The sequence below is a fragment of the Typha angustifolia genome, chromosome 11, assembly GCF_048772165.1.
Source record: "Typha angustifolia cultivar Huaian chromosome 11, ASM4877216v1, whole genome shotgun sequence".
Lineage (NCBI taxonomy): Eukaryota > Viridiplantae > Streptophyta > Magnoliopsida > Poales > Typhaceae > Typha > Typha angustifolia.
Genome location: NC_133249.1, coordinates 9,445,570 through 9,517,658, shown reverse-complemented (window position 1 = coordinate 9,517,658; position 72,089 = coordinate 9,445,570). Strand labels below are relative to the sequence as shown.

General features: G+C 42.1%; 1 protein-coding gene across 2 annotated transcripts; it reads left to right on the top strand.

The window, feature by feature from the left end:
- The first annotated feature begins 39,359 nt into the window (after positions 1-39,359).
- On the top strand, positions 39,360-42,572 carry LOC140770252 (uncharacterized). 2 transcript variants are annotated; one of them, XM_073111346.1, is made up of 5 exons: positions 39,360-39,759; positions 41,285-41,484; positions 41,630-41,725; positions 41,796-41,918; positions 42,053-42,572. In XM_073111346.1, the coding sequence occupies exons 1-5, from the start codon at positions 39,483-39,485 to the stop codon at positions 42,353-42,355; spliced, it is 999 nt and encodes a 332-aa protein (XP_072967447.1). In that variant the 5' UTR covers positions 39,360-39,482; the 3' UTR covers positions 42,356-42,572. The 2 variants fall into 2 exon arrangements, with proteins under 2 accessions (XP_072967447.1, XP_072967446.1); XM_073111345.1 differs by having other exon boundaries at positions 39,364-39,759; positions 41,285-41,496.
- The last annotated feature ends 29,517 nt before the right edge of the window (positions 42,573-72,089 follow it).

Sequence of the window (72,089 nt, the reverse complement as noted above, 5' to 3'; positions counted from 1 at the left end):
CAATCACCCTAGTCCCTTAGGGGTGGCCCTCTCCTCCCCCTTCTTCCAATCTATCCAACACTTGCCCTAACCCTTTCATCACCCATAACCCTTCCACCACCACCTTTTCACCAGTGCCACCCCATTAACGCCGGTCCTCCACCAATCACCATTACCTAGGATCTCGTGCCTCCATCCACGGATCCAAAATAGACTATCTTAATGTTCATCCACTAAACGAACGATATCTTGAGATCTCCAACTCCGATTCGCCTGAAACTTGATTTGTTGGAAACCTCTTTTCTAGGGCTACAACATATCAAAATTTCACGTCGATCCGACATCGGAATATTTCGGGATCTTATTTCAAAGTTCTGTACCAGATCTAGTCCAGATCAGGAAATTGGAAGAGATCGAACCTTAGCCTAAGGGGAGATCGTATCAACTTGGTATCAGAGCTCCATAGCCCGAGGCGTGATCATATTAAGCTTGGTATCAGAGCCACCGTTCCTCGGACAAGGGCTTCCTATGACGACCACCAGATCCATGGCTGCACGGCAAGATGATGAAGAAGAGATTCTCCCAATAGAGGAGAGAGAAACAATTACAGGGACTTCCACCCACAGAATCGCCCGATCTAATCGGAATACGGAAGAACCTAGCGTTCAAACCGTGTTGGGGTCTCTTTCCGAGCAAATGGCCATCAATAATCAAATGATGATGGAGATGATGCGGGAACTACGGGCAACAAGGGAAGCAATGGCGAACGGGAAAGCACAATCGACCCCACGACGTGAGTCCACCTCCTTGAACCCACCGCCATCGGTTCAGCCTTTGCAACCACAAGAGCCGCTGCTACCACCACCCTATGGGCAGAGGCAAGCAAGGATGGTTACACCAAGTCCAGTTGCAGGTGAACCCATTTGACGAGCGAACCACCATGGAGACCACCTTGGAGATCAAGATCCGTGGGCGGGCTAATACGATCCAGAACCACGGCAAGTTAATCAAAACCGAGGGAGGGATCATCAACTCTTCATGGTGCATCCTCCTTTGGTTAGACAAGGACTTGGACATGATCCGGAACGAGACAACGGCATACGTGGACAAGTCGTGCATCTCGAATTCCCTAAGTTCAAAGGTGGCGATCCGATCGATTGGTTGTATAGGGCGGAGCAATTCTTTGCATACCAAGGTACGGCGGAAGAATACAAGGTGACGCTTGCGAGCTTCCACCTTGAGGATGCGGCCCTTCATTGGTTTCGAGCAGCTAATGCCATAGAGGCCATCAAAACTTGGGCTGAATTTTTCGCCGATATCACACGGCGATTTGGAGCATTGGGGTATGAAGACTTTGATGCTCTCCTCTCAAAAACAGTGCAAAAGACTACGGTTGGGGCATACCAAGAAGAATTTGAGAGGATTAGTAGCCGATGTCATCCACCATGGACGGATCAGCAACTTCGCAGCACCTTCATCTCCGGGCTGCGGGGTGACATACAAGCCGATGTGAGGGCTTTAAGGCCTAGAATCTTAAAGGAGGCCTTCGAAGATGCGGTGCTTATGGAAGACAAACATAGGGCCATGAAGATACACTTGAAACAGAGTTGGATGAGCCAAGGAAGCCGCAATCAAGCTCAACCAAACATAGCAGCGGGAAATACTATCGGAGTACCAAGGGTTGCTACTACAGTGGTACCTCCTTGAGCACCCTTGAAGCCATCCCAAGATGTGAAGTATGCACCTAGAGGTCTGGGACGAGCACTCACACCTGCCCAAGTAGAAGAAAGAAGAGCCAAGGGCCTATGCTTCCGTTGTGATGAGAAGTTTGTACCCGGGTATCGCTGCGCTAAACCGATGGGATCGGTGATGCTAATCGATGGATTGGAGGAAGCTGAGGATGAGTTTGAAGCTGAAAGTGCAGATGTGGCTGGACATCAAGGAGAAGAAGCTGAGGAGCAACCCGTGGAAGATAGGATAGCCGAAATCTCCCTCCACGCCTATTTGGGGATAGTTGCGCCAAAGACCTTGCGGGTGAATGGTGTAGTCAAGAAAACCACAGTGAGAATCTTGATTGACACCGGGTCCACCCACCACTTCATTGACAAGAGGCTCCTTAGGAAGATTAGGCTCGAGTCGGAACCCACAGAAGGGTTCAATGTGATGATCGGAGATGGTACCACATTGCGAGCAGATTTTATTTGTGGAGGTGTGGAATTGAAGGTGCAAGGCCAAACTTTCACGTTGGATCTTTATCCATTAGCCTTGCGAGGTGCCGACATTGTTTTGGGGACTCAATGGCTTCAAAGCTTGGGGCCCGTAACATTTGATTTCTCAAACCTCACACTGACATTTCGGAGGAATGGTCGAAGGGTGCTGCTGGATGGAAGTAAACCGCTGCTTGGACTTCCAAACGAAAGGGACACAAGGGAGCTCGCTACTTTCTCGGCACCCACCTTTCCTTTCTTCTCAGATCTGCGAAGAGCCAGTGCAGAGGATAATGAGCTGGTCCAACTCATGGAGTTGAGAGAGAACCCCTCAAGCCACCCTGAGCATGAGGAGCGCGATGGGTTAGTACTAGAGTGCAGGCGAATCAAGGTACCCCGGAACGAAGAGCTACGAAGACTATTGATGGCACATTTCCATGATACTCCTATAGCAGGTCATGAAGGGGTATTACGTACCTACAAGCGGCTGGCCCAAAACTATACATGGATAGCGATGAAGACGGACGTGAAGAAGTATGTGAGTGAATGTCAAATCTGCCAACGAGTCAAATCGGAGGCACTCAAGCCTAGCGGGCTGCTGCAACCACTACCTATACCAGAGTGTATTTGGGAGGATATCTCCATGGACTTCATCGAGGGGCTGCTGGAGGTTCGGGGACAATCGGTGGTGTTTGTTGTGGTGGATAGACTGAGCAAATATGCTCATTTCATAGCATTGTCTCACCCGTTTTCAGCGAAAAGGGTTGCTGAAATTTTTGTTCGGGAAGTGGCACGCTTGCATGGGATGCCTAGGACGATCGTGTTAGACCGGGATTGCATCTTCATCAGTGAGTTTTGGTCCGAGTTCTTCAGATTGCAAGGGACTCAAATCAACCTTAGTTCAGCTTATCACCCCGAGACGGATGGCCAAACCGAGGTGGTGAATCGTGGACTGGAGCAATACTTGCGATGCTTTATGGTGGACCGACCAAAGGATTGGGTCAAATTCCTTCCATGGGTTGAGTGGTCATACAATACTGCTCATCACTCTAGCATCAGCATGACCCCCTTTGAGGCGGTTTATGGGCGCACTCCCCCTGTCTTGCGTGCGTACGATAGACTCATGGCGGCGGATAGGACTGAGGTTGACTTGGAGCTTGCTGATCGAGATGAAACATTGAGATGGCTCAAGACTCACCTAGCCACAGCCCAAAACCGCATGAAGCAAACTCATGACAAAGGCCGACGTGAGCGAGAATTTGAGGTGGATCAATTGGTGTTCGTTCGAGCTCAACCGTATCGGCAATCCACATTGAGGCCAATTTTGAATCAAAAGTTGGGTTACAAGTACTACGGTCCGTATCGAGTGCTACAACGAATCGGTCTAGTAGCTTACCGGTTGGACCTACCTGAAGGAACCAGGTTACATCCGGTCTTCCATGTATCAGCATTGAAGGCCCAGATCGGGCCTAACCATGTGGTGGGTTCGGCCTTACCCGAACCAATGGAGGAAGATGGCCCCACTGAACCGGTCCGAGTCTTAGGCCGTAGGAGAAGACGCCATGGGTCCAGATTAGAGACTGAAGTGCTGATTGAGTGACTGGGCAAACCTACTAACGAGTCTACATAGGAGCTAGAGTCAGATATCATGGATCGCTTCCCAAATTTCAAACCTTGAGGACAAGGTTGCGGAAGCGTGGTGGATTGATACGATTCAGACTTCACCGATGTCGTCTCGAGCATGGATTCACTTTAGGAGTGTTTTTGTTTCATATTTTAGTGTTTAATTTCCATTAAAATAAGTTTTCTGTAAGTCGCGTTCGAACGCGGATGGAGTGAGTTCGAACGCGGTTTGTGAATGGGGTTGTGAACGTGGGTGAAGAGAGTGCACTGTGCATTCGAACGCACTGTGAACGCCTACATCGCGTTCGCAAATACCGACAGGCGCGTTCGATCGTGCGTTCGAACGCCTGCATCGCGTTTGCAAATCCAAAAGAGCGAACTCAGTGCGTTCGAACGCGGTCGGCGAAAATTGTGTTTTAGGGTTAATTTGAGTTGTTGGTTAGCTTATAAAAGGATGTGTAGGGCAACCAAAATTATTATTGATTATTGAATATTGAGATTGAGTTTTGCCTTGCCTCCTTCGTCTTCTTCGTTCCCGTTCTCTCAATCCCCGGCGACGCCGCTTCTAACCTCCCTCGACCGGCCAATCACCTTAGTCCCTTAGGGGTGGCCCTCTCCTCCCCCTTCTTCCAATCTATCCAACACTTGCCCTAACCCTTCTATCACCCATAACCCTTCCACCACCACCTTTTCACCGGTGCCACCCCATTAACGCTGGTCCTCCACCAATCATCATTACCTAGGATCTTGTGCCTCCATCCACGGATCCAAAACAGACCATCCTAATGTTCGTCCACTAAATGAACGATATCTCGAGATCCCCAACTCCGATTCATCTGGAACTTGATTTGTTGGAAAGCTCTTTTCTGGGGCTACAACATATCAAAATTTCACGTCGATCCGATATCGGAATATTTTGGGATCTTATTTCAAAGTTCTATGCCAGATTTAGTCCAGATCAGGAAATTGGAAGAGATCGAACCTTAGCCTAAGGGGAGATCGTATCAACTTGGTATCAGAGCTCCATAGCCCGAGGCGTGATTGTTTCACACATATTTAGAGAAGGAGATCAACATGCATAAAGGCTCAATAATCCAATAGCATAATGAAGTTGGCTGCCTTCCACATATTTATAGAGGCTAGCCAACAAATCCTAAAACAATATGAAACCCTAATTTTAGAGGATTTCCATCGATCACATTCGAACGTACTCAGAAAGACCCTTTTTTAGATTTACGAACGCGATACAGGCGTTCGAATACAGGTGTTCGAACTCGCCTGACCGTGTTCGAACACACAATATGCGTTCTTTGTATTTGTGAACCTAATGCACGCGATCACAAGGAGGTTCGAACGTGACGCCACCTGCGTTCGAACACGACCGATAGGAATTTTATTTTAATGAAAATAAACATCTAATGCAATATAAAAAGATCTTAACTAAATGTATCAGCCCACCACACTTCCCCCCGCTTGCCCTCAAGGTGAAAAGTCAGGGAAAAGCTCCAAGACATTAGTCTCCAACTCCTATGTCACCTCATCAGATGGCTTGCCAAGCCACTCAACTAGAATCTCCATCTCCAATCTGGTACCATGTCATTGGCGGCGTCTAGCAAGTACTCGAATTGGCTCTACGATCTCTATCTCCTCCAATGGCTCGAGTAGAACTGATCCAACAATTTCATGATCTCCAATGCTCTCTCTCAACAATGAAACATGAAAGACAGGTTGCACTCTTGACCCCTCTGATAGCTCCAAACGATATACAACCAAACCAATACGCTCCAACACCCAAAACGGACCAAAGTAGCGATGTGCTAACTTTTGGTTTCGCATCGGACGTAAGGTCATCTATCGATACGATTGCACCCTCATAAACACCCAACTACCGATGTCGAAATCTTGCTCCCTATGGCTACGATCATAAACTTGCTTCATGCGATTTTAAGCAAGTTTAAGATGAGCACACAATCTCCTCAATGTGGCGTCTCTATCTATCAGTGCTAAGTCCACCTCCGTCTGATCTACAGATGCCACAGAATCATAAGAGCTTAACGTCGGAGCCGTGCGTCTATACACCACTTCAAATGGAGTCATGCCAATGCTGCTATGGTAGGCGGTGTTATAAGACCACTCCGCCCATGGTAAGAACTCCAACCATCATCTCGGCATCTCTCCAACAAAGCACCTCAAATACTACTCAATCCCTCGATTAACCACCTCGATTTGGCCGTTCGTCTATGGATGGTAGGCTGAACTGAAGTTTAATCGAGTCCCCTGTAATCTGAAAAACTTAGTCCAAAAGTCGCTCAAAAATACACGATCATGATTTGAGACAATCGTGCGTGGCATGCCATGTAATCGAGCAATATCTCTAACAAAACTTTTAATCACCGACTTGGCTGAAAACGGATGTGATAATGCCGAAAAGTGCGTATACTTGCTCAATCTATCAACCACCACAAAGATAATAGAATAACCACGTACCAGCGGAAGACCCTCTATGAAGTCCATAGAAATGTCCTCCCAAACACGGTCTGGTATAGGTAAACGTTGTAGTAATCCGGCCGGTTTTAAGGTGGTTGCTTTAGCCCTTTGATAGACCTCGCAAGCATGAAAAAAACTTCTCACATCCCGTCTCAATCCTAGCCACATGCAACTACATCCCGTCTCAATCCTGGCCACATGCAACTATTAGATATCCTCCTATAAGTCCTCAAGACACCCTCATGACCAGCCTCTCGAGTGTGGTGAAATGCTCCAACAATTTCTACCGCAATCTATCATTTGTGGGCACCCGAATGCATCCGTGGTCCAGCAGCAACCTGCCTCGATTCTCTAATTCGGGATAGCGCTCTGGATCATCCATCACCTTCGGCAACAATCTCAAAATATCTGGGTTAGATGTACATGCATACCTCAGCTCATCAAGGAATGGAAAGGTAGGAGATGAATAGGCTGCAAGCTCGATGGTGTCAAGTTGGTGCAATAGTGCATCCGCCGCTCTATTTTCCTTTCCCTTCTTGTATTAAATTTCATAATTATACCCCAACAATTTTGTGACCCATCCTTGTTGTGCCGGAGTGTGTATGCGCTGTCCCATAAAGTATGGAAGGCTTTTTTGATCGATTCAGATAATGAATCATCTATCGATCAAATAACGCCTCCACTTTGTCACCGCATGCAGAATTGTCAATATTTCTCTCTCATAAGTCGATAATTGCTGCGATTATTGCGATAAAGCCTTGCTAAGATAGGCAATGGGATGTCCTTCTTGCATTAGTACAGCTCCTATGCGAACACTCGATGCATCACATTCCACAATAAATTCTTTGGTGAAGTCCGGTAGCACTAAAACGGGTGCCGTCGTCATTGCTATTTTCAATTTTTGAAAGGCTAAAGTGGCTTCATCCGTCCATCTAAAAGAATCCTTCTTCAATAAAGAAGTGAGAGGAGCAGCGATCTTGCCATAGCCGACGATGAAGCGTCGATAATATCCGGTCAGCCCTAAAATCCTCTTAATCCGGTAGTAGTAGTAGAAAATAGGCCAAGCGGTCATACATGCAACCTTTTGTGGATCCGCCGCTACACCATCCGCTGAAATGATGTGGCTCCTCAAACAGTCTAGAAAAGTTATCTAATAAATTAAACACTTCAATTGTAGTACCTAAACTCGTTTGAGGCTCATCTCCTACTCGTCCTAACTATAGAAGATATGCCAAATCATACGCACCAAGCAGCCCCACCATAGGTTGCATCGTAGGAATTGGCGAAGTCTGAACACCATCAAGCAACACATATTTGTTTCCTTATTTATATTTCATCCACATGCTCCGAAAATCAAATGTGATGGGTCCCAAACTCTGTAACCACTGAGCGCCAAAGACAATGTCCGCTCTTCGCAGCGCCAACGGATACAAGTCCACAATGATGTTGTGTCCTTGCACTTGTATACTGACTCGGCGACACAAGCTCTCCACCCTAAACTTCGTGCCATCTCCAATAGCAATGTCAAATCTCCATAGTCGGTTCGGCATCCAAACCTAATTTCCTCACTAGCCACTCGTCTAGAAAGTTGTGTGTACTCTCCGAATCAATGAGGATGTGTACACAATGCTTTCTAACTTGTCTGTCTACCCGTAACGTCTTTGGCGCGAAAATACCCAAATATGTATGCATCGATATTTTAGCTTGGATATCTTCCTCCAGGCCCTCCTCAACAGTCTCCTCATGGGTCTCCTCTAGACACTCTCCATCATCAACTACCTCATCATCCTCTTTAGGACCATCGATAAGCATCACACTCCCGATCTATTTAGAACACTGATGACCAAGGGTGAAACGCTCTTCGCTCCTCCACCTAGGCAAGTGTGAAAGTTCGAACGGGGGGTCTAGTGTCTCCTGTAACGTCGAAAGAAGGTCTCAAAGGTGGTCGTGGTCTAGTAGTCGCAGCTGCTGTTTTTGAAAACGCAGAATTTCCAACCAGCGTTCTAGGTGCAAACTGCCTATCTCGGTTGCTCCAATTAGTTTTCGCTGCCATCTTTAGAGCCCTATGCTTTTGCTCTATCCTCACGGCCTCCTCAAGAGTAGTACGACATAGAGCACAAATATCCTCTTATATCTCCTCTCGTAGCCCTAAAATAAATGTACTCATCAATGTACGTTCGGGCCACAGCGGCTCACAACGACTACTAACTCTTTCAAACTTAGCTTGGTACTCCAATACGGTAGTCCTTTGAATTATCTTGCTTAATGTGGCAATAAAATCTTCATATGCTGCTGTCCTAAATCTACGTGTAATCTTCCTATAAAAATCAGCCCATTCGATAAATCCACCACTATGAATTATCGATCTATACCAATGCAATGCCGTTCCTTGGTGAAAGCTTGCAATATGGACTTTTGCATCTTCTGTTGTACCTTGACAATCAAAATATTGTTCAACTTGAAATACCCAATCCGTTGGATCACCACCTTGGAATTTTGAAAAGTCCAAACGTGCGATTCTCCCCTGAATAGTGTTGTCAGGTTTATGAAAGAACCTTGGTTTAGGTCTAAACTTTTGTGCATGTTGATCACCTTCTCTAAATTCTCGAGCACAACCATCACCATCTCCATAGGGATCAACCTCATCCTCAAAGTGCCAATCTTCCTCATTGATGAAGCGTACTAGTGCTACACGCCTCTCGGTTTCCAGCCCATAGACATTGGTTGACTCGGTCCTACCGTGGTCGCTCCAAAGGAATCGGCCTGACGGTTAGGATCATCCTGCATTGAGTCCTCCCTTGTCGGTGTGCTCTCCGTAGGTCTCCTTGTTAATGTTATCTTCCTTGTTTCAACCATTAATGGAGGTTTGAGATTCGCCTGCTCTGATACCAATTGACAGGCTCTGATACCAAATTGATAAGCTCTAATACCAAATTGATGGGATTTAGAACCTAAAGATCGGCTACGGAACAATTCCTTAAGATCTGAATTAATTGTAGGAAGTAGTTCATGCAACCATAGAAAAATATTTTTCAAATATTCTATGGTAGTCAGAAAATTACAAAACTAATTGGGTTAGATCTGTAACTTCCTAATATACAACTTTTATATTTACATCTTTCGTAGATTCAAACTGTAGCAGGGACGAAAACATGGAATAACGTGGGTGATAGTAGTAGTGACGGGTGAAGTGGATGTTAGGGTTATGGATGGGTATGGAGATGAGGGTGGATTGTGGAAGTGATTAAGGGAAGTAGACGAGGGGAACGAAGTGGTCGAGGTCCCAAAGAAGAGGGGTGGCTTGAAAATCGAGGGAGATTAAAAGCGAGGAGAAATTTTGCCAATGATAGATGTGGAAGGATGGTGAAGAGGGAGGAGGGAGAAGTCTAGAGAGAAGATAGGAGGCAAAAAATTAATAATCCAATAACATAATGAAGTTGGTTTCCACATATTTATAGAGGCAAGCCAACAAGTCCTAAAACAATATGAAACCCTAATTCTAGAGGATTCCCATCGATCGCGTTCGAACGCGCCCAATCGCGTTTGAATACACACAAAAAGCCCCTTCTCTGGATTTGCAAACACGACACAGGCATTCGAACGCGAGCGTTTGAACTCGACTGACCATGTTCGAACGCAAGCTTTTGAACTTGCCCGACCACGTTCGAATGCCCAATATGCGTTCTCTGTATTTGCGAACCCAATGCAGGCATTCGCAAGGGCATTCGAACGTGACCCCACCTACGTTCGAACATGACCTATAGGAATTTTATTTTAATAAAAATAAATATCTAATGCAATAAGAAAAGATCCTAATTAAGTGTATCATGAATGTGAGGCCATATCACTATCCACATGTACAAAATAAAGTTATCTCCAAGATGGTAGCCGAGATGTTAGAGCAAGGCCTCATATAACCTAGTCTTAGTTTTTACTCATTGCCATGTTATTGGGGTGAAAGAAGGACGAGACATGGCATTTTTGTATTGACTACTAGGCACTAAATGCTATCACTGTCAAGGACCGTGATACACTTAATTAGGATCTTTTTTTATTGCATTAGTTATTTATTTTTAGTAAAATAAAATTCTTGTAGGTTGCGTTCGAACGCAGGAGGGTTCGCATTCAAACGCCCTTGTGAATGCCTGTATCATGTTCACAAATACAGATAACAAATATTGTGCGTTCAAATGTGCTCGAGCAAGTTCGAATGTTTGCATCGCGTTCGCACATATAGAGAACCTTTTTTGGTATGTTCGAATGCGATCGGGCGCGTTTGAACGCGATTGGCGGGGATCCTCTAGAATTAGGGTTACATATTATTTTATGACTTGTTGGCTAGCCTCTATAAATATGTGGATGGTAGCCAACTTTATTATGGAATTGAATTATTGATGGAATTTTCCCACGATTGCATGGACTGATTCCTATAATATATCCAGATCTTAAAAGAATCGTTGCGTATCCTATCTTTGGTACGAGAACCCATCAAATTCGTATTAGAGTAGGTGAGCCTTAGACCTCCATTAATGGTTGAAACAAGGAAGATGACATCAATAAGGAGACCTATGGAGAGCACATTGGCAAGGGAAGACTCAATCCACGATGACCCTAATTGTGAAGCCGATTCATTTGGACTGACCATGGCAGGACAGAGTCAACCAACGTCCATGGGTATAAATATGGGCTTAGCGGATGAACTTAGGGGCATGTTCCAAACATTGCTGCATAGAGTTGACACAATTTAAAAGGATTACATTGATTTTAAGAAATATGTCATGAACCAATTGGGTTCGTCATCTCCTCGACGACAATCAGAGTTTCAAGAAGGACCAGCGGTGGGACCTCATCGATCCGATACCCCACAGGTCCAGGTGCGACATGAGAGTGTCAATGATCCCCTCTTACCCATATCTACAAGTCTTCCCCCACCTCCGTTACAAAATCCAAGACTAGCGATGGTGGAACCCAAGAGGTGTGCGGCACCGGTGCGCTTCGTCGATGAGGAGGATTGGCACTTTGAGGATGAGGTTGTTCCCTTTGGAGATGGTGATGGGCGTGCTTGAGGATTTAGAGAAGGTGATCAACATGCACAAAGGTTTAGACCTGAACCAAGAAACTTTCGCGAACCCGACAATGCTATTCGAGGGAGAACCGCACGCTCGGACTTTCCAAAATTCCAAGGCGGTGATCCAATGGATTGGGTGTTTCAAGTTGAACAATATTTTGATTGTCAAGGTATAACAGAAGATGTAAAGGTCCAGATGGCAAGGTTCACCTCCAAGAAACGGCATTGCATTCGTATAGATCGATTATTCTTGGTGGTGGATTTACTGGATCGGTTGATTTTTGTAGGAGGATTACACGCAGATTTGGGACAGTGGCATATGAAGATTTTGTTACCACATTAAGCAAGATGGTTCAGAGGATGACCGTATTGGAGTACCAAGCTGAGTTTGAAAGAATTAGTAGTCGTTGTGAGCCACGTTGGCCCGAACCAACATTGATGAGTACATTTATTTCAGGGCTACGGGATGAGATACAAGCGGATGTTCGTGCTCTTTGTCCTATTACACTTGAGGAGGCCTTTCAGAAGGCCGTGAGAATGGAACAAAAGGATAAGGCTCTAAAGATGGCAGCGAAAACCAATTGGGACAATCATGATGGGTGGTTTGCACCTAGAGCGCTAGCTAGAAATTCTGCGGGTTCAAAAATAGTGGCTGCGAGCACTAGATCATGACCACCTTTGAGGCCTTCTTTCAATGTTAGAGGAGGCACCCCGTTTGAACTCTCACACCTGCCCAGGTGGAGGAGCGAAGAGCGAACGGCCTTTGCTTTCGATTTGATGAGCGTTTCACCCCCGGTCATCGGTGTTCTAAATCGATTGGAAGTATGATGCTTATCGACAGACTTGAGGAAGATGATGAGGTTGTTGATGATGGAGATTGTCCACGAGGAGGCCGTTTTGGAGGGCGTAAATTTTCTACTGCCTATCATCCTCAAACCGATGGTCAAACCGAGGTCATTAATCATAGTCTTGGAAATCTTTTGTGCTGTCTCGTGGGTAATCATAACAAAAATTGGGATGCCATTCTTCCTATAGCCCAATTTGCATATAATAACTCCATTAATAGGTCTATCGGCATGAGCCCATTTGAAGTTGTTCATGGTTTTAAAGCACGCAAACCTCTAGATCTGTTGCCTATGTCATTTCATTCTAGAGTCTCTAACCCTGCTAAAGCATTTGCACATCATGTTCATTCTTTGCATCAAGAGATCACTAAGCGAATTGAAGCGAGTAATCACCAGTATAAAATACATGCCGACTTGCACAAACGTACCAAGGAGTTCGATGTTGGAGATCATATTATGATTCGTCTCAGACCCAAACGATTCCCTTTAGGAGCTGTTTGGAAGTTGCATGCCCGTAATGCAGGACCTTTCCAAGTTCTAAAATGTGTTGGTGCTAATGCTTATGTCATTGATATTCCCCCTGATTATAGCATTAGTTGTACTTTTAATATTGAGGATCTAGCAGCCTATCATCCACCTATGCACATCCCTACCGAGCCCTATGCTACATCTACTACCATTCCAGACATCCCTGACATTTTGTAGTTACAGCAGCTTGACCCTGACATTTTGGAGTACTATCAGAGCCACTTGACTAGGTCGAGTTTCTTCCACCCTAGGAGAGTTGGTGGGGACACCACTTTTCATCACATTTATTCTCGTAAGCACAAAAGGGCTGCACCCGTGGTCCTTTGGCTTAACGAGAGTTGTGATGTAACGCCCCCGCCCGGCACGGGCACGTGCACGTCCACGCGCCCACATGGCACGCGCGACGCACGCGAAAGGACGGGTGAGGCCTGTCACGCACAGATACACTCCTGTGCACATACAATCATGACATCATCAAATAATACCTGCTGACACATTCATACTCACATAATCTAACACCAAATATATTATATTATCAGCCAAACAAATCTGTTAAAATATGAATATCCAAATGCACAATAATATACACTAGACTACTACCTAATCTGGCAAGACCCACATAGGCCATAACAAACCATCAAGATACAACTAAAACAACTAATACAAGAGTACGTTATGATTCGACCTGTATTATACAAATTATCATCTAATACAAAAGAGTACAATATTAAATACTAGTACAACTGAATTTCTATATAAACTATCACCTATACCTTCTAATTAAATCGACAACCGCACAATCTTACTTTTTCAAATCTATAACTTATACCACCACAAGTAACTCCCTTACAAAATTAAATTTTCTAGATCCAGGTCAGTTAGGTAATCATACCATGTCTATACACATCAATAATACCACTGGTCTACAAGAAAGAGTACATTCATTCTATTAATTGAATCATATTCTACTCTAAAATACCTCAAGCTATCCCAATTTATCACTTTTCCTACTAACTACAACAATACACATCGTAATGCCATAATCACTTATGATAATACGATACAACCTATTTAAGTAAATTATCTCCAATCTACTGAATATATACTCCGATCCCAAGCATACTCAATGGATTATCCCTCAATACTATCACTAATACCAAGTAGAACGATAAATACAAGTTATTTCAGGAATATCCGAAAGACGTAACTCATACTTCTCTTTCTAATAAATAACGTCACTAATCTAAACATACTCAGGCATCATCCGATATCCTCATAAAATTTAGGCAATAGCACAAAGTCTCTTATTTAAAGTGCACTGTTCATATGCTTAAACCATTATACAAATTACTAGATAAATCAATATAAGAGATCACACCTATCCATATAAGACTATAATATCAACGTGTATTCATAATACATTCTTCAGGATAACATACAGTGTATCACATCCAACCTATCAATGTAAATCCTAATGCAACCTCAACCGAAATTTATATCTTCTGATTCTCCACATTATCTTCCTTCTTAATCTGCCCTATCTTACAAGTTAAATCCACACTATCTCAAGAAACATACATGATAAACTTTATAATAATCTTTCTATCACTCATTTTTATATCCAAACTATTCCTTCCTCGATTCATATAATTCAAGTTTGATTATTATCTATTTAATTTCTATCACTACTAATATATCCACCAAAATATCACTTCATGATAACGATATTCAGATTCAAAGACTATCCACTGAGTTCTATTAAGTAATCCAGTAATCTCTTCAATATCTCGACAGATATAATATTCAATTCATAATATTAATCCATCGCCACACAAATATTTGCTAATCCATCATACTTGATCTTTAAGAATACATAAACATATCTTAGACAAATCCACAAAATCATTGTAAATAAACTAAAGCTACTAAGATTAATCTCTCGAATTGATAATGTTATTATGATCTTCTAATAAATTAACTAACACTAACTGATTCATATAGATCAGAAGACATCCAAAAATATAGATAACAACCTTCTCGCAACCTTAACTTTGCAATTCATTAAAAGATCAAATTTCCACAAACTATAATAGAACCAATCATTATCTTCTAATCATGAAATCATTATTTTCCAATCAAATATTTTTATCTCAAGACTCAAATATAAACCTGTAAGTCTTTATAAATCATTAAATCAATCTCATCATTCTAAAAGGCGAGATAGCTCAATAACCTCCAGTAGTAATCGAACATATAACTCAACGATTAAACAAATGCTAATATAATCATTTTTCTATACATCATTATCTGTTTATCTTCTAGTAGTATAATAAAGATCTATCGATCCACTAAATATGATCCATCCTATGAAGCAATTAGTTCAACTTCAAAACCATCTATCTATCAGTCGTAATAAATGATTAAGTCTATAGGCTCTATGAATAACTCTATCAAGTTATCTCTCCAATTAGTATCATCAAAACAACTGACCTGTCAACGCACATAATATCTCAATTTAACATCTATAATTAAAAACCAACATTTCTCATTTTTAATTAAATCACATAAACCTCATATTTCATCAAGAGTCTCAAGTTAATATTCTATCACATCCCCTATTCAAGGTCCACCTCATATGCTGCACAATTTAATCTTATAGCATCATCAACATCCTTCTATAACATCATTTATATCACCTAATAATCATAATAAAATAAGTCTGTATACTTGTAATTAAAATTCATCACCCAACATACGCGATCTTCAGGCTATAATATTATTATCCTCTAAATCAAAGCCCAAAACGAAACTAATAGTCGACATATATTTTCGCTATTATACAAAATATGTCATGGGCTATCAACTTAACAATTATCATCATCCTATATTATTTACTTCATTATCATTCTTTCTATCTAATCAAATTCATACAATCAGCAACTTCTAAACTAAACCTACTATCATGTCATCCAGAAAGATACACATTACGTCTCAACTACTGACATCACTCCTAATCGAGTAACTGTATCCATGTCATATTTCCTATACACATTACCTTGTTTGGCAATCAACTCAAAGATTTAAACGAGACGTTAATCCTCTAACAATATTGTTAGACACACATATCCCTACTAAATCACCCATCTTATCGATACAATCAAAATTTCATACCTACTAATACAAGTATCTTCCAAACATAATTTATCATACTAATAATCAGAAAATTCTTTTCTATATACAATCTACAATCATTTATATCACATCACATAATTTCTTTTCCACTATATAAAATCATCATATATCTTACTCATCCACCCACAATCCATAATTATAATCCTCATAAAGATCAAAAATAGTCTCTCTATGCATATATCTCTTTATATCAATCTCCTAATATCAAATATATCCATAAAAGAGCAAAAATCCAAAAATATGTTATATTTGCTCAGAATAACCTCAAATTTACTGATAATAATACTTCTGCACAAAATACATATTTTCACATATCTATAAATTTCTACACTTTATCACAACATATGAATAAGTCTATATATCCCATATTAGCCTCCATAGACTATAACACCTCAATATCAATAACCTCAATGCATGATTTAGTAATATCTCTTCTTATTCATTAGTTGCTCAAATAAATTCTTAACATACTATCATCACAAATTATTTCTATCAATATCGCTAAAGTATCAAAACTTAATAATCTCAACATCACAACCTAGATGTCTATCTCAACCAATTAATATCAAACTATACTTAATGGTTTGCCAAATCATCCTTAAACCTAAGCTATTATACCACCTGAACTGTAACGCCCCCGCCCGGCACGAGCACGTGCACGCCCACACGGCACGCATGGCGCATACGACAGGATGGGTGGGGCCCGTCATGCACAGATACACTCCTGTGCACATACAATCATGACATCATCAAATAATACCTATTGACACATTCATGCTCACACAATCCAACACCAAATATATCATATTTTCAGCCAAACAAATCAGTTAAAATATGAATATCCAAATGCAAAATAATATACACTAGACTACTACCTAATCTGGTAGGACCCACATAAGCCACAACAAACCATCAAGATACAACTAAAACAACTAATACAAGAGTACGCTATGATTCGACCTGTATTATATAAATTATCGTCTAATACAAAAGAGTACAATATCAAATACTAGTACAACTCAGTTTCTATATAAACTATCACCTATACCGTCTTGCACCCATAGCCCACCTCATCAATCTAAAATATCTTCTCGGGATCTCAAGTCGCTATCACGTACCATATATCTGAGAAAGGTTAGAAAAGAAATAAAGAAAGTCATGAGCAAAAAGTTTAGTAAATAGACCTTACCCCAAATCAGTGATGCCAAACAGCGAGTAAATCATGTATTGGATAATATGAATCAGAAAGAGCATCATGTCATGAATATGTATATGAATGTATCCTCAATAATACATAAATAAAAAGTAGATAACATGTCATAACTGATAAAAGTATATAATCCTCGGTAATGAATAAACAGGTCACCACATGATATAATCATCATAACTCTCTCACAAATATAACACATGATGCATGCCGACCATGACCATGCTATGATATCAAATGCAACCACATATGATGTATATTGACCACTCGATAATTAGGTAATCAGATGATAATAAAATTATATGCATTTCTCAACATCTTAGTCATCAATATCATCTCTATATGTCATCATCATACTAGACCACTGTGCACAATCAACACCCGGTACCCGGTCTCAATATCATGCCCAAAAGCTCAGAGCATACTCCGCCACCCGCAAGAGTATCTCAAATATAACCATACCCCGCTACCCGCTAGGGTATCAACATCCATCCAGACCGAGCACTCTTTCTAGCTGATAGAAATCTCGTGAGGATAACTCGCCACATATGCCATAGCGAACAGCATGTGTCCGAATGTCTACTGCGCACATAGACTAATGATCTCGAACGTAAGGCCAATAGGATCGCGACTATGTCGAGCGATCAATCATCCACCAAGCGCGTCCTAACCCTCGCACCCACTCGGGTATCCTCACGCTTTCTATCAATTATCCTATCAATCACATTTCATACTTTCCTTCTAAATGATAGATCATATGTATATATCTAGTATGATAACGAGTCAATGCATAATAGGAATTTAGGTGGAATAGGAATCAAGAGAAAAATGATGCAACGTAGTCTCCAACCATGTATCTAACACATGCATACTCATACTAGTCTATCACATGGACACTCATGCTAGAGATCATCTCGATATAAAATCATAACAGTATAATCATTTCAATCATCTCTAAATATCGCCAATACATTCATATCCTAGATCAGCCTAATCAAATACATGATAACATATGCTTAACTGAAATCATCTCTAGATAAAGTCATATAATCATGCTGGAGGCCAAAACATGCATGTACATAATATATAATATAACCTAATTTGAGAAGGGATCTAGGGGATAAGACTACTCACCACCACTGCAAATACCAAATAACCACTCGTTCACATTGCTATGACGATGATCAAGCCTCGATAGCTAAGTCCACGGGATCCTGAACAGGGGCGGTCGGAATCTGAAATTATTTAAGTAGTATGATGTTAGCCGTTTATCTTATTAAAATCCGTTCATGTAATATATGATGATTTAGAAGGTTTTAGAATTTCTACTTATCTTTATAATAGATTTTTAATTACAGATAAAAATAAAAATAAAAATATAGATGAAAACCCAAGTATAATTATATCTTGATTAATTAGAGATTACTTTATAAAATAATAAATAAATACATAAGCCTAATATTTTATTTGTTACAAAATAACAATATGTAATAAATTAATAGAATTACTTAAAATGTATATCATAAGAATATTAGAATATAAATCTAATAATTATAATTTACAAATCTATATAGTAATCTAATATACATATAAGTAAATAAATAAATAAATAAATATAAGTATTACCTATATTTATGTGTAATAGTTTATAACTTAATTAATCATCAATAAACTTTAACTAATAATAATCATACTGATGAATATGTATTATTATTAAAATAGATAATGTCTAAATCTATTTGTATTAATTAAGACAGAAATACCTAAATAAATAAATAATAAAATTAAAAAGAAAATGGATCACTAGTACTAGTTTTGGGCTTGGCCCAGCACTAGCCTGCTACAGTGCTAGGGCGAGCCTAGCAATGTTGCAGAAAAATAAGAAGAGAAGCAACAGCTGAGGAAGAAGAAGAAGAAAAGAAGAAGGAAGAAGAAGAGAAGAGCAGAAGGGAAGGAAGAGGAGGGAGGTGGGGACCCGGGCCGGTGGGGAGGGCACCGGTCGCTGGCCTCTCGTCGGTGACTCGATTCCGGTGAACCCGAGCTAAGGAGGAAGAGAGAGAAAAGAGAGAGAGAGAGAAAAGAAGAGAGAAGAAGAGAGAAGGAGAAAGAACTCACTGGCGTGGCGGAGGTGGCGGCAGTGGTACCCAAGGATGGAGGCGGCGGCGATAGGGCAGCCTCGGCGAGAGAGAGAGAGAGAGAGTTTGAGGGAAGGAGGAGAGAGAGAAGGACCGAAAGAGAGTGGAAGGAGAAGAAAAAGATAGAGAGAGAGGCGGTGGGGGAGGTTTGGCGGTGGCTGCGATGGCGCTGCGGTGACACGAGGGGGTGTTACATGTGACTAGTCAGCTTCTACGGCTATTTTTGCCTTTTATCTTTTACTTTATTTTTCATATATAAAGGCTTGTAATCATCTTTTATGGGTTAATGAATATTTTGAGAGCTTTTGCCTATTGAGTGTTTGTTGGTAGATTCCAACATCAGTGGATTCCGACACCCAGATTGGTGGATTCCACGGGTTTGATTATTTCTCCCTACTTTTTCTTCTCAACTCTACAATCAAGACGTTGTTCTGCATCAAGGAAGGGTTATGGGTGATGGTAGGGTTAGGGCAAAGTGAGATAGATTAGAAGAAGGGGGAGGAGTAGGTCGAGCTAAGGGACTAGGGTGAGTGGCCGGTCAAGGGGAGTTAGAAGTGGCATTGCCGGAGAACGAGAGAACAAGGGAGAAGAAGACGAAGGAGACTAGGCAAAACTCAATTCATTCAATAATGATTCCATGGTTGCCATCCACACCTTTAGAGGCTAACTAAACAATTCAAAAATGGCAATTATTAACCCTAAAATTATAGATTTTTGCAAACCGCGTTCGAACGCGCTCGATCGCATTCGAACGCACAAATTAGGTTCTCTGTATGTGCGAACGTGATGTAGGCATTCCCAAGCCCGTTCGAACGTATATTTTGATCTTTTTCTATGTGCGAAACTGATGTAGGCATTCACAAACGTGTTCGAACGCACTATATCCACGTTCGAACGTGACATAGAGAAAACTTATTTTTCTATGAATTAAATACTAAAACAAGAATAAAAGACACCCCTAAAGTGTATCCATGCTCGAGACGACTTCGATGAAGCCCGAATCGTATCACATCTCCAATTGATAGGTTATGGAACGATTTCTTCAAGATTTGGATTTATTATAAGAAGCAGTCCGCACAACTGAGAGAAAATATTCACTTAATATTCTCCTATTGTTAGAAAATTATAAAACTAAGTGGGATCAATCCATAACTCCCTGATATACGCTTTTCATATGTATGCCTTTTGTAGATTCAAACTAAAGCTGGAATGAAATTGTGATATAGTGCGGAGGATGGTGGTGGTGATGGGTGGAGTGGATGTTAGGGCTATGGATGATAATGGAGATGAGGGTGGATGGTTGATGCTGTTTAAAGGATAAAAACGAAAGGGAAGAAGTGGTCGAGATCTCAAAAAAGAGGGAGGACTCGATAGATTTGGGAGATCAGAAGTTAGGAGAGACCTTGCTAACGATAGAGGTGGTAGGTTGGTGAAGAGGAAAGAGGGAGATTAGGGTAGAGAGAAGATAGAGTGGCAAGAAACTAATATTCCAATGCATAATAATTTTGACTGCCATCCACACCTTCATAAAGGCTAGCAAATAAGCCAAGATAATAATTTTTAACCCTAATTCTAGTGGACTCCCACCGATCGCGTTTGAACACGCCCGATCGCATTCGAATGCATAAAAGGTGTTTTCTGTCGATGCGAACGTGATGCAGACGTTCAAATACGGCATTCAAACTCACCCGACCACGTTTGAACGCGCATTTTGCATTCTCTATTTTTGTGAACCTAATGTAGGCATTCGCAAAGGCATTCGAACACGCCCCCAACCGCATTCAAACGCGACCTATAGAAAATTTATTTTAATAAAAACAAATAACTAATGCAATAAGAAAAGACTTTGACTAAGGGTAAAGTTGAGGAAACACTCCAAGGTAGCTGTCTCCAACTCCATGTCGCCTTATCAGATGGCTTGTCAATCCACTCAACTAGAATCTCAATCTCTATGATACGATTTGGACTTCTTGAGCATGGGTTCACTTTAGGGGTGTCTTTGTTTCTTATTTTAATATTTAATTTTTCAAAAAATAAATTTTTTGTATGTCGCGTTTGAACGCGGGTGGAGTGCGTTCGAACGCGGTTGTGAACTGTACTAACCCAAGTACGGTTAAAAAAAAACTACTATTAAAGCTTGTAGGGCATGACGCAACCAGCCATGCTATGGCCGGCCTCGTGCCCAGCATGCCATGCATGTTGTGGCACGATGGTGGTGCCACGCACCTCCACCGATCCACTCTTCTCCCTACCGCGGCAACGCGTGGAGGTGGGGCGCCACATTCTCTCTCTCTCTCTCTCTCTAGCTCACTCTCTCTCTCCCTCTAGTGCACCAGCAGTCATCGGTGTCGGGAAAAGCCGTCGTTGGCCCTTTGGTCCGTCGGTGAGCCTCTCTCTCTTCTCTCTCTCTCTCTCTCTCTCTCTCTTGCTCTTCCTCTTTGTCAGTTATCGTTCAATATGCTGGAGGTTTGAGTCGCCGGTAAGAGGCCGACCGTTGAGTGGCCACCAGCGGCTGTACCCCTCCCCTACGGCTCAACCCTCTTCCCTCTTTCTTCTTCTTCTTCTTCTTCTTCTTCTTCTTCTTCTTCTTCTTCTTCTTCTGCTCCTCCTTCTTCCCTTCTTTCCTCTTAGACTGCACCCTACAAGTGGTGCTAGGCTCGGCCCAGCACCCTGTTGCGCATGATGCTGGGCTGAGCCCAGCACTATGTATAGTTTATATATTATATATGCATATTATTGATTTCTAATTATATCTGATTATGTTATTAATTATTCAATTAGTTTAGTTAATTTAATGTATTTAATTTGTATAAATTAAATATAATTATATCATAGTTAGCAAATAATTCTAGCAAAATACCTGCAATATAAATTACTATTTTAATCCTAGGTAGGTAATAGTAATTATTAGGGTTATGTACGTATATTGTTACGTAATTATTTGCAGTAACTTAATTCTTATTTTCTTAATTATCAAAGAGAATAATAGGCATATAATTATGTTCTAAATACTCTATTAAATAATATAATTAGGGTTAATAAATAACAAATAAATATAGAAATGAAGAGTGCATAATTACAACAAGAAATTATCTTTTTGCTGGGTTAATTTTAATTAATAGAAAGACTGACATTATTTGTTATAAATAATTTCAGATTCCGACCCCCATGTTCAAGACCCCGTGGACTTAGCTATTAAGGCTTGATTGTTGTTGTAACAGCGTGAACGAGTGGTTATTTGGTATTTGCAGTGGTAGTGAGTAGTCTTATCCCCTAGGTTCCTTTCTCCAATTATGTTATATTATATATTATTGTACATGCATGTTTTGGCCTCCAGTATGATTATATAACTTTATCTAGAGATAATTACAGTCGAGCATATTTTTATCATGCATCTAATTAGGCTGATCTTGGATATGAGTATGATGATGATAAATAGAGATGATGAGAGATGATTATACTGTTATAATATTTTGTCCAGTTGATCTGTAGCATGAGTATGCATGAAATAGATTAGCATGATTATGCATGTGTTAACTACATGGTTGGAGACTACATTGCATCATTTTTCTCTTGATTCCTATTCCACCTAAATTCCTATTATGCATTGACCTGTATCGTACTAGATATATGCATATGATCTGTCATTTAGAAGGAAAGTATAAAATGTGATTGATAGGATAGTTGATAGAAAGCGTGAGGATACCCAAGTGGGCGCGAGGGTTAGGATGTGCTTGGTGGATGATTGATCGCTCGACATAGTCACGATCTTGTTGGCCTTACGTCCGAGGTCGTTAGTCTGTGTGCACAGCAGACATTCGGACACATGCTGTTCACTAGGGCATATGTGGCGAGTTATTTTTACAAGATTTCTATCAGCTAGAAGGGTGCCCGGTCTAGATAGATATTGATACCCTTAGCGGAAGGTAGAGTATGGTTATATTTGAGATACTCCTTGCGGATGGCCGAGTATGCTCTAAGCTTTCGGGCATGATGTTGAGACGGGGTATCAGGTGTTGACTGTGCACAGTGGTCTAGTATGATGGTGGTGTACCGAGATGTCGGTGATGATTGTGATATGGAGAGTTTCATATGATCATTGAGTAATTATCATAATTTATACACCATTGCAATTGACATCGTGACATAGTCGGCATGCATCATATGTGTTATATTTGAGAGAAAGTTATGATGATAGTATGATATGGTGACCTATTTATTCATTATCAAGGATTATATACTTCTATCAGTTATGACATGTTATCTACTTTTCAATTATGTATTATTGATGAACATTCATATACTCATCCATGACATAATACTCTTTCTAATTCGTATTATCCAGTACTTGATTTACTCTCTGTTTGGCTTCATTGATTTAGGGTAAGATCTATTCACTGAGTCTTTAGCTCATGACTCCTTTTGTTTTCTCTTTTCCAAAAACCTAGGTGAACGAGTGGAGCAAGATACTCCTTTAGAGGTCTTGTGAGTGAGTGATGAGTAGAGTGTGGTTAGTGTTATATACTAGATGAGTTATCTTATCTGATATATTTGTGAACATCCTCCAAAGTGTCTGTGTCCTTGTCCTATGTTTTAGCAGGTGACTTTGTACTTGTATAATTATGTATATACCACCGTTGTGTATATGTAGTTGTGAAAAGCTCTTGATGATGTGTTGTGGCCTGTGTGAGGCCCATGTAGGGTTATTTGTATGCTGTTGACAGTTAAACTCGAGTTATTCTTAGTTTAGATGTTGTGGATAAAATTATGATGTTGCTACAGGTTTATTTAATTGTCAGTATCTAACATAATGGTCAGGTGCTACACACGTGCCGTGTGAGCTCGTGCCATGCACGTGTTTAGAGTTTGGGTGCTACATTTTAGAGTGGTATCAGAGCTTAGGTTTGTTAAGTATTCGGCATATCATCAAGAGCTTTAGTACATTGTCACCTTAAGTCTAGGGAAGTATTGCGATCTTAGGGTTATGCAAGAGATAAATTTTAGACATTTACTTGATTATTAATCAGTTGATGAATTTGACTATTTTTGCATAAAAATGCCGCCCCATCGCAGAGGTTCACAGTCTAGGGTGACCTCCACAGCTGAGGCCCCTACTGAGACCCCAGAAGTTCCTCCATCTGTAGAGGAGCGTGATCATATTTCGCGCCTCCTGGACAGTCAAGAAAGACTTATTGAGGAAATCCTTCGAAGTAGAGGAGTTGGCATATCAGCAGAGAGTTCTGAGCCACCTCTTACAACAGGCATCACCTTAAATAAGTTTATGCAGTTAAACCCCCTGATTTACAATGGAGGTGTTGATCCACTGGAGGCTAGTGGATGGTTATTGGACATAGAGAAAATGTTATATACTCTAGGATGTAATGATCAGCAGAAGGTAGCCTTTGCTGCCTTTAAGATCAGAGGTGAGGCAGAACAATGGTTGAAAGCTATAGAGAGACTGATAAAATCAAGGATAAGGGACGCAGTCATCAGTTGGGAGTTATTTCTTGATGCCTTTGATCAAAAGCATTTTCTAGCCTGGAGGAAAGAAAAGATGGAAGAAGAATTTCTGCATTTACGTCAGGGTCCTATGACAGTGGCAGAGTACGAGGTCAAATTTAATGCTTTAGCCCGTTTTGTACCCCATCAAGTTCCAAATGAAGCAGCCAGAACTTGACGCTTCAAACATGGGTTGAATTATGCTATATGTCAGAGCTTGGAGGCAGCAGACCACATCCCTTATGCTGATACAGTAGAGAGGGCTATGACACTTGAGAGGGTGATTCAGGAGAAGAGGGCTATGGAAGCTTAGCGATCTGGGACATAGTCTAGGCGAGGCGGGAGTTCTAGAGTTCCTTCTACTAGCCAGAGCCTACCGCCTTCGCAATCACAGCGTCGCCTTTCTTACCAACCTTATCGGGGAAGTTTTAGTGCTGGTTCATCTACTAACAGATCTGATTCATGGGGATCTGGAGGACTTAGCCAAGCAGTGCCTCAGGTTAGTGTGACTCGACCACTTTCTGGGGGCAGAGGAAGTGGATTTGTTGGTGGATCACCAGTGAGGAGTCATAGCTGTTTCGGGTGTGGGAAGTTTGGGCATCATCTTCGAAATTGCCCCAATCCACGTTTATGCTACGAGTGTGGGCAGCCTGGTCATATCCGTCGTGATTGTCCGCGCGCCGCCATCAGCTCGATTTTTGCTGCTGCTACAGCATCTTCTAGAACTACACCTCTTGGGGTTTCTACTACGGCTGGCCAAGGTAGAGGAGTTGTTGGAGCAGGTTCCCCTCAACCTAGGAGAAAGTCTAGAGGTGGCCGGATTTTCGCGATGCCAGAGCACGACGCTTTAACATCTAATGATGTGGCCACAGGTACTCTGAATTTATTTTCTCATACAGCAATAGTTTTATTTGATCCGGGTGCCACACATTCCTTTATTTCATGTTCTTTTGCTTGCCACACCGACATACTAATGGAACCTTTAGAGGATATTTTGTTGATTGCCACACCAATACGAGAGATAGTTGCTATTGATTCTGCTTATAAATCTTGCATAGTTAGTTTTGAGGATAGGGAGTTCAAAGTAGATCTTTTGCCACTAGAGCTGACAGATTTTGATGTTATCTTGGGGATGGATTGGTTAGCTACATATCATTGCAATCTAGATTGCTATAGAAAGGAAATTGTGATGGATTTAGCTGATGGGGCAGAATATAGAATTAAGAGCAATAAATCCAGCAACCCTATGAAGATAATCTCTACATTTGAAACTTACAGATTATTAAAGAAAGGATACACAGGTGTCTTAGCTAGCCTATCAAGATATACTGATAAAAAGATCAAATTAGAAGATGTTCGAGTTGTTAGAGAGTTTCCTGATGTTTTCCCAGTTGATCTCCCCAGATTACCCCCGGATAGGGAAGTAAACTTTTCAATTGATTTAGCTCCTGATACTTTACCTATTTTTAAAGCTCCCTATAGAATGGCACCAATAGAATTGAAGGAACTTAAGGTACAGTTGGAGGAACTACTACAGAAAGGCTTTATAAGATCTAGTGTCTCTTCTTGGGGAGCGCTTGTTCTTTTTGTTAAGAAGAAGGATGGAACACTCAGGCTGTGTAAAGATTATAGACAACTGAACCAAGTGACAATAAAGAATAAATATCCTCTATCTCGCATTGATGATTTGTTTGACCAGTTAAGGGGAGCTAGAGTATTCTCAAAAATAGATTTGAGGACTGGTTACCATCAATTAAAAGTCCGCGAGAAAGATATTTCTAAAACTGCTTTTCGTACTAAATACGGACATTATGAGTTTTTTGGTCATGCCATTTGGATTGACCAATGCTCCAGCTGTCTTCATGGATGTGATGAATACAGTTTTCCAACCTTATTTGGATCAGTTTGTAATAGTTTTCATTGATGATATACTAATATATTCAACTAGTGAGTAAGGACATGTGTTTCACTTGAGGTTAATTCTCTGGATCCTGAGAGAAAAGAAGTTATTTGCCAAATTTTCGAAATGTGAGTTCTAGCTAGATCAGGTGGTCTTTTTGGGACACGTAGTATCACAAGAAGGGATCAGTGTGGATCAGTCCAAAATAGATGCTGTATTGCAATGGAGTCAACCAACTATTATCATGGAAGTGCGTAGTTTTCTTGGTCTGGCTGGGTATTATAGGAGGTTTGTAGAAGGATATGCAAAGATAGTTATGCCTCTTACCAGGTTGACTCGGAAAAATCAAAGGTTTGAGTGGAATCAAGAGTGTGAAAATAGTTTTCAAGAATTAAAAAGAAGATTGACTTGTGCACCAATTCTGATTATTCCTTCCAGTGGAATAGGATTTCAAGTGTATTGTGATGCCTCACGCAAAGGATTAGGTTGTGTTTTAATACAGAATGGTAATTTAGTGGCTCATGCATCTAGGCAGTTAAAAGATTATGAACAGAATTATCCTACTCAAGATTTGGAGTTGGCTGCTGTAGTGTTTGCTTTAAAGATTTGGTGACACTATCTATATGGGGAAAAATGTGAAATTTTTACAGATTATAAAAGTCTTAAATATCTGTTTACTCAGAAAGAACTTAATTTGCAACAAAGGAGATGGTTGGAATTAGTGAAGGATTATGATTGTACCATAAATTATCATCCAGGTAAAGCAAATGTTGTTGCGAATGCCTTAAGTAAGAAGTCAGCTGGGAGTCTAGCATTTTTAATTACCCAACAAACTATGATACTTAAGGATCTACAAAGGCTAGAAGTTCCAATTGTGACCAAGGGTGGTGGAGTTGGTTTACTTGCACAATTTACTATCAAACCTACATTGATAGATAGAATTAGTGCATCTCAGAAGACTGATATTAAGGCTATGCAAATTGTGAAATAAGTACAGAATTCCAGTAAACCAGATTTCTCCATAGACTCTACCGGGATACTGTGTTTTAGAGGCAGATTGTATGTTCCTAATTGTGAAGGACCTAGAAATGAAATTTTAAATGAAGCTTATACTTCTGCTTATGTCATGCACCCCGGGGGAACAAAAATGTATCATGAGTTGAAGAAGAAATTCTGGTGGGAAGGAATGAAAAGAAATATTGGAGAATTTGTGGCTAAGTGTTTGACTTGTCAGCAAGTCAAGATTGAGCATCAAAGGCCTGCAGGCGTATTACAACCTTTACAAATTCCTGAATGGAAATGGAAACATATTAATATGGATTTTGTGATAGGATTACCAAAGACACAAAAGGGGAAAAATGCAATTTGGGTGATTATTGATAGACTAACCAAATCAGCACACTTTTTACCAGTTAGTACTACTGTGTAATTGATTTTGGATTTGGTTGGGACAAATATTTACCATTAATAGAGTTTGCTTATAATAACAGTTATAATGCTAGCATAGGTATGCCTCCCTATGAAGCATTATATGGCAGGAAATGCAGATCACCAATTGATTGGGAAGAAGTTGGAGAAAAGAAGGTTGAAACGTCAATACTAGTGCAAGCTACAATTGAGAACATAAAGGTAATTAGAGAACATATGAAGGTCGCACAAAGTAGACAGAAAAGTTATGCTGATAATAGGAGGTGTGATTTGGAGTTCCAGGTTGGGGACAAAGTTTTCTTACGAGTTTCACCTTGGAAGGGTGTATTTTGCTTTGGGAAGAAAGGAAAGTTAAGTCCTAGGTATATAGGACCTTATGAGATTCTTGGACGAGTGGGGCCTGTAGCTTATAGAGTAGCTTTACCCCCTGACTTAGCTCAAATTCATAATGTGTTCCATGTGTTAGTATTAAGGAAATATATAACAGATCCTTCGCATGTGATTCATTATGAACCAGTTTAGCTACAGCAAAATTTATCATATGAATAGCAGCCTGTGAAAGTCCTTGCTAGAAAAGATAAAGTACTAAGAACAAAAGTTATAGAACGTGAGAATCAGATATGATCTAAATATCCAGAATTGTTTAGAGGTATGTAAATTTCGAGGTCAAAATTTTTATAAGGGGGGAAGGAAAATGTAATAACCCAAGTATGGTTAAAATAAAAAAAAACCTACTATTAAAGCTTGCTAGGCACAATGCAACCAGCCACACTGCGGCCGGCCTCGTGCCCAGCATGCCATGCATGTTGTGGCACGGTGGGCGTGCCATGCACCTCCACCAATCCACTCTTCTCCACGCCGCGGCGACGCGTGGAGGTGGGACCCGGCCTATTGGCCACTTCGCCGCCACCATGTGACCTGCTCTTTCTTTCTCTAATATTCTTTCTCTCTCTCTTCCCCGCATTCTCTCTCTCTCTCTCTCTCTCTAGCTCACTCTCTCTCTCCCTCTAGTGCACCAACAGTCACCGATGCCGGGAAAAGCCGCCATTGGCCCTTTGCTCCGCCGATGAGCCTCTCTCTCTTTCTCTCTCTTTCTCTCTCTCTTGCTCTTCCTCTTTATCAGTTATCGTTCGAAACGCCGGAGGTTTGAGCCGCCGGCGAGAGGCCGACCACTGAGTGGCCACCAGCAGTCGTACCCCTCCCCTGCGGCCCAACCCTCTTCCCTCTTTCTTCTTCTTCTTCTTCTTCTTCCTCTCCTCCTCTTTCTTCCCTTCTTTCCTCTTAGACTGCACCCTACAAGTGGTGCTAGGCTCGGCCCAGCACCCTGCTGCGCATGATGCTGGGCTCAGCTCAGCACTATGTATAGTTTATATATATATATGCATATTATTGATTTCTAATTATATCTAATTATGTTATTAATTATTCAATTAGTTTAGTTAATTTGATGTATTTGATTTGTATAAATTAAATATAATTATATCGTAGTTAGTAAATAATTCTAGCAAAATACTTGCAATATAAATTACTATTTTAATCCTAGGTAGGTAATAGTAATTATTAGGGTTATGTACGTATATTCTTACGTAATTATTTGTAGTAACTTAATTCTTATTTTCTTAATTATCAAGGAGAATAATAGGCATATAATTATGTTATAAATATTCTATTAAATAATATAATTAGGGTTAATAAATAACAAACAAATATAGAAATGAAGATGATACGATTCGGACTTCACCGACGTCGTCTCGAGCATGGATTCACTTTAGGAGTGTTTTTGTTTCATGTTTTAGTGTTTAATTTCCATTAAAATAAGTTTTCTGTAAGTCGCGTTCGAACGCGGGTGGAGTGAGTTCGAACGCGGTTTGTGAACGGGGTTGTGAACGTGGGTGAAGAGAGTGCACTGTGCGTTCGAACGTGGTGCGTTCGAACGCACTGTGAACGCTTGCATCCCGTTCGCAAATACCGAGAGGCGCATTCGATCGTGCGTTCGAACGCGGTCGGGCGAGTTCGAACGCGGTCGGCGAAAATTGTATTTTTAGGATTAATTTTGAGTTGTTGGTTAGCCTTTAAAAGGATGTGGATGGCAACCAAAGCCAGGATTGATTATTGAATATTGAGATTGAGTTTTGCCTTGCCTCCTTCGTCTTCTTCGTTCCCGTTCTCTCAATCCCCGGCGACGCCGCTTCTAACCTCCCTCGACCGGCAATCACCCTAGTCCTTTAGGGGTGGCCCTCTCCTCCCAACAACTCAAAATTAACCCTAAATTGCGAACGCGATGCAGGTGTTCGAACGCGCGATCGAACGCGCTTGTTTCCCACTTCTCTGGATTTGCGAACACAATGCAAGCGTTCACAGTGCATTCGAACGAGGTTCACAACCCCGTTCACAACCGCATTCAAGCTCACTTCACCCGCATTCAAACGCGACTTATAGAAAACTTATTTTCATGGAAATTAAACACTAAAACAAAAAACAAAGACACTCCTAAAGTGACTCCATGCTCGAGATGACATCGGTGAAGCTCGAATCGTATCAGCTATGACTTGGTTGAATGAGACCTTGCTCCAGCATCTCAGCTACCATATTTGAGATAACTTCTTTTTGCACATATGGATACCAATATAGCCTCACGTTCGCCAATGCAACCCCAAGTACAATCTCTATGCAATGGTTTGCCGCTCTCCTCGGTGGCAACTCCTATAGCTCCTCAAAAAGTCCAGAAAAGTTCTCTAATAAATTAGACAATTCAATGGTAGTATCTAAACTCATTTGAGGCTCATCTCCTGCTGGTCCTAACTGAAGAAAATAGGCCAAATCATACGCATAAGGCAGCCCCACCATAGGCTGCATCGTAGGAATCGGTGAAGACTGAACACCATCAAGCCGCACATCTTTGTTTCCTTGTTTAAATATCATCCACATGCTTTGGAAATCAAATACGACGGGTCCCAAACTCTGTAACCGCTCCTCACAGCGCCAACGGATACAAGTCCACAATGATGTCATATCCCTGCACCCGTAAACTGACCCGGCGACACAAGCTCTCCGCCTTAAGCTTCGTGCTATCTCTAATAGCAACGTCAAATCCCATGGTCGCTTCGGCATCCAAACCCAATCTCCTCACTAATCTCTCATCTAGAAAGTTGTGTGTACTCTCTGAATCGATGGGGATATGTACAAAATGCTTTCTAATGAGTCCATCTACTCATAACGTCCTCGGCGAGGAAGTACCCGAATATGCATGCATCAATATTTCCTTTTGGATATCTTCCTCCACTCCCTCCTCAACGGCCTCCTCTTGAACCTCCTCTAGATACTCTCCAACATCAAAAACCTCATCATCCTCCTCAAGCCGTCAATAAGCATCACACTCTCGATCGGTTTAGAACCACCGATGACCGAGGGTGAAATGCTCATCACATCAAAAGCAAAGGCCCTTCGCTCTTCGCTCCTCTACCTGGGCAAGTGTGAGAGTTCGAACGGGGGGTCTAGTACATCCTCTAACATCGAAAGAAGGTCTCAAAGTTGGTCATGATCTAGTGTTTGCAGCCGCTGTATTAGAACCCATAGAATTTCCAGTCGGCGTTCTAGGTGCAAACCGCCCATCTCGGTTGCCCCAATTGGTTTTCGCTGCCATCTTTAGAGCCCTATGCTTTTGTTCCATTCTCACAGTCTTGACAATCAAAACATTGTTCAACTTGAAACACCCAATCCATCGGATCACCGCCTTGAAATTTTGGAAAGTCCAAGCGTGCAGTTCTCCCCTGAATAGCGTTGTCGGGTTCGCGAAAGATCCTTGGTTTAGATCTAAACCTTTGTGCATGTTGATCATCTTCTCTAAACCCTCGAGCACGTCCATCACCATCTCCATAGGGATCAACCTCATCCTCAAAGTGCCAATCCTCCTCATCGACGAAGCGCACCGGTGCTGCACGCCTCTCGGGTTCCACCACCGTCGGTCTTGGGTTTTGTAACGGAGGTGGGGGATGATGTGTATGCATAGGTAAGATGGGATCATTGATACTCACATGACGCACCTGGACTTGGGGGTTATCGGTTCGATGAGGTCCCACTGCTAGTCCTTCTTGAAACTTTGATTATCGTCGAGGAGATGACGAACCCAATTGATTCATGATATATTCCATGTATTCATTGTGATCGTTTTGTATTATGTCAACTCTATGCAACAATGTTTGGAACATGCCCCTAAGTTCATCCATATTTGCACCCATGGACGTTGGTTGACTCGGTCCTGCCGTGGATTGAGTCTTCCCTTATCGGTGTCTCCATAGGTCTTCTTGTTGATGTCATCTTTCTTGTTTCAACCATTAATGGAGGTCTGTAGTTCGCTTGGCTCTGATACCAAATTGATGTCCATTGATACCAAATTGATGCGTTCTCGTACCAAAGATAAGCTACGCAACGATTCCTTTAAGATCTGAATGTATTACATGAATTAGTCCACGTAATCGTGAGAAAATATTTATTAAATATTCTCCAGTAGATAGAAAATTATGAAACAAATTGGGTTAGATCCATAACTTCCCTATCTACAACTTTTGTATTTACGCCTTTTGTAGATTCGAACTGCAATTGGGACAAAAATATGAAATAACATAGGGGATGGTGGTGGTTACGGGTGGAGTGGATGTTAAGATTATGGATGAGTATGGAGATGAGGGTGGATTATGGATGTGATTAAGGAAAATAGACGAAGAAAATGAAGTGGTTGAGATCCCAAAGAAAAGAGGTGACTCGATAGACAAGGGAGATTAGATGTTAAGAGAAACCTTGCTAATGGTAGATGTGGAAGGATGGTGTAGAGAGATGAGGGAGAGAGTCTAGAGAGAAGATAGGAGACAAGAAATCAATAATCCAATAGCATTATGAATTTAGCTGCCATCCACATATTTATAGAGGCTAGCCAACAAGTCCTACAACAATATGAAACCCTAATTTTAGAGTATTCCTATTGATCGCGTTCGAACACACCAAAAGCTCTATCTCTGTATTTGTGAACACAATACAGGCATTTGAATATGGGCGTTCGAACTCACCCAACCACATTCAAATGCACAATATGCATTCTCTGTATTTACGAACTTGATACAAGCGTTCACAAGGGCGTTTGAACGCAACCCCTCCTACGTTCGAACGTGACCTACAAAAATTTTATTTTAATAAAAATAAATAACTAATGTAATAAGAAAAGATCCTAACGAAGTGTATCATATCGTCGGTCCACCACCATCCATCATCATCTAGGATCTCGTGCCTCCATCCACGGATACATAGACGGACTCCCTGATGTGTGTCTACTTCTCGGACGATATCTCGAAATCTCGCCATCCGATTTTCCTAAAACTAGATTTATTGGAAAGCTCTTTTCTAGGGCTACAACATATAAAAGTTTCACATCGATCTGATGGCTGCATCTTACGAGATCCTTTTCCAAATTTTCGTATCAGATATTGTCCAGATCTAAAAAATAGGATAGATCGAATGTAACAACCCAACCTTAAAAAAAATTAATTAATTAATTAATTTTGGGCATGACGTGTGGCCGGCCTTGTGCCCATGCAAGCTGCTCATGCAACTTGCGTGGTGGGGCGCCACGCGCCCACTGCTGCTGCCGTAGCCCACGGGCTGCGGCCAGCTAGCCGCGATGGGCCCTGGTGCCGCCGCTACCCCTCCTCCACTGCCTTCCCTCTCTCTCTGTAAATCTCTCTCTCTATCTATCTCTCTCTTGGCCTCTCTCTGATTCTACTCTCTCTCCACTCTCTTTCGCACTGCTCCCTCACCTCGTTGTCGACGTCGGCCCGTCGCCCCCTCTCCTAAAGCCGCCGTCGCCAGTGAGATCCCTTATTTCCCCCTCTCTTTCCTTTTCTTTCTCTCTCTCTCTCTTTCTCTCTCTCCCTTTCTCTTTCTTGCCCCAAGCTTGGGCTCGTCGGAGTCGAGCCGCCGACGAGAGGCTGGCCGGTGGCTAGCCAACAACGGCCGGTGCCCGCCCCACCGGCCTGGGTCTGCACCTCCCTCCTCTTCCTTCCCTTCTTCTCTTCTCTTCTTCTTCTTCCTTCTTCTTTCTTCTTCCTTTCTTTTTCTTTTTCCTCAGCTACTTCTTCTCTCCTTATTTTTTCTACAACAGTGCTGGGCCAAGCCCACCACTAGTACTAGTAATCCCTAATTCTTTTTAATTTTATTATTTATTTATTTATTTATTTCTATCTTAATTAATACAAATAGATTTAGACATTATTTATTTTAATAATAATATATGTTCATCATTATGATTATTATTAATTATAATTAATTAATGATTAATTAGGTTATAAACTATTACAATAAATATAGGTAATACTTATATTTATTTATTTATTTACTTATATGTATATTAGATTAATATATTGATTTGTAAATTATAATTATTATATTTATATTCTAATATTCTTATGATATACATTTTAAGTAATTCTATTAATTTATTATATATTGTTATTTTTGTAACAAATAAAATACTAGGCTTATGTATTTATTTATTATTTTATAAAGTAATCTCTAATTAATCAAGATATATTTTTATTTTTATTTTTATCTGTAATTAAATATATAGCTAGTTATAAAGATAAGTAGAAATTCTAAAAACTTCTAAATCATCATATATTACATGAACGGATTTTAATTAGATGAACGGCTAACTTCATGCTACTTAAATATTTTCAAACTCCGAACCCCTTATGTGAGACTTTATGGACCCTGACGTTGAGTTGATGTCTAACTGACAGACGTGAGAGTTGCATGCTTCGTGTCTTCTGATAAAGGGTGAGTAGCCTTATCTACTAGACGTCTTTCTCAAATTAGGTTATATTATATATTATTGTACATGCATATTTTGCCCTCCAGCATAATTATATGACTTTATCTAGAGATGATTACAGTCGAGCATATTTTTATCATGCATCTAATTAGGCTAATCTTGAATATGAGTATAATGATGATAAATAGAGATGATGAAAGATGATTATACTGTTATAATGTTATGTCCAGTTGATCTATAGCATGAGTATGCATATAAATAGATTAACATGAGTATGCATGTGTTGACTACATGGTTGGAGACTACATTGCATCATTTTTCTCTTGATTCTTGTTCCACCTAAATTCTTGTTATGCATTGACTGATTATCGTACTGGATATATGCATATGATCTATCATATAGAAGGAAAGCATGAAATGTGATTGATAGGATAATTGATAGAAAGTGTAAGGATACCCGAGTGGGCACGAGGATTAGGACGCGCTTGGTTAATGATTGATCGCTCGACATAATCGCGATCATGTTGGCCTTACGTCCGAGGTCGTTAGTTTCTGTGCGCAGCAGACATTCGGACACATGTCATTCGCTAGGGCATATGTGGCGAGTTATCCTCACGAGGTTTCTATCAGTTAGGAAGGGTGCCCGGTCTGGATGGATATTGATACCCTAGCAAGTAGTGGGGTATGGTTATATTTGAGATACTTTTGTGGGTAGCGGAGTATGCTCTGAGCTTTCGGACATAATGTTGAGACTGGGTACTAGGTGTTGACTGTGCACAGTGGTCTAATAACATTGATGACTGGGATGCTAAGAAATTCATATGATTTTATTATCATCTGATTACCTGATTATCGAGTGATTAATATATATCATATATGGTTGCATTTGATATCATAACATGGTCATGGTTGGCATGCATCATGTGTCATATTTGAGAGAGAGTTATGATGATAGTATGAAATGGAGATTTGTTTACAAATTGTCGATGATTATATACTTTTATCAGTTATGACATGTTATCTACTTTTTATTTATATATTATTAAGGATACATTCATATACTCATTCATGATATGATGTTTTTTTTATTCATATTATCCAGTACATGATTTACTCTCTGTTTGACATCACTAATTCGGGGTAAAGTCTATTCACTGAGCCTTTTGCTCGTGACTCTCTTTATTTCTTTTCTAGGCCTCTCAGATTTGTGGTATATGATAGCGACTTGAGATATCCCGAGAAGATATATTAGTTAGATGAGGTGAGCTATAAATGCAAGACGGTATAGATAATAGTTGTATAGAAATTGAGTTGTATCATTGTTTGTTATATTTATACTTAATTGTATTAGACGATTATTTGTATAGTACATGTGAGATTATAGTGCACTCGGGTATCAGTTGTTTAGTTGTATCTTGATGGTTTGTTGCGGTCTGTATGGGTCCTACCAGATTAGGTAGTGATATTGTGTATATTATTGTAGATTTTGATATTCATATGTTAACATATTTATTTGGTTGATAATATGATCTATTTGGTGTTGGATTATGTGAGTATGAATATGTTGACATGTATTATTTGATGATTATATGTGCATAGAAGTGTATCTAAGCGTGACGAACCTCGCCCAACTTGTCGCGTGCGCCGCGCGTGCCGTGTGGGTGCGTGGGCGTGCACGTGCTTATGCCGGGTGGGGGCATTACATCAAACCTTAGCCTAAGGGGAGATCCTGTCCAGATTTGGGCCGACGTTGCAACCACTATTGGGACTTCCATGTATAGAGGATCGAGCTCTACTTTTGCAAATGGCTGTTGCTGAACCAGAACATCCACCATCAAGTGAAATACCCGCTAACATGCAGGAGCTACTACAGGAATTTAGGGATCTCTTCGAGGAGCCTCGAGGACTACTGCTAACCCATCGGCATGACCACCGCATTCAAATCGTTCCACGGGCTAAACCAGCAAATGTTCAGCCGTATTGGTACCCACATGTTCAGAAGGGGGAGATCAGCAAATTGGTGGTGGAGATGCTAGATCAAGGGATCATTCAACCAAGTAGAAGTGCCTATTTATTGCCAGTGTTGCCGGTTCAAAAGAAAGACGGGAGTTGATGATTTTGCGTCGACTACCGAGCCTTGAATGCCATCACCATCAAAGACCAGTACCCAATACTAGTGATCGAGGTGGTGCTAGATGAACTTACAGGGTCAGCCTACTTCAGCAAGCTTGACTTAAGAGCAGAGTACCATCAAATCCGAGTCGACCCAGAAGATGTGCACAAAACGGCTTTTTGAACTCATGATGGCCACTACGAGTTCCGAGTTATGTCGTTTGGACTTACCAATGGACCAGCGACATTCCAAGGGATAATGAATAACCTTTTTCACCCGCTCTTGCCTCAATATATGCTCATCTTCTTTAATGATATCCTGGTGTATAGCAAAAATTGGAGCGAACACTTGCAATATGTGCGTGAGGTGTTGAATATCTTGAGACTAAACCAGTTGAAAGTTAAGATGAGCAAGTGACTTTGGGGTGAACCACGAGTGGAGTACTTGTGTCACATAATCTCAGCAAGAGGAGTGGAAGCCGAACCAAGCAAGATCAAAAACATGGTGGACTAGCCGATTCCCACTAATCAGCAGAAATTGAGGGGATTCCTTGGGTTGACGGGGTACTATCGGTGATTCGTCACCAACTATGGCAAGATTGATGCCCCACTGACCTCCTTACTCAGAAAAGAAGGGTTTCAATGGACAAGCAAGGCGATGGAGGCTTTCAAAGCATTGAAGACAGCCATGTCTACCGCACCTGTTTTGGCTCTACCGAATTTCAGCAAGCGTGGTGGAATGTGACACTTCGGGTGAGGGCATTGGAGCTGTTTTGATGCAAGAGGGCAAGCCCGTGTCATATGTGAGCAAGGCATTGTTGAACCAATCGCGACAGCTATCCACCTACGAGCACGAAATGCTAGCAATTCTACACACCGTCACCAAATGGCGACCCTACTGGATTGGCCAACGGTTTACTATCCACATGGACCAGCGTAGCTTACCCTACTTCATGGAGCAACATGTGCATACCTCGGCATAACAATGGTGGGTCACGAAACTCCTTGGGTATGACTATGAGCTAGTCTACGCCGATGCCCTTTCCTGCCAACCAGACACAAGTGAGCTTGCTTCCTTTTTAGCACCAACCCTTCCTCTATTTTCAGATCAATGGGGAACTAGTGTAGAGGATTGAGTCATGGAGGAGCTTGAGTCAGAGTTCAATGATCGCTTGCCCAATTTCACACCTTGAGGACAAGGTTGCGGAAAAGTGGTAGATTGATATGATTTGGACTTCACCGATGTTGTCTCAAGCATGGATACACTTTAGGGGTGTCTTTAATTCTTGTTTTAGTGTTTATTTCATATAAAGTTTCCTATATGTCGTGTTTGAACGCGGGTGGAGTGCGTTCGAACGCGCTTGCGAACGCCTACATCAAGTTCGCAAATACAGAGAATGCAAAATATGCATTCAAACACTACATTTGAACATGCTTGCGAACGCTTGCATTAGGTTCACAAATATAAACAACATAAAATGTGCGTTCGAATGCGATCAAGCGCGTTCAAACGTGGTCAGTGAAAATCTACTGTTTCTAGGGTTAATAATTGTTATTTTTGAATTATTTGATTAGCCTCTAAAGGTGTGAATGGCAACCAAGGAGTAATGATTGAATGAATTGAGTTTTTCTCTAGTCTCCTTCATCTTCTTCTCTCTCGTTCTTTCATTCCCCGGTGTCGCCACTTGTAACCTCCCTCGATCGGCCACTCATCCTAGTCCCTTAGGGGCAGCTCACTCCTCCCCCTTCTTCCAATCTATCTATCATCTTGCCCTAACCCCTTCCATCATCTATAATCCTTTCATCTCCACTCACTCACCGGTGCCACCCTATTATCACTAAACTACCACCATCCAGCAACACCTAGGATCTTGTGCCTCCATCCACGAATATATAGGTAGATTCAAAGCAAAAGAAGAAAAAATAATAACACAAAAACGGAACTTCAGCGGCAAAATAGGAAGAAACAAAGCCTGTTCTTTCTGTAATGCATCGTCCTATTGGCACTAAATTACAAAAGGACAAACTTAGAAGAAAAAAAAATTTCATCGACAAAGAAAATTGAAAATAGGTCTAAGTGACAAAATAAAAAACCTAGTGTGTTTTTCGTGCATTTTTGTCTTATAAAATTCCCTAAAATGCAAATAAATAAATTATACTGTTATGCTTATGCACCGTAGTCTATCGTACAGATGAAGGGATAAGGCAACTTGTTACAACTTACAAAGATCTGTCTTTACCAAAATTATCGAAATTCCAAACGGAGGCCTGAATCTTTCACTTCTTAAGGAGGGTCAATATTGGCCAATCGGGCGTCGTGCTTGCCAACTAGATATCCTTAACGCCAATGGCAATACCGAAATTAACTCCGATTTAGAAGGAAATTTTCTATTACGAGGGCACCATTTCCTCTTCTTCGGTTCTTCCACCCGGTTAAGTGGTGGAATTATTGATGGAGGGGAAAGTGGAGACGACGATGCATCAAGATTCACGCAAGGAGAAGGTTTTCAAGCTATTCGGGGTGCGGATTACGAAGGAAAGCGGTGATGGTGCTGCGTCGCCGGAGAAGGAAGAGGAGGAGGTGATGAGGAAGAGCAAGAGCATGGGTAACCTCATCGCTGCCGGAGCTGCTGCTCCTGTCGGCGACGGCGACGCCGGCGATGAAGGATACCACTCGGAGGGTGGGCTGGTTCGGTCATCGAAGAGGAGAGCGCAGGAGAGGAAGAAAGGTTGGTACTCATCAATCCTTTTGTTTCTGCCCCCAAATTGTTCCGCTTTTGCTATTATTGATGGCCTTTTATGTTATCTAGTCCCATTATGTAGTTGGGATTGTGGAATTGTTTGGGAGAATCACTAGCCAGTAGATATTTTCTGGATAAATAGGGATATTATCATGTGGTAGTGCTTTAATTGCTGTAGCTCTTACCTTCTGATGATATTATTACAATCCTATACAATTAAGAGTTGTACTATGGCTTGATGCAATTTCTAAGGATTAAGTGTTGTCCTTTTGGAATTATTATGCTGCATGAGAATTCAATTATCTTGTCATGCTATTAGAACCAAACGTTTAGCTACAACGATTCCTTATCAAGATTATTTCACTTTTCATTTTTAAATTTGAATTATATGTGCTAATTTTTCTCTGTTTCTACCTGTTTTCTTCTTGATCATAAATTCAAGTACAGGGAATAAAAAGAACTCCCGCACATGTTTCTTCGTTAAGTTCTAGCAATCCTATTTGGCAGATAGGAACATTTAGTCCGTTCTCCAAGAATGTATCAGAAAAGGAACTAATGGCAAATATCTCTTAGTTAGTTGATGGTTCAAGGTTAGCAGATATAATACCTTTGTCTTCTGTATTCAATATTGACAATTCACTATGGAGAATAGCTTAATGTTATTGCACTAGTGTTTATTATTATGTACTTTTAATGATATTCTGTCAATCTATTTTTTATTCTGATGATAACATTGAACACCAGTTTTTATTATTTCATTGCATGTCATCATATTTTGCCATTTCCCATCAAATATGGGGACACCTGTGGAATATGGGTAAAAATGGAACTGAATATTTGTCGTGATAACCTGAGTATAAAAGTTTGGTTGAGAAACATTTCATAATTTCGTCTGTTATCAAATAGAATGAACTAATAGACTACGAAAAATCTGATATGGTTGTCTTTATTAAGCTATTGCAACTGTAGGATGTAGCTTTAACCACAAAATGGCTATGTTAGAGCAAACTTTGATTATCATTTTGATTAGGCAAAAGTAGATATCTTCTAATTACCAACTATTTAGTACCATCAATTCCTCATGAGAAATGGTGGCCACCTACCTGACTAGTTAAATAAGTTGCCCTTTTGAATTCCATAAATGTGTGCATTTCAAGTCAACTAAATACAGTACACATCTTGCTATATTGATCTGCCTGATTCTGCTAGACAACTATCCTATATTTATCTCCATGGTTGTCCCCGCCTCTTAACTGCATATAATCCAAATTAGTCTATTCTAATTGCATAAATGACTTGTGATCTATGTTCTACTTGCCTCTCAGATGGTTTCTCTGAACATTGAACAGAAAGCTACTTTCTGAGTTTCTTCTTGTCTGAATTTTCATTCTCGTATAGCGCATCATACACTCCCATCTTTCTTTGGTTTCTTCATGTCAACACTTTCTGAAGTTTGTTATTTTCTTTAGTATTCCTAATGAGCTCTCAATTTCTCAACTTCTCCATTTTGCAGCGGTTCCTTGGACTGAAGAAGAACATAGGACATTCCTCGCTGGACTTGAAAAGCTTGGGAAAGGAGACTGGAGGGGAATTGCAAAGGAATTTGTGACTACTAGAACTCCAACCCAAGTTGCCAGTCATGCTCAAAAGTATTTTCTTAGACAAAGTAATACCAATAAGAAGAAGCGAAGATCCAGCCTTTTTGATGCTGTTGTCAGTCATTCAGTAATTCTCTTATGTACCTCTAACTATCTGCTAATCAGAATAATAAGTCTTCCTCTACATGAAGAAAAACTCAATCTCCTCTTCGTTTAGTTGGTTCTCAAGTCTCAATTATGCCATGGTTATGCATATGCAGGTGCCTACCTCTGAAACTCTTGTCACACCATTATCATCAATGAGGGTCCACGAAGTTACGAACATCACTAATGAACTCCTCAGAGGCAGCAGCCTTGTAAGTGTTACATCTCCATCAATGTGCGTGCACAATTTCATTTATATAATGACTAGCTGGTGACTTTCAGGATGGACCCTTATTTTCTAATGCAATCAAAGTGACGCCTCAAACTACAGAAGCTTTCCCAGCTTCACTTGTGATCAAGGAACAACCCGGAGTTGAGCCAAATATGCAGAGTGTAAATTATTTGGTAAATCCACCAAAGGATGACTTGTTAATTTATAGTTTAACAATTAATTACTTTTCTTATTAATGTTCCAAATCATTGGTTTATCTTGAGGTTTGATTCCTATGTTTAGCCAATAACTCTCAGGGTTTTGGCAGGTGAGCTTCTCCAAAACTTCCATGGAACAGGTCATCCTTAACTCGTCATTTAGCTCAGCAGTCAATATCCCTGATGAGGCACCACCAACTTTTCAAGTTGACTCAACTACAGATGCTGCAAATTTTCTGAGATTGTCCTCTAATTCATCAGTTCAACTTAATCTTCAGTGCCCTTCACAATTCATTGCAGCTTCTCATTTAACAGAAAACAGTGAGTTGGAGCTGACAATTGCACCACCACCACAACATAATTTGACAAAAGTTTCTTCTGAGAGTTATATAGGAGCAGTTAGAGTAATTTAGGTTATCCTTCTACTTAGGTTCTATTCTATCTCTGATGTTAAATAGTTTTAGTTATTTGTTTTCAGTTATCAGTAAGCAATAAATTGTTATGTCATTTCATTTTTGTGATGGAAACTTAAAGATAGCAGTTCTGCGTCTTCATGTTCTCTATCCAAAACAATGAGCAATGTAAACTTCTTTTCTTGTGATGCTTGGTGGTACGTGGCATGTTAAATTCTGCGCGTAGAGTCCATTAGTTTTGCTGTCATGTTAGACTATGATTTTGTTAGAAGAGTGTTCTAATGCCAATGCCCTCACCGATGTAGAATTACTGAGAAGACTGAGGCAAGATGTAGGCAGTCTATCATTGATTCTGTGGTTATTTTGTCGGCACAAACATGTGATGATGCAGCATGTATGATGTGAGCCTTGCAGGCACTTTGTTTTTTCTTTTTTTTTTCTTACAGACACTTTGCAAGGATGATACTAGTCCAATCCTTCTGATAATTTAATGGATATTCTCTTTAAACTCCGAGGTGTGACGCACTCTTCAAGCCCATAGCATACCAGCGTCAGCTATTATTCTTAAAACAGCACCATTAAATGTGAATTGTTTTATATGAGTTAAATCTTTAATTGTGATGGTTTTGTTACATTTTTCTTGCGCTTATAAAAATATCATACTTCAAATTTTTTTGATATTTTTGAACACTGTGCAAGAATTTGAATCAATCATGTCTGTTAGAGATGATAATTTTTTATAAATTTGATATTATTTTAATAAAAAAATTTTGTAGCTAGTCTAAATTATTTATATGTTTAGATTTTCTATCTTCCCATACAGGAGGAGAGAATGTCCAGCGTGGAGTGGATTGGATAAAAACCCTCAAATGTTTTTTTTATTAGTGTTCTTGTTACAAATCGGTTTAGTCCGATTCATTACGGTCTTGGACATTTTTATATGGAACTTTTGAGAAATTTTGATCGACATGAAATTTTAATATGTTGCTTTCAGAGAGAGCTTTCTAAAGAATCTGATTTTATACAAATCGGATGATTAAATTGGAAGATGTCTTTAGGATAGTTGACGAAGGTCGAAAGGTGATACAACCCAATTAATTGAGATCATATCTACTTGAATCATTTTGCACTTTGTTGCCCTTGATGATTGTTTTGGTGTAGATCTGACTTGTTCTTTAATGGAGGTTAGTGAATAGAAGCAGAGAAGGAGAAAAGATGTTAGAGGCTAGAAGAGATCGAACTAGCAATGGTGGCACGATTGGCAAGAAGGGAGGTGGAGGAGATAAGGTCGGCCGCCAAGAGATAAAGATATAGAGAGGTAGGAGGTAGCTAGCAAGTAATCTAATAATGAGATAATCTCCAAATGAGGGTTTTCTCTATGTATTTATAGAAGCTAACCTTATCTAGATAAGAACTCGATCAACCAATACAATTCGACTAGCCTGAGTTGAAATCAGATTCATAATATATCTTATGACTCGACTAAAACAATTAATCAATTTCACTAGACTCAATTAACTAATTAATAAGTTGATAGGTTCTCATACCAAAGATAGGCTACGCAACGATTCTTTCAAGATCTGGATATATTACAAAAATCAATTCGTGCAACCGTAAGGAAATATTCATCAAATATTATTCGGTAGTCAAAAAATTACAAAACTAAGTGGATTAGATTAGTAACTTCATGATCTACAACTTTCATATTTATGCCCTTTGTAGATTCAAACTGCAACCGGGACAAAAATAAGAAAGAATGCGGTTGATGGTGGTGGTGACATGTGGAGTGGATGTTAGGGTTATGGATGGGTATGGAGGTGAAGGTGGATGGTGGATGTGGTTAAGGGATATAGACAAAGGGAACGAAATGGTCGAGATCCCAAAGACGAGGGGTGGCTCAATAGACGAGGGGTGGCTCAATAGTCGAGGGAGATTAGAAGTTAGGAGAAACCTTACCAACGATAGAGGTGGAAGGATGATGAAGAGGGAGGAAGGAGTCTAGTAAGTATAATATGCGTTTTCTGTATTTGCGAACCTAATGCAGGCGTTCGCAAGGGCGTTCGAACGCGACCCCTCCTAGAATGCGACCTATAAGAATTTATTTTAATGAAATAAACAACTAATGTAATAAGAAAATATCCTAACTAAGTGTATCAACTCACCACGCTTTCCCCACCTTATCCTCAAGGCAAAAAGTCAAGAAAACGCTCTAAAATATCAGTCTCCAACTCCTATGTCGCCTTATCGGATGGCTTGCCAAGCCACTCAACTAAAATCTCCATCTCCAATCTAGTACCATGTCGTCGTCGGCGTCTAGCAAGTATACGAACTGACTCTATAATCTCTATCTCCTCCAATGGATTCGGTAGAACTGATCCAACGATCTCATGATCTCCAATGCGCTCCCTCAGCAATGAAACATAGAAGATAGGATGCATTCTCGACCCCTCCGGCAGCTCCAAATGATGCAACCAGACCAATACGCTCCAACACTCGAAACAAACCAAAGTAGCGATGTGCTAACTTTTGGTTACGCATCGGAAGTAAGGTCATCTATCGATACGGTTGCACGCTCACAAACACCTAACTGCCGATGTCGAACTCCTGCTCCCTATGGCTACGATTATAAACTTGCTTCATGCGGTTTTGAGCAAGCTTAAGATAAGCATGCAATCTCCTCAATGTGGCATCTCTATCCATCAATGTTAAGTCCACCTCCATCTGGTCTATAGATGCCACTACATCATAAGCGCGTAATGTCAGAGCCATGCATCCATACACCACTTCAAATGAAGTCATGCCAATGCTGCTATGGTAGGCAGTGTTATAAGACCACTCTGCCCACAGTAAGAACTCCAACCATCGTCTCGGCATTTCTCCAACAAAGCACCTCAAATACTGCTTAATGCCTCGATTGACCACCTCGGTTTAGCCGTCCGTCTAGGGATGGTAGGCCGAATTAAAGTTCAATCAAGTCCCCTACAATTTGAAAAACTCCGTCCAAATGTCGCTCATAAATACATGACCACGATAGAAGACAATCGTGCGTGGCATGCCATGTAATCGAGCAACATCTCTAACAAAAATTTCAACTACTGACTTGGTTGAAAACGGATGTGACAATGCCAAAAAGTGCGTATACTTGCTCAATCTGTCAACTACCATAAAGATAACTAAATACAACGTACTAGTGGAAGACCCTCTATGAAGTCCATAGAAATGTCTTCCCAAACACGGTTCGGTATAGATAAAGGCTGTAGTAATTCGGCTGGTTTTAATGTGGTTGCCTTAGCCCTTTGACAAACTTCGCAAACATGGACAAAGCTCCTCACATCCCACCTTAATCCTAGCCATGTGCAACTCTGAGATATCCTCCTATAAGTCCTTAAGACACCCTCATGACCGGCTTCTGGAGTTTGGTGAAAGTGCTCTAACAATTTCTGCTGCAATCCATCATTTGTTGGCACTCGAATGTATCCGTCGTCCAGCAGCAAACTGCTTCGATTCTCCAACTCTAGATGGTGCTCTGGATCATCCATCACCTCCTGCAATAATCTCAAAATATCTAGGTCAGATGTACATACATACCTCAGCTCGTTAAGGAAGAAAAAAGTAGGAGAAGAATAGGTTGTAAGCTCAGTGGTATCAGGTTGGCATGATAGTGCATCCGCCGCTCTATTTTTCGTTCTCTTTTTGTATTGGATTTCAGAATCATACCCTAGCAATTTTGTGACCTATCTTTGCTGTGCTGGAGTGTGTATACACTGTCCCATAAAGTATGGAAGGCTCCTTTGATCGGTTTGGATAATTAATCGTCTACCAATCAAATAAGGCCTTCATTTTGTCACCGCATGCAGAATTGCTAACATCTCTCGTAAGTCGATAATTGCTGAGATTTTTGTGATAAAGCCTTGTTAAGATAGGCAATGGGATGTCCTCTTTGTATTAGTATAGCTCCTATGCCAACACCCGATACATCATATTCCACAATGAACTCTTTGATGAAGTCTGGTAGCACTAAAACGGGTGCCGTCGTCATTATTGTTTTCAGTTTTTTAAAAAGCTGAAGTGGCTTAATCCGTCCATCTAAAGGAGTCTTTCAATAAAGAAGTAAGAGGAACAGCGATCTTGCCATATCCGGCGATAATATCCGGTCAGCCCCAAAACTCCTCTCAATTCTGTGGTAGTAATAGGAATAAGCTAAGCTGTCATACATACAACCTTTTGAGGATCCACCACTACACCATCCGTTGAAATGATGTGGCCTAAATTCTCCACTTTTGGTACTCCCCATAGGCACTTGGACTTTTTGAATTTCAATTGGTTTTGTTTCAACAAATTCAGCACATCCTCCAAATGCCGCTAATGCTCCAATTCAGTCCTGTTATACATTAAAATATGGTCAAAAAATACTAAGACATACCTTCGCAATAGAGGCCGAAATATATTATTCATGAGGCCTTGAAATGTAGCTGGAGCATTGGTGAGACCAAAAGGCATCACTTGGAACTCGTAATGCCCGTCCGGAGTCCAAAATGCAGTTTGTTGTACATCCGTCGACTGAACTCTAATTTGATGAAACCCGACCGTCAAGTTAAGCTTACTATATATAGTTGCCCCTACAAGCTCGTCCAACAACTTCTCGATAACCAAAATGGAATACCGGTCCTTGATAGTAATAGCGTTTAGTGCCCTATAGTCAACACAAAAACGCCATGCCCTGTCCTTTTTTCGCACCAATAGAAAGGGGGATGAGTATGAGCTATGATTAGTTGAATGAAGCCTTACTCCAACATCTCAACTACCATCTTTGAGATAACTGTTTTTTGCACATGTGGATACCGATATGGTCTCACGTTCGCCGGTGTAGCCCCGAGTATAATCTCTATGCGATAATCCGCCCCTATTCTTGGTGGCAACTCTTGTGGCTCCTCAAACAGTTCAGAAAAGTTATCTAATAAATTAAACAATTCAATGATAGTACCTGAACTCATTGGAGGCTCATCTTCTACTGGTCCTAACAGAAGAAGATAGGCCAAATTATACGCACAAGGCAGCCCCACCATATGTTGCATCGCAGTAATCAGCAAAGACCGAACACCATCAAGCTGCACATCTTTGTTTCCTTGTTTAAATTTCATCCACATGCTTCAAAAATTAAATGTGACGGGTCCCAAACTTTGTAATCACTGAGTACCAAGGACAAAGTTCGCTTCTCATAGCGCCAATGGATACAAGTCCACAATGATGTCGTGTCCTTGTACCCGTATATTGACCCGGCGACACAAGCTCTCCACCCTAAGCTTCGTGCCATCTCCAATAGCAACATCAAATCTTGTGGTCGGTTTGGCATCCAATCTCAATCTCCTCACTAACTTCTCATCTAGAAAGTTGTGTTTACTCCCCGAATCGATGAGGATGTGCACATAATACTTTCTAATGAGTCCGTCTACCCGTAACGTTCTTGGTGCAGAAGTACCTGAATATGCATGTATCATTATTTCAGCTTGAATATCTTCCTCCACGCCCTCCCTAACGGCCTCCTCATGGACCTTTTCTAGACAATCTCCATCATCAACAACCTCATCATCCTCCTCAAGACCGTCGATAAGCATCATACTTCCGATCGGTTTAGAACACTAATGACTGGGTGTGAAATGCTCATCATATTGAAAGTAAAGGCCCTTCACTCTTTGCTCCTCAGACGGACTTATGAAGGCACCCATGAAAAAATTCCTCATCATGCCTTAAAAATAAAATGGAAAATCAATTACAAAAGAAAATGCTTAGAAAAAGGTCTTGTAATAGCTTGAATTTGAACAGGTCTCACAATGAATAAGTGCCTACTGAAGGGACTACAAGGGAAGAAGCTGCGGAAGAAGCAAAAGGCTGAGTAGCGAAATGCGCGGTAGGTTCACTAAAAACTTGACTGTTGGCGAGTCTCTTTGTATGTGTTGTCCGAAAAGAGGAGGACTTAATGATTATTCGTTCGTCGGAACCAGAACCCATTCCTCACGTTTACCGTTGTCCCCAGACTGAACTCTTTGAACACTTGTCTACTTTCGAAATAGTCAGCCAAGGAAGAAGCGAAACATAATCAACTTGAATTCGAGACAGCTATTCGAAATCTTAGGGAAAGACTTGATTTGTTATCTCATGTATGCTTTTCGTGAAAAAAAACCAATTGAAGGGAAGGGTTTCTTCAAACAACAAGGAGCTGAGGCAACTATTCAATCAAATGATATTGAGCATGTTTTATTTCTCTCAGGGGTGGCTTGCTTTGGCTTTGGCGCATTTCATGTAACAGGTTTGTATGGTCTTGGAATATGGGTGTCCGATCCTTATGGACTAATTGGAAAAGTACAATCTGTAAATCCAGCATGTCCTCCTGGGCAGGTGTGAGAGTTTTATTTCTCGCAGTCACTATTTTTGAACCAGTAGAATTTCCAACCGACGTTTAGATACAAACCGCCCATCTCAGTTACCCCAATTGGTTTTCACTGCCATTTTTAAAGCCTTATGCTTTTGCTCCATCCTCACGGCCTTCTTAAAGGCCTCCTCAAGAATAGTAGGACAAAGAGCACAAGCATCCGCTTGTATCTCATCCCGCAGTCCTGAAATAAGTGTGCTCATCAATGTTTGTTCGGGACAAGGTGGCTCACAACGACTACTAACTCTTTCAAACTCAGCTTAGTACTCTAATACGGTCGTCCTCACAACCATCTTGCTTAATGTGGTAGTAAAATCTTTATATGCCGTTGTCCCAAATCTGCGTGTAATCCTCCTATAAAAATTAGCCCATCCGTTAAATCCACCACCATGAATAACCGATCTATACCAATGCAATGCCGTTTCTTGGAGGTCAAAGCTTGCCATCTGGACCTTTGCATCTTCTGCTGTATTTTGACAATCAAAATATTGTTCAACTTGAAATACCCAATCTGTTGGATCACCTCCTTGAAATTTTGGAAAGTCCCAACGTGTGGTTCTCCCCCGAATAGCATTGTTGGGTTCGCGAAAGATCCTTGGTTCAGGTCTAAACCTTTGTGCATGTTGATCATCTTTTTTAAATCCTCGAGCATGTCCATCACCATCTCCAAAGGGATCAACCTCATCCTCATACTGCCAATCCTCCTCATCGACAAAGCGCATCGGTGTTGCACGCCTCTCAGGTTCTACCACTGGCATCTTGGGTTTTGTAACAAAGGTGGGGGATAATGTGTAGGCAAGGGGATCATTGACACTCACATGATGCACCTGGACCTGTGGGGTATCGATTCGGTGAGGTCCCACCGTTGGTCCTTCTTGAAGCTCCAATCGTCGGCGAGGAGATGACAAACCCAATCGGTTCATGACATATTCCTTGAAATCATTATGATCCTTTTGAATCACGTCAACTCTATGCAGCAATGTTTGGAGCATGCCCCTAAGTTCATCCATATTCACACCCATGGACGTTGGTTGACTCGGTCCTGCCGTGGTCGCTCCCTCAATCCACGATGACCCTAACCGTGAGGCCGATTCATGGTTAAGGTCATCATAGATTGAGTCTTCCTTTGTCGGTGTGCTCTCCATAGGTTTCCTTGTTGATGTCATCTTTCTTGTTTCAACCATTAATGGAGGTCTGAGGTTCACTTGCTCTGATACCAAATTGATGGGTTCTCATACCAAAGATAGGCTACGCAATGATTCCTTCAAGATTTGGATGTATTATAGGAATCAGTCCGCGCAATTGTGGGAAAATATTCGTCAAATATTCTTTGGTAGTCAGAAAATTACAATACAAAGTGGATTAGATTTATAACTTCTTGACCTACAACTTTTATATTTACACCCTTTATAGATTTGAACTGCAATTAAGACAAAACACAAAAGAATGTTGGTGATGGTCGTGGTGATGGGTGGAGTGGATGTTAGGATTATGAATGGGTATGGAGGTGAAGGTGGATGGTGGATGTGGTTAAGTGATATAGATGAAGGGAACAAAGTGGTCAAGATCCCAAAGAAGGGTGGTTTGGCAGTCGAGGGAGATTAGAAATTAGGAGAAATCTTGTCAATGGTAGAGGTGAAAGGATGGTGAAAAGATAGGAGGGAGAGAATCTAGAGTGAAGATAGGAGGGAAGAAATCAATAATCCAATAGCATTCAAAATTTGGCTGCCATCCACATATTTGTAAAGGCTAGCAAACAAGTCCTAAAATAATAAGTAACCCTAATTCTAAAGGATTCCTACCGATCGCTTTCGAACACACAAAAGATGTTCTCTATATATACGAATGTGATACAGACATTCGAACTCGCCCGACCATGTTCGAACGCACAATATGCGTTCTCTATATTTGGGAACCTGATGCAGGTATTCGCAAGGGCGTTTGAATGTGACTCCTCCTACGTTCGAACGCGACCTATAAGAATTTATTTTAATAAAAATAAATAACTAATGCAATAAGAAAAGACTCAAACTAAGTGTATAAGTTGAGTCCATATTTAGCAGATACTTGAGTTCATAACCCAACTAATAAGGTAGATATCCAAAAGAATACAAATAAATTACTAAATAAATAGGCTCAACCCTATGAGGCCAATATGCCGCGAATGGAGCTGGACTACATCATTCTTGTCTTTAGCCCCTTCAATGAGTTGCATAAGGTACCTGCGGCACTCCAGCCTTTGCGGCTCGTCAAGTGACCACAAGGAGTCCTTGGCCTCCTTGTTTGGTGTGACTAGGAGCTGGACTGGCTGACCTTCATTGCTAAAATCCATCACCATGGTGGTGGAGTGGAAGGTGATTGGTCTAAGCCCTTGAAGCCATTGAATACTGAGCACCAAGTTGGCTCCTCATAGGGCCAATGGATAGAGATCAATCCAAAAGACATAGCTTTGGATATGGTCATGTGGGGGGGTTGGTGGTAGCCCTCGCGGCTTCTTAAAAAGGTCACTAAATTCCTGTAGTAACTCCTCATATTAGCGGGTACTCCAGCAAGTGGTTGATGTTTAGCAGGAGCCATTTGCACAAGTAGAGCTACAATGTTGGTCCATGCTATGGCTTATTTCCATCCAATAGTGAGGGTGATGTTCATAAAAATCGAATGTCATGTGCCAAACTTTAAAGCCATTGAGTCTCAAAAATGATGTCAAACCCTTGTAACGCTAGCAGATAAAGATCTAAGGTGAAGGACTATCCTTGCACCTTCAACTCCACACAATAGTAAATAAAATCAGCTTGCAATGTTGTGTAATCATCTATCATCACATCGAACCCATCCGAGGGTTTTGACTCTAGCCAAATCTTCTGAAGAAGCCAATCATCGATTAAGATGTGGGTGGACCTATTGCTGATCAAGATTTGCACTGTGGTCTTCTTGACAACACCATTCACTCGTAAGATCGGTGTGGCCGTCTCGGAATAGGTGTGGAAGGAGATTTTTGCCATTCCTCCACAGACTCCTTTCCACTACCTCCTCCTTCTCAACCATTCATCTTCTTCAGCTGCAACCACATCCCTAGTCTCCTCCAATCCATCAATTAACATCATAGATCCAACCGGTTTGGTTCAGCAATGACAATGTGTGAATTTTTCATCGTAGCGAAAACAAAAGCCCTTGACTCTTTGCTCCTCAACTTGGGCTGGTGTCATTGCGTGGCCAGGACCTCTAGGTGTGTGCTGAAGCATCATGGGATGGCCTCAGGGGTACTTGAGAAGGGACCATTGCAATAGTAGTCCTTGGAACACACACTATATTTCTAGCCGCCAAAGTAGGCCGAGCCGGGTAGCAGCTATCTCAGCTTGCCCAACTTGATTTGAGGTGTATCCTCAATGATCAATGCTTGTCCTCTATTAGCACCGTATCCTTAAAGGACTCCTTCAAGGTTCAGGGCCTTAGAGCCCTCACATCTGCTTGTGTGCCTCCCCACAGTCCCGAGATGAAAGTGCTACAGAGTTGTTGATCAGTCCAAGGAGGATGGGAGCGGCTACTTATCCTCTCAAAATTCTTCTTGATAGGCACCAATAGTGGTTCTTTGCATGGTCTTTGAGACGAAGTCTTCATACCCCAACACACCAAAATGTCCAGTGATGATGATGCAAAAATTTGTCTACCTTTCAATCAGTTCATGCACATTACTCACCCAGAACCAATAGAGTGCCACATCTTCAAGGTGGAAGCTCAGAGGTGTCACCTTTTGTTCTTTCGTTGTTCCTTGGTAAGCAAAAAACTGTTCCGCTTTATATAACCAATCGATCAAGTTGCCAAGTTTGAACTACAAAAAGTCAAGATGTAGGGTTTGTCCATGAATACTGTTATCTCAATCCAAATCATATGCGAACAAATTCTAAGTTGTCTAAGTTGTCTAAGTTTAATCCAATAGCATAATGAATTTGGCTGCCATCCATATATTTATAGAGGCTAGCCAACAAATTCTAAAACAATATGTAACCCTCGTTTGGAGCTGCATATCGTTCCAACACCTGAAACGGACCAAAGTAGCAATGTGCTAACTTTTGGTTACGCATTGGATGTAAGGTCACTTGTTGATACGGTTGCACCCTCACAAATATCCAATTGTCGATATCAAACTCTTGCTCCCTATGACTATGATTATAAACTTGCTTCATATGGTTTTGAGCAAGTTTAAGATGAGCACGCAACCTCCTCAATGTGGCGTCTCTATCCATCAACACTAAGTCCACCTCTGTCCGGTCTATAGATGCCACTGGATCATAAGCGCGTAACGTCGGAGTCGTGCGTCCATACACCACCTCAAATGGAGTCATGTCAATACTGCTTTGGTATGCGGTGTTATAAGAGCACTCCGCCCATGGTAAGAACTCCAACTATCGTCTTGGCATCTCTCGAACAAAGCATCTTAAATACTGCTTAATGCCTCGATTGACCACCTTGATTTGGTCGTCCGTTTGTAGATGGTACACTGAACTGAAGTTCAATCGAATCCCCTATAATCTGAAAAACTTAGTTCAAAAATCGCTCATAAATATATGATCACGATCCAAGACAATTGTGCGTGGCATGCCATGTAACCGAGCAACATCTCTAACAAAAATTTCAACCACCGACTTGGCTGAAAACGAATGTGACAATGCCGAAAAATGTGCATACTTGCTCAATTTGTCAACCACCACAAAGATAACGAAATATGCATGTACCAGCAGAAGACCCTCTATGAAATCCATAGAAATATCCTCCCAAACACGGTCCGATATAGGTAAAGGCTAAAGTAATCTAGTCGGTTTCAAGGTGGTTGCTTTAGCCCTTTGACAGACTTCGCAAGCATGGACAAAACTCCTGACATCCCACCTCAATCCTGGCCATGTGCAACTCTGAGATATCCTCCTATAAGTCCTCAAGATACCCTCATGACTAGCCTTTGGAGTTTGGTGGAAGTGCTCCAATAATTTCTGCTGCAATATATCATTTGCGAGCAGTCGAATGCATCCGCGGTCCAGCAGCAAACCACCTCAATTCTCCAACTTTGGATGGTGCTCTAGATCATCCATCAGCTCTTGCAATAATCTCAAAATATCTGGGTCAGATGTACATGCATACTGATACGATCTCCCCTTTTGGCTAAGGCTCGATCTATTCCAATTTTCAGATCTAGACAGAATCTAACACAGAAGGGGGTTATGGTTATGGTTGATGGAAGGGTTAGGGCAAGTGTGGGATAGATTGGAAGAAGGGGGAGAAGAAGATGAAGGAGACAAGGCAAAATACTCAATTCCTCAATAATGATCCATGCTCGAGACGACATCGGTGAAGTTCGACTTGTATCAATCCACCATGCTTCTGCAACCTTGTCCTCAAGGTTTGAAATTTGGGAAGCGATCCATGATATCTGACTCTAGCTTCTAGGTAGACTCGTCAATGGGCTTGCCTAGCCACTCGATCAGCACTTCGGTCTCCAATTTGGATCCATGGCATCTTCTCCTGCGGCCTAAGACTCAGACCGGTTCAGTTGGGCCATCTTCCTCCATTGGTTCGGGCAAGGCCGAACCCACCACATACTTAGGCCTGATCTAGGCCTTCAATGTTGATACATGGAAAATTGGATGGATCCTGGTCCCCTCAGGTAGGTCCAACTAGTAAGCTATTAGACCAATTCGTTGTAGCACTCGGTATAGATCATAGTACTTGTGACCTAACTTTTGGTTCAAAATTAGCCTCAATGTGAATTGCTGGTATGGTTGAGCTCGAACAAACACCAATTGATCCACCTCAAATTCTCTCTCATGAGTCTGCTTCATGCAATTTTGGGCTATTGATAGGTGTATCTTGAGCCGTCTAATGGTTTCATCTCGATTAGCAAGTTCCAAGTCGAGCTCGGTCTTATCCGCCGCCGCGAGTCTATCGTAGGCACGCAAGACAGGGGGAGTGCACCCATAAACCGCCTCAAAGGGGGTCATGTTGATGCTAGAGTAATGAGCGGTATTGTATGACCACTCGGCCCATGGAAGGAATTTGAGCCTATCCTTTGGTCAGTCTACCACAAAGCATCGAAAGTATTGCTCTAGTCCGCGATTCACCACCTCAGTTTGGCCATCCATCTCGGGGATAAGCTGAACTAATATTGATTTGAGTCCCTTGCAATCTGAAGAATTCAGACAAAAACTCGCTGATGAAGTTGCGATCTTGGTCTGACACGATCGTCCTAGGCATCCCATGCAAGTGCTCCACTTCCTGAACAAAAATTTCAGTAACCTTTTTGTTGAAAATGGGTGCGTCAATGCTATGAAATGAGCATATTTGCTCAGTCTATCCACCACAATGAACACCACCGATTGTCCTCGAACCTCCGGCAGCCCCTCAATAAAGTCCATGGAGATGTCCTCCTAAATACGCTCCGGTATAGGTAGTGGTTGTAACAGCTCGCTGGGCTTGAGTACCTCTAATTTGACTCGTTGGCAGATTTGACATTCACACACATACTTCTTCACGTTCGTCTTCATCGCTGTCAATGTATAGTTTTAGGCCAGCTGCTTGTAGGTATGTAATACCCCTTCATGACCTGCTATAGGAGTATCCTAGAAGTGTGCTATTAATAGTCTTCGTAGCACTTTGTTCTCAGGTACCTTGATCCGCCCGCGCTCTAGCACTAACCTATCGTGCTCCTCGTGCTCGGGGTGGCTTGAGGGGTTCTCTCTCAGCTCCTCCATGAGTCGGACCAGATCACTATCCTCTACGCTAGCTCTCCGCAAATCTGAGAAGAAAGGAAAGGTGGGTGCTGAGAAAGAAGCGAGCTCTTTTGCGTCCCCTACATTTGAAAGTTCAAGCAGCGGTTGACTTCCATCCAGCAGCACCCTTTGGTCATTCCTCCAAAATGTCAATGTGAGGCTTGTAAAATCAAATATCATGGGTCCCAAGCTTCGAAGCCATTGAGTCCCCAAAACAATGTCAGCACCTCGCAAGGCCAATGGATAAAGATCCAATGTGAAGAATTAGACTTGTACCTTCAACTCCACACCTCCATAAATAAAATTTGCCCGCGTTGTGGTGCCATCTCCAATTGTCACGTCGAACCCTTCCGTGGGTTTTGACTCAAGCCCAATCTTCCTAAGGAGCCTCTTGTCAATGAAGTTGTGGGTAGAGCCGGTGTCGATCAAGATTCTCACTATAGATGTCTTGATTACACCGTTCACCCTCAAAGTCCTTAGTGCGGCTGTCCTGGAATAGGCGTGGAGGGAGATCTCGGCTATCATGTCCTCCACGGGTTGCTCTTCAGCTACTTCTCCTTGATGTCTAGCACACCTTCATTTTCAGCTGCAAACTCATCCTCCACATCCTCAAATCTATTTATTAGCATCATCGATCCCATTGGTTTAGCGCAGTGATGTCCGGGTACAAACTTCTCATCATAACAAAAGCATAGGCCCTTGGCTCTTCATTTCTCCACTTGAGCAGGTGTGAGTGCTCGTCCCGGATCTCTAGGTGCGTTTCACATCTTGGGATGGCTTTAGGGGTGCTTGAGGAGGCACCATTGCAGCAATGGTTCTTGGTTCTATGCTAATATTTCCTGCCGTTATGGTTGGTTGAACTGAATTGCGGCTTCCTTTGCTTGTCCAACTCTATTTTGGGTGTAACTTCATGGCCTTGTGTTTGTCTTCCATGAGCACCGCATCTTCGAAGGCCTCCTTTAAAGTTCTAGGCCTTAAAGCCTTCACGTCAGCTTGTATGTCTCCCCGCAGCCCGAAGAAGAAGGTGCTGTGAAGTTGTTAATTTGTCCATGGGGGATGACATCAGTTACTTATCCTCTTAAATTCTTCTTGGTATGCCCCAACCGTGATCTTTTACGTCGTCTTTGAGAGGAGAGCATCGAAGTCTTCATACCCCGACGCTCCAAATCGGCGCGTGATATCGGCACAAAAGTCAGCCTAAAGTTTCGATAGCCTCATTGGCATTGGCTGCTCAAAACCAATGAAGCACCGCATCTTCAAGGTAGAAGCTCACAAGCATCATCTTGTATTCTTCCGCCATACCCTAGTATGTGAAGAATTGCTCCGCCCTATACAACCAATCAATCGGATTGCCATCTTTGAACTTGGGAAATTCAAGATGGATAATTTGCCCACGGATGCCGTTGTCTCGATCCGGATCATGTCCAAGTCCTTGTCTAACCAGAGGAGGATGCACCATGAATGGTTGATGATCCCTCCTTTGATTTTGATTAACTTGCCGTGGTTCAGGTTCATATTGCCCTACCCACGGATCTAGATCTCCAAGGTGATCTCTATAGTGGTTAGTTCGTCGGATGGGCTCCCCTACAACTAGGCCTAGTGGGACCATCCTTGCTTGTCTTTGCCCATAGGGTGGTGGCAGCAGCGGCTTTTGTGGTTGCAAATTATGAACCGGTTGCAACGAGTTCATGGGAGTGGACTCGCGTCATGAGGTCGATGGTGCGTTCCCGTTTGCCATGGCTTCCCTTGTCGCCCGTAATTCTCGCATCATCTCCATCATCGTCTAGTTATTGATGGCCATTTGTTTGAAAAGTCTAGTTATTGATGGCCATTTGTTCGAAAAGAGACCCCAACACGGCTTGAACACTAGGTTCTTTTGTATTCCGATTTGCCCGGGCGGTTCTGCGGGTGGAGATCCCCGCGACTGTTTCCCCCTCCTTTATTGGGAGAATCTCTTCTTCCTCATCTCATCATGCAGCCATGGCTCTGGTGGTCGTCATAGGAAGCGCGTGTCCGAGGAACGGTGGCTCTGATACCAGCTTGATATGATCTCCCCGTTTGGCTAAGGCTCGATCTATTCTAATTTTCAAATCTTGATATAATCCGACATGGAACTTTAGGAATAGATCCTGAAATTTTCTGCCATCTGATCAACCTAAATATGTTGTAGCCCTAGAAAGGAGCTTTCCAACAAATCAAGTTTCAGGTGAATTGGATATAGGGATCTTGAGATATCGTCCAATTAGTGGACAAACATCAGGGGGTCTGTCTTGGGATCCGTGGATGGAGGCACGAGATCCTAGATGACGGTGGATAGTGGTGGACTGGTGTTAATGGGGTGGCACCGGTAAATAAGTAGTGGTGGAAGGGTTATAGTTGATGGAAGAGTTAGGGCAAGTGTAGGATAGGTTGGAAGACGGGGGAGGAGTTGGCTTCCCCTAATGGACTAGGGTGATTGGCCGGTCGAGGGAGGTTAGAAGTGGCATCGCCGAGGATTAAGAGAACGGGAGAGAAGAAGACGAAGAAGACAAGGCAAAATACTCAATTCCTCAATAATAATTCCATGGTTGGCTTCCACATCCTTTAGAGGTTAACCAAATAATTCAAAATAACCCTAAATAGTATATTTTCGCCGACCGTGTTCGAACGCGCCTTATTGCGTTCCACAATCCACCCTCATCTCCATACCCATCCATAACCCTAACATCCACTCCACCGTCACCACCATCATCACCCACGTTATTCCATATTTTCGTCCCTGCTACAGTTCGAATCTACGAAGGGCATAAATACAAAAGTTGTAGATTAGGAATATACGAATCTAACCCAATTGGAAAGTATCTGACGAATATTTTCCCACGGTTGCGCGAACTGCTTAGATATTCATGACTTCTCTAGATTCGGAATATATCTATGACAAAACGAAAGCTTAATCCTAAAGGTATTCGAAGAAGATAAGGAAAGGTTTCTCCTATCCTCTATAAATATTGTTAGGGTTTCATATTGTTTTAGGATTTGTTGGCTAGCCTCTATAAATATGTGGATGGCACCCAACTTTATATTGCTATTGGATTCTTGATTTCTTGCCTCCTATCTTATCTCTAGACTCCTCGCTCCTCCCTTTTCACCATCCTTCCACCTCTACCGTTGGAAAGGTTTCTCCTCGCTTCTAATCTCTCTCAACTGTCAAGCCACCCCTTTTCTTTGGGATCTCGACCACTATGTTCCCTTCGTCAATTTTCTTAAATAACTTACACAATCCACCCTCATCTCCCTACCCATCCATAACCCTAACATCCATTCTACTCATCACCACCACCATCACCCACGTTATTCCATACTTTCATCCCTACTACAGTTCGAATCTGCGAAAGGCATAAATACAAAAGTTGTAGATTAGGAAGATTCGGATCCAGTCCAATTAGTTGCATAATTTTCTAACTACCAGAGAATATCTGACGAATATTTTTCCACGGTTGCATGGATTGCTTTTCTACAATAAATTTAGATCTTAAGGAATTGTTCCGTAGCTGATCTTTTGGTTCTAAATCCCATCAATTTGGTATCCGAGCTTTAAAAAATTGGTACAGAGCCTAGCAATTGGTATCAGAGCATATCAAGTGGTATCAAGGCTTATCATTGGTATCAGAGACTAACAATTGGTATCAGAGCAGGCGAACCTCATACCTCCATTAATGGTTGAAACAAGGAAGATGACATCAATAAGGAGACCTATGGAGAGCACATAGACAAGGGAGGGCTCAATGCACGATGATCCTAAACGTGTGGCCGATTTTCTTAGAGCGACCACGGTAGGACCAAGTCAGCCAACGTCTATGGGTTCGAATATGGATGAACTAAGGGGCATGTTCCAAACATTGTTGCATAGAGTTGACAGCATACAAAAGGATCACAATGAATTCAAGGAATATGTCATGAATCGATTATGTTCGTCATCTTTTCGACGATGAACGGAGTTTCAAGAAAGACCAGCGGTGGGACCCCATCGAACCGATACCCCATAGGTCCTGGTGCGTCATATGAGTGTTAATGATTCCCTCCTACCTATGCCTTCACATCATCCCCCACCTCCGTTACAAAACCCAAGACCGGCGGTGGTGGAACTTGAGAAGCGTGAGGCACCGGTGCGCTTCGTCAATGAGGAGGATTAGCACTATGAAGATGAGCTTGATCCCTATGGAAATGGTGATGGACGTGCTCGAGGATTTAGAGAAGGTGATCAACATGCACAAAGGTTTAGACCTGAACCAAGGATCTTTCGCAAACCTGACAATGCTATTCAGGGGAGAACCGCACATCCAACGGATTGGGTATTTCAAGCTGAATAATATTTTGATTGTCAAGGTACAGCGGAAGATGCAAAAGTCTAGATGGCAAGCTTTCACCTCCAAAGAGCGGCATTGCATTGGTATAGATCGATTATTCATGGTGGTGGATTTACCGGATGGGCTGATTTTTGTAGGAGGATTACACGTAGATTTGGGACAACGGCATATGAAAATTTTTCTACCACATTAAGCAAGATGGTTCAAAGGACTACCATATTGGAGTTCCAAGCTGAGTTTGAAAGAGTTAGTAGTCATTGTGAGCCATCGTGGCCTGAATGTATATTGATGAGTACATTTATTTCTGGGCTGCGAGAGGAGATACAAGCGGTTGTTCGTACTCTATATCCTACTACTCTTGAGGAGGCCTTTGAGAAGGCCGTGAGGATGGAACAAAAACGTAAGGCTCTAAAGATGGCAGCGAAAACCAATTGGGGCAACCGAGATGGGCGGTTTGCACCTAGAACGCAGGCTGCAAATTCTACGGTTTCAAAAATAGCGGCTGCGACTACTAGACCACGACCGCCTTTGAGACCATTTTTGATGTTAGAGGAGGCACTAGGCCCTCTGTTTGAACTCTCACACCTGCCCAGGTGGAGAAGCGAAGAGAGAAGGGCCTTTGCTTTTGATGTGATGTGTGGCTTGATGGTGTACGGACTTCGCCGATTCTTGTGATGTAGCCTATGGTGAGGCTGCTTGGTGCGTATGATTTGCCCTATCTTCTTCAGTTAGGACCAGCAGAAGATGAGCCTCAAATGAGTTCATGTACTACAATTGAATTGTCCAATTTATTACATAACTGTTCTGGACTGTTTGAGGAGCCGCAGGAGTTGCCACTGAGGAGAGCGGCGGACCATCGTATAGAGATTCTACCCGAGGCTGCACCAGCTAACGTGAGGCCATATTGGTATCCACATGTGCAAAAGGAAGTTATCTCAAAGATGGTAGCCGAGATGTTAGAGCAAGGCCTCATACAACTAAGTCATAGTTCATACTCATCCCCCGTGCTATTGGTGCGAAAAAAAGACTATATTTATGTCAACTATCGAGCACTAAACGCTATTACTGTCAAGGACCAATATCCTATTCTGATTATCGAGGAGTTGCTGGATGAGCTTGCAGGGGCGACTATATTTAGTAAGCTTGACTTGTGGGCTGAGTATCATCAAATTAGAGTTCACTCGGCGAATGCGCACAAAATAGCATTTCGGACTCCGAACAGGCATTACGAGTTTCGAGTGATGCCTTTTGGTTTCACCATTGCTCCAGCTACCTTCCAAGGCCTCACGAATGATATATTTTGGTCTCTCTTGCGAAGGTATGTCTTAGTATTTTTTTGACGATATTTTGGTGTATAGCAGGACTGAATTGGAGCATTGGCGGCATTTGGAGGACGTGTTGAATTTGTTGGAGCAAAGCCAATTGAAGATTGAGAAGTCCAAGTGCCTATGGGGAGTACCAAAGGTGGAGTATTTAGGCCACATCATTTCAGCGGATGGTGTAGCGGCGGATCCTCAAAAGGTTGCATATATGACCGCTTGGTCTATTCCTACTGTTACCACTGAATTGAAAGGATTTTGGGGCTGACTGGTTATTATCGTCGATTCATTGCCGGATATGGCAAGATTACTGCTCCTCTCACTTCTTTGTTGAAGAATGACTCTTTTAGATGGATGGATAAAGCCATTTTTTTTGAAAAATTAAAAACATCAATGATGATGGCACCTGTTCTAGCGCTACCGACTTCACCAAAGAATTCATTGTTGAATGTGATGCGTCGGGTGTCGGCATAGGAGCTGTACTAATGCAAGAAGGACGTCCCATTGCCTATCCTAGTAAGGCTTTATCGCAAAAATTTCAGCAATTATCGACTTATGAGAAAGAGATGCTAGCAATTCTACATGCCGTGACAAGGTGGAGGCCTTATTTGATCAGTAGACGATTCATTATTCGAACCGATCAGAGGAGCCTTTCATACTTTATGGGACAGCGCATACACACTCTGGCACAACAGGGATGGGTTACAAAATTGCTGGGGTATGATTATGAAATTCAATACAAGAAGGGAATGGAAAATAGAGCGGCGGATGCACTATCGCACCAACCCGATACCGCCGAGCTTGCAACCTATTCATCTCCTACCTTTCCCTTGATTAGCTGAGGTATGCATGTACATCTGACCCAGATATTTTGAGATTATTGCAGGAGGTGATGTATTATCTAGAGCGCCATCTAGAGTTGGAGAATCGAGGCGATTTGCTGCTAGATCGCAGATGCATGATACGATTCGGACTTCACTGACGTCGTCTCGAGCATGAATTCACTTTAGGAGTATTTTTATTTCATATTTTAGTGTTTAATTTCCATTAAAATGAGTTTTCTGTAAGTCGCGTTCGAGCGCGGTTTGTGAACGGGGTTGTGAACGTGGGTGAAGAAAGTGTATTGTGCGTTCGAACGCACTATGAACGCTTGCATCACGTTCGCAAATACCGAGAGGCTTGTTCGATCGTGCGTTCGAATGCGGTCAACGAAAATATTTTTAGGGTTAATTTGAGTTGTTGGTTAGCCTATAAAAGGATGTGTAGGGCAACCATAATTGATTATTGAATATTGAGATTGAGTTTTGCCTTGCCTCCTTCGTCTTCTTCGCTCCCATTCTCTCAATCCCCGGCGACGCCGCTTCTAACCTCCCTCGACCGGTCTTGCGTGCGTACGATAGACTCACGGCGGCGGATAGGACTGAGCTTGACTTGGAGCTTGCTGATCGAGATGAAACATTGAGACGGCTCAAGACTCACCTAGCCATAGCCCAAAACCGCATGAAGCAAACTCATGACAAAGGCCGATGTGAGCGAGAATTTGAGGTGGATCAATTGGTGTTCGTTCGAGCTCAACCGTATCGGCAATCCACATTGAGGCCAATTTTGAACCAAAAGTTAGGTTACAAGTACTACGGTCTGTATCGAGTGCTACAACGAATCGGTCTAGTAGCTTACCGGTTGGACCTACCTGAAGGAACCAGGTTACATCCAGTCCTCCATGTATCAACATTGAAGGCCCAGATCGGGCTTAACCATGTGGTGGGTTCGGCCTTACCCGAACCAATGGAGGAAGATGGCCCCACTGAACCGGTCCGAGGTTTAGGCCGTAGGAGAAGACGCCATGGGTCCAGATTAGAGACTAAAGTGCTGATTGAGTGGCTAGGCAAACCTACTAACGAGTCTACATGGGAGCTAGAGTCAGATATCATGGATCGCTTCCCAAATTTCAAACCTTGAGGACAAGGTTGCGAAAGCGTGGTGGATTGATATGATTCGGATTTCACCGACGTCGTCTCGAGCATCGATTCACTTTGGGAGTGTTTTTATTTCATGTTTTAGTGTTTAATTTCCATTAAAATAAGTTTTCTGTAAGTCGCGTTCGAACGCGGGTGGAGTGGGTTCGAACGCGGTTTGTGAACGGGGTTGTGAACATGGGTGAAGAGAGTGCACTGTGCGTTCGAACGCACTATGAACTCCTGCATCGCGTTTGCAAATACCGAGAGGGGCGTTCGATCACGCGTTCGAACGCCTGCATCGCATTCGCAAATCTAGAGGAGTGAACTCGGTGCATTCGAACGCGGTCGGGCGAGTTCGAACGCGGTCGGCGAAAATTGTATTTTTAGGGTTAATTTTGAGTTGTTGGTTAGCCTTTAAAAGGATGTGGATGGCAACCAAAGTCATTATTGATTATTGAATATTGAGATTGAGTTTTGCCTTGCCTCCTTCATCTTCTTCGCTCCCGTTCTCTCAATCCCCGCCGACGCCGCTTCTAACCTCCCTCGACCGGCCAATCACCCTAGTCTCTTAGGAGTGGCCCTCTCCTCCCCCTTCTTCCAATCTATCCATCGCTTGCCCTAACTCTTCCATCAACCATAACCCTTCCACCACCACTTTTTACCGGTGCCACCCCATTAACTCAGGTACACCTTCAACCACAATTACCTAAGATCACGTGCCTCCATCCACGGATCCAAAACAGACAATCCTGATGTTTGCCCACTAAACGGACGATATCTTGAGATTCCCAACTCCGATTCGTCTGAAACATAATTTGTTGGAAAGCTCTTTTCTTAGGCTACAATATATCAAAATTTCACATCAAGCTGACAACGGCATATTTTGGGATCTTATTTCAAAGTTCCATGCCAAATCTAGTCTAGATCAGGAAATTGGAAGAAATTGAACCTTAGCCTAAGGGGAGATCGTATCAATTTGGTATCAGAGCTCCATTGCCCGAGGCGTGATCGTATCAGGGTGCACCCTGTCTTTCATGTTACATTATTGAGAGAGCGTATTGGAGATCATGAGATTGTTGGATCAGTTTTACTGGAGCCATTGGAGGAGATAGTGATCCTAGACGCCGACAAGTACTTGCTAGACACCGACGACGACATAGTACCAGATTGAAGATGGAGATTCTAGTTGAGTGGCTTGGCAAGCCATCTGATGAGGCGACATGGGAGTTGGAGACTGATATCTTAGAGCATTTCCCTGACTTTTCACCTTGAGAGAAAGGTAGGGGAAGCGTGGTGGGCTGATACATTTAGTTAAGATTTTATCTAATTAGCTAAATCCAGCTTTGTGCAGTTTTAAAAAAATATTTGTAGAATATTCGACACATATCCAAATAATATCAAACAGGTTAGATAAGGTCGACAACCTCTAGATTTACAACTTTGATATTCATGACTTCTCTAGATTCGGAATATATCTATGACAAAACGAAAGCTTAATCCGCAATGTATTCGGAGAAGATAAGGAATATTGGTTTAGTTGGACTGTTAGGGTTTCATATTGTTTTAGGACTTGTTGGCTAGCCTCTATAAATATGTGGATGGCACCCAACTTTACATTGCTATTGGATTATTGATTTCTTGCCTCCTATCTTCTCTCTATACTTCTACCTCCCCCCTCTTCACCATCCTTCCACCTCTACCATTGGTAAGGTTTCTCCTCGCTTCTAATCTCACTCGTCTGTTGAGTCACCCCTCTTCTTTGGGATCTCGACCAATTCGTTCCCTTTGTCTACTTCCCTTAATCACTTCCACAATCCACCCTCATCTCCATACCCATCTATAACCCTAACATCCACTCCACCCATCACCACCACCATCACCCACGTTATTCCGTATTTTTGTCCCTGATACAATTCGAATCTGCAAAGGGCATAAATACAAAAGTTGTAGCTTAAGAAGATACGGATCCAACCCAATTGGTTTTGTAATTTTATAACTACCGAAGAATATCTGATGAATATGTTCCTACGGTTGCGCGGACTTCTTCCTAAAATAAATTTAGATCTTAAGGAATTGTTCCGTAGCCAATCTTTTGGTTCTAGATCCCATCAATTTGGTATCTGAGCTTTAACAAATTGGTATCAGAGCCTAACACCTTGTGTTTTAGCTCCATCCTCACGGCCATTTCAAAAGCCTCCTCAAGAGTGGTAGGACAAAGAGCACGAACATTCGCCTGAATCTCCTCCTATAGCCCTGAAATAAATGTGCTCATCAATGTCAGTTTGGGCCAAGGTGGCTCGCAATGAGTACTAAATCTTTTAAATTCTGCTTGGTACTCCAACACGATTGTCCTCTAAATCATCTTGCTTAATGTGGCAATAAAATCTTCATACACTGCTGTCTTAAATCTGCATGTAATCCTCCTACAAAATTCTACCCACCCGTTAAATTCTCCACCTTAAATGGCCGATCAATACCAATGCAACGTCATTCCTTAGATGTGAAAGTTTTCCATCGTCACCTTTGCATCTTTCACTGTCCTCCACTTGAAACACCTAATACATCGGATCACCGCCTTAGAATTTTGGAAATGCCAAGCATGCAGTTCTCCTCCTATAGCATTATTAGGCTCGTGAAAGATCCTTGGTTCAGGTCTGATCTGCTGTGCTTGTTGCTCTGCTTCTTTGAATCCTTGAACATGCCAAACACCATCTTTGAAGGGATCAACATCATCATCAAAGCGCCAATCTTCTTCATTGACAAAGCGTACCAATGTCGCACGCCTCTCAGGTTCCACCATCGTCGACCTCGGGTTGTGAATTGGAGGTGGGGACATCAGTTCGGTGTGGAATCAGTTCAGTGTGGCTCCACCACTGGTCCTTCTTGAGGCACCGATCTTCATCAAGGAGATGATGAAGCTAATCAGTTCATGACATATTCCTTCAAGGCATTTTGATCATTCTGCATTATATCCACCCGATGCAGTAATATTTGAAACATGCCCCTAAGTTCATCTGTCAGGCTGATACACTTAGTTAGGATCTTTGCTTATTGCATTAGTTATTTATTTTCATTAAAATAAAATTCCTATAGGTCGAGTTTGAACGCAGGAGGGATCACATTCGAACGCCCTTACGAACGCTTGCATTAGGTTTGCAAATACAGAGAATGCATATTATGCGTTCGAGTGCAGTTGAGCGAGTTCGAATGCCTACATCGCATTTGCACATACAGACATAGAGCTTTTGGTGTATTTGAATGCGATTAGGCGCGTTCGAATGCAATCGACGAGAATCCTATAGAATTAGGGTTATATATTGTTTTAGGACTTATTAGCTAGCCTCTATAAATATGTGGATGGCAGCCAACTTCATTATGCTATTGGATTATTGATTTTTTGCCCCCTATCTTCTCTCTAGACTCTCTCCCTCCTCCTCTTCACCATCCTTCCACCTCTACCGTTGGCAAGGTTTCTCCTAATTTCTAACCTCTTTTGTCTATCGAGCTACCTCTCTTCTTTGGAATCCCGACCAATTCATTCCATTCGTCTACTTTCCTTGATCACATCCACAATCCACCCTCATCTCCATACCCATCCATAACCCTAACATCCACTTCACCCATCACCACCTCCATGACCCACATTATTCCATGTTTTCATCCCAGTTGTAGTTCGAATTTGAGAAGGGCATAAATATAAAAATTGTAGATTAGGAAGTTATGGATCTAACCCACTTAGTTTCATAATTTGTTGACTACCGTAGAATATCTGACAAATATTTTTCCATGGTTGTGCAGACTGCTTCCTGCAACAAATTCAAATCTTAAAAAATTGTTTCGTAGCCGATCTTTTGGTACAAAAAACCTATCAATTTGGTATCGAGTGCATCAATTTGGTATCAAAGCTAGGTTAATCTCAGACCTCCATTAATGGTTGAAACAAGGAAGATGATATCAACAAAGAGACCTATGAAGAGCACACCGACAAGGGAAGACTCAATCCATGATGATCCTAACCATGAGGCCAATTCCTTTAGAGAGACCACGGTAGGACCGAGTCACCCAACGTCCATGGGTGCGAATATGGATGAACTTAGGGGCTTGTTTCAAATATTGTTGCATAGAGTTGACAAAATGCAAAAGGATCACAATGAATTCAAGGAAAATGTTGTGAATCGATTGGGTTCGTCATCTCCTCGACGATGATCGGAGTTTCAAGAAGGACAGTGGTGGGACCTCATCGAACCGATACCGTAGAGGTCCAGGTGCGTCATATGAGTGTCAATGATCCTCTCTTACCTATGCCTACACATCGCCCTACACCTCCGTTATAAAACTCAAGACCGGCGGTATTGGAACCCGAGAGGTGTGCAGCACCGGTGCGCTTCGTCAATGAGGAGGATTGGCACTTTGAGGATGAGGTTGATCTTTATGGAGATGGTGATGGATGTGCTCGAAGATTTTGAGAAGGTGATCAACATGCACAATTTAGACCTGAAATAAGGATCTTTTGCAAACTCGACAATGCTATTCGGGGGAGAACCGCACACTTGGAGTTTCCCAAATTCCAAGTTGGTGTGATACGATTCGGACTTCACTGACGTTGTCTCGAGCATGGAGTCACTTTAGGAGTGTCTTTGTTTCCTGTTTTAGTGTTTAATTTCTATGAAAATAATTTTTTTGTAAGTCGCATTCGAATGTGGGTGAAGTGAGTTCGAACGCAGTTGTGAACGGGGTTGTGAATATGGGTGAAAAGTGTGCATTGTGCGTTCGAACGCCCCATTTGAACGCACTGTGAACGCCTGCAGTGCGTTTGAATGCGGTCAGCGAAATTGTATTATTTAGGGTTAATTTTGAGTTGTTGGTTAGCCTCTAAAAGGATGTGTATGGCAATCAGAGGTCATTATTGATTATTGAAGAATTGAGTTTTGCCTTGCCTCCTTCATCTTCTTCACTCTCGTTCCCTCAATCCCCGACGACGCCGCTTCTAAACCCTCTCGACCGGCCAATCACCCTAGACCCTTAGGGGCAGCCCTCTCCTCCCCCATCTTCCAATCTATCTAACATTTGCCCTATCCCTTCCATCGACCATAACCCTTCCTCCACCACTTTTCACTGGTGCCAGCCCATTAACACCGGTCCTCCACCAACCACCATCACCTAGGATCTCGTGCCTCCATCCATGAATCATAAATAGACCACCCTGACGTTCGCCCACTAATTGGATGATATCTCAAGATTACCACATCCGATTTGGCTGAAACTTGATTTGTTGGAAAGCCCTTTTCTGGGGCTACAACATATAGAAATATCATGTCAATCTGACAGCGGCATCTTTCAGGATCTTATTTCAAAGTTTTGTGCCAAATCTAGTCCAAATTAGAGAATTAGAAGAGATCAAACCTTAGCCTAAGAGGAGATCATATCAAGCTTGGTATCAGAACCACCATTCCTTAGACACGCACTTCCTATGATGACAACCAGATCCATGGCTGCACGGCCAGATGAAGAAGAAGATATTCTCCCAATAGAGGAGGGGGAAACGGTTGCAGGGACTTCCACCCACGGAACCGCCCGATCGAATCGGAATACGAAAGAACCTAGTGTTCAAGCCGTGTTGGGATCTCTTTCCAAACAAATGGCCCTCAACAACCAGATGATGTGGGAATTATGGGCGACGAGGGAAGCTATGGCGCATGAGAACGCACCATCGACTCCGCGACGTGAGTCCACTTCCATGAACCCACCGCCGCCAGTTTAGAATTTGCAACCACAAGAGCCGCTACTACGATCGCCCTATGGGGAAAGGCAAGCAAGGATAGTTACACCAGGTCCAGTTGTAGGTGAACTCATTCGACGAGCAAACCACTATAGAGACCACCTTGGAGATCAAGATCTGTGGGTGCATCCTCCCTCGATTAGACAAGGACTTGGACATGATCCAGAATGAGACAACGGCATCCATGCACAAGTTGTGCGTCTCAAATTCCCTAAGTTCAAAGGTGGCGATCCAATCGATTGGTTGTATAAGGCGGAGCAATTCTTTGAGGGTGGTTGGTGGATCGGATGGGATCGGTGATGGTAATCGATCTATTGGAGGAGGCTGAGGATGAGTTTGCAGCTGAAAATACAGGTGTGGCTGGGCAGCAAGGAGGAGTAGCTGAGGAGCAACCCATGGAGGATATGATAGCCGAAATCTCTCTCCACGCCTATTCCGGGATAGCCGCACCAAGGACTTTGAGGGTGAACGGTGTAATCAGGACATCTATAGTGAGAATCTTGATCGACATCGGGTCTACCCACAACTTCATTGATAAGAGGCTCCTTAAGAAGATTGGGCTTGAGTCGAAACCCACGGAAGGGTTCAATGTGACGATTGGAGATGGCACCAGATTGCGAGCAGATTCTATTTGTGGAGGTGTGGAATTGAAGGTGTAAGGCCAAATTTTCACATTGGATCTCTATTCGTTGGCCTTGCAAGGTGCCGATATTGTTTTGGGGACCCAATGGCTTTGAAGCTTGGGGCCCATGACATTTGATTTTACAAGCCTCACATTGACATTTTGGAGAAATGACCAGAAAGTTCTGCTGGATGGAAGTCAACCATTGCTTGAACTTCCAAACGAAAGGGACGCAAGGGAGCTCGCTTCTTTCTCAGCACCCACCTTTCCTTTCTTCTCAAATCTGTAGAGAGCCAGTGCAGAGGATAGTGATCTGGTCTGATTCATGGTGGAGTTGAGAGAGAACCCCTCAAGCCACCCTAAGCACAAGGAGCGCGATGGGTTAGTACTAGAGCGCGGGCGAATCAAGGTACCCCGGAACGAAGAGCTATGGAGACTATTGATAGCGCACTTTCCATGATACTCCTATAGCAGGTCATGCAGGGGTATTACGTACCTATAGGCGGCTGGCCCAAAGCTATACATGGACAGCAATGAAGTCTGACGTGAAAAAATATGTGCGCGAATGCCAAATCTGCCAACGAGTCAAATCGAAAAAGCTCAAACCTAGCGAGTTGTTGCAACCACTACCTATACCGGAGCATATTTGGGAGGACATCTCCATAGACTTCATCGAAGGGCTGCCGGAGGTCCGAGGATAATCGGTGGTGTTTGTTGTGGTGGATAGGCTGAGCAAATATGCTCATTTCATAGCATTGTCTCACCTGTTTTTAGCAAAAAGGGTTGCTGAATTTTTTTTTCGGGAAGTGGCGCGCTTGCATGCGATGCCTGGGACGATCATGTCAGACCGGGATCGCATCTTCATCAGCAAGTTTTTGTCCGAGTTCTTCAGATTGCAAGGGACTCGAATCAAACTTAGTTCAGCTTGTCACCCCAAGACGAATAGACAAACCGAGGTGGTGAATCGCGGACTGGAACAATACTTGCGATGCTTTGTGGCAGATCGACCAAAGGATTGGGTCAAAATCCTTCCATGGGCTGAGTTGTCATACAATACCGCTCATCACTCTAGTATCAACATGACCTCCTTTGAGATGGTTTATGGGCATACTCATCCGGTCTTGCGTACCTATGATAAACTCACAGCGGGAGATAGAACCAAGTTCGACTTGGAACTTCCTGATCGAGATGAAACATTGAGATGGTTCAAGACTCACCTAGCAACAGCCCAAAACCGCATGAAGCAAAATCATGACAAAGGCCGACGTGAGCGAGAATTTGAGGTCGATCAATGGGTGTTCGTGTGAGCTCAACCGTACCGGCAATCCATATTGAGGCCAATTTTGAACCAAAAGTTGGGTTACAAGTACTATAGTCCGTTCTGAGTGCTACAACGAATCGATCCAATAGCTTATTGGTTGGACCTACCTGAAGGAACCAGGATGCATCCGGTCTTCTATGTATTGGTATTGAAGGCCCAAATCAGGCTTAACCATGTAGTGGGTTTGGCCCCGAACCAATGGAGGAAGATGGTCGCACTGAACCGATCAGAGTCTTAGGCCGCAAGACAAGATGCCATGGGTCTAGAGTAGAGACCGAAGTGCTGATTGAGTGGTAGGGCAAACCTACTGATGAGTCTACATGGGAGCTATAGTCAGATATCTTGGATCGCTTCCCAAATTTCAACCTTGAGGATAAGGTTGCGAAAGCGTGGTGGATGGATACGATTCGGACTTCACCGATGTCTTCTTAAGCATGGATACAATTTAGGAGCATGGATACACGGGTGGAGTGCATTTGAACACGATTGTGAACGCGGTTGTGAGAGTATGCATTGTGCATTTGAATGCACTGTGAACGCCTGCATCGCGTTCGCAAATCTAGAGAAGTGGGAAATAGGCGCGTTCAAACGCTTGCATCGCGTTCGCAAATCCAGAGAAGAGCAAACTCGGTGCATTCGAACGCGATTGGGCGCGTTCGAATGCGATCGGCGAAATTGTATTATTTAGGGTTAATTTTGAGTTGTTGGTTAACCTCTAAAAGGATGTGGATGGCAACTAGAGGTCATTATTGATTATTGAAGAATTGAGTTTTGCCTTACCTCCTTTGTCTTCTTCGCTCTCGTTCCCTCAATCCCCGGCGACGCCGCTTCTAACCCCCCTCAACCGGCCAATCACCCTAGACCCTTCTTCCAATCTATCAAATACTTGTCCTATCCCTTCCATCGACCATAACCCTTCCTCCACCACTTTTCACTGATGCCAACCCATTAACGTCGGTCCTCCACCAACCACCATCACTCAGGATCTCGTGCCTCCATCCACGAATCCTAAACAGATCATCCTAATGTTCATCTACTAATCGGATGATATCTCGAGATCCCCATATCTGATTCACCTAAACCATGATTTGTTGGAAAGCTCTTTTCAGGGGCTACAACATATCCAAATGTCACATCGATCCAACGGCGGCACCGTTCAAGATCTTATTTCAAAGTTACATGTCAGATCTAGTCCAAATCA

Coding starts and splice junctions, on each gene's coding strand:
- LOC140770252 (XM_073111345.1), top strand. CDS start 39,483: ATGGAGGGGAAAGTGGAGACGACGATGCATCAAGATTCACGCAAGGAG. Junction 39,760..41,284: donor AGCGCAGGAGAGGAAGAAAG/GTTGGTACTCAT, acceptor TCCATTTTGCAG/CGGTTCCTTGGACTGAAGAA. Junction 41,726..41,795: donor TCCTCAGAGGCAGCAGCCTT/GTAAGTGTTACA, acceptor GGTGACTTTCAG/GATGGACCCTTATTTTCTAA.